Source organism: Anguilla rostrata, chromosome 6 (genome assembly GCF_018555375.3).
Source record: "Anguilla rostrata isolate EN2019 chromosome 6, ASM1855537v3, whole genome shotgun sequence".
Classification (NCBI taxonomy): domain Eukaryota; kingdom Metazoa; phylum Chordata; class Actinopteri; order Anguilliformes; family Anguillidae; genus Anguilla; species Anguilla rostrata.
In genome coordinates this window covers 42,123,714-42,195,802 of record NC_057938.1, presented here as the reverse complement: position 1 = coordinate 42,195,802, position 72,089 = coordinate 42,123,714, and the positions used below count along the sequence as shown (strand labels likewise).

General features: G+C 42.6%; 1 protein-coding gene and 1 long non-coding RNA gene across 2 annotated transcripts; both read right to left on the bottom strand.

Moving 5' to 3' along the window:
• Positions 1-29,046: 29,046 nt before the first annotated feature.
• Positions 29,047-30,517, bottom strand: LOC135257248 (uncharacterized). Its single transcript, XR_010330623.1, has 2 exons — positions 30,329-30,517; positions 29,047-29,685 (listed from the first exon to the last, which is right to left on the bottom strand). It is a non-coding gene; the product is annotated as an uncharacterized LOC135257248 (long non-coding RNA).
• Positions 30,518-46,781: 16,264 nt separating this feature from the next.
• On the bottom strand, positions 46,782-49,128 carry sox11b (SRY-box transcription factor 11b). The gene has a single exon (XM_064339789.1). It carries the CDS (start codon positions 48,991-48,993, stop codon positions 47,899-47,901), a length of 1,095 nt encoding a protein of 364 aa, XP_064195859.1. The 5' UTR covers positions 48,994-49,128; the 3' UTR covers positions 46,782-47,898.
• Positions 49,129-72,089: the final 22,961 nt, after the last annotated feature.

Sequence of the window (72,089 nt, the reverse complement as noted above, 5' to 3'; positions counted from 1 at the left end):
CCTGTTTTCAAAAGCAATATTGGATCTCGCAGCTTTTGATTCGTCTCTTGGTGCAGCGCTCCTTTTACTGTGTGAATGATGTGACATCGGAGAGCAATGAGGCTGGTGTGCATACAACACCTAGGAAACAGCTAACACACCTTGTGACGGTAAACAAAACAAAAAAAAAAAAAACTAGGAAAAAGAATCAGGAGCACAGTTAAAATAAGAATAAGGATAACCGCAACAACAGAAAGAACCTTGGACTTCAGCTTGACCGTTCGGGTGACGGTCGACAGGTAGCCAGAACGTGCCCTTCGCCATCGCCCTCCTCGGACGCACACGGCCGGTTCCCGCGCATCACCAGGCGCGGCGCGCCGTCGTCAGGGTCTGCCAGGCACAGACGCTGGAACAGAGCTAATGGGCCGGCGTCCTCACCCGCTGACTGCTGATGAGGTGTCGCCAGACGAGGGCCCGCCTCCATTTCCTCCGGGTTTACCGCGTCGCGCCCCGGGCGCGGATCTCGCTCGCCGGGGGCCAGAAGGTGAGCGCGGCTCCCGGCCGACCTTTCGGGGCGGGGCTCGCTAAAAAGGAATCTGACAGACCGGATTTGAATTCGGTCCAGGGAGCCGGAGGCTAGCCAGAAGCGCGGGGAGGCTAAGTGCTTAGCGTGATGTCTCTCTCTCTCTCCGAATTATACAGAGTGACTTGCCTGCAGAAAGCACCTCGAGGTTTGCCACAATGCATGGACTGTCTCCAGTGAGCCCAGAGAATTCCAGTTCGAAGCATGCTGTTGCTCTGCATGCTTTTAAAGTTTTAGCTTTAATCAGAGATGGAAAGTCCAGGGGCCAGAAAGTAGAAGACCTGCCATGTGTTTCTTGCACCCGTGAACTAAGCCAGCTAATTTCACTAATTAGTTCTACCTCCTGAAGAACTGTGCTAATTAGCAAATCCACGTGATTGGAACTAAATGCTGGTGAGGACTTATACTTTCTGAACCTGGATTTTCCACCTCTGGCTTTTATGCTTTAAAGATATGCTTTAATGTATTATCACAAAATACAAAATGCTAAAGTCCTGACTACTCCTTGAAATGGAGAATGAGAGGTTAGAATAACAATGACAAATAACACTGTACACCAAAATAACCACCATGATAACAGTAATCATGATCATGATTCGAAATGTGATGCAGCTGCGCTACAGATTCATACGATTTTCATTTAGTGTAATTAGCTTGAACCCAATTAGAGGGGCACAGAACATGTGTCTATGCGCAAGAGAGAGAGAGAGAGAGAGAGAGGGAGAAAGAGAGAGGGAGGGAGAGGGAGAAAGAGAGAGGGGAAAGAGAGAGAGGGAGAGAATGAGAGAGAGACAGCGAGAGAGAGGGAGAGAGAGAAAGAGATAGAGCGAGAGAGAGAAAAAGAGAGAGAGAGAGAAATGTGAGCTGCATTTTCTCAAGAGTGCTGTGTTAGTTTTGGGAGGGGGCTGAAGAGTGCTGTAATCAGCCCAGCTGTTGATGTCCATTAGCAGAAATGCACACCATTCCACTCCTCCCACTCAATTTTTTGTGTGAATGAATGATTTGTCCCTGGTGCCTTGCTTAGATGTAAAGTGCATGTGCTGTGCACAACTACTGTGGATTTTGCGCAGGCCAAGAAACGCCAGCGAGACACTCTGCCAGGGTCAACGTTGCCTCAGGACGATAAGCCGAAAGGTTAACCGAGAAGGAAATGATAGATGTGGTAGGAGAGGACAATGCTTGGCCCTGTCCAGAGTTCGAGCTGAAGAAGAAAAAAGTAACAGGAAATGCATGAACCTAGCCTTAGGAGCATATGTTACTTCCAAAGTTCCCTTTTGCACTCCAAGAACGGAGCCAAAGTCCTCTGGCTTGCCATATTCGATAAAGTTAACAACTCCTGTTGTGTTCATTCCAAGGCTACTGGTGCATTAATTAAGAGGGGACATTAATCCATGTCACCATCTCCCACTCAGCTCAAACATTCATAATACCTGCATACAAAGACATTTTCAAGGACAGATACAGTTGTTCATACGCAAACAGCAAACAGCGTATATCGCGGGCCTTATGTAAATGTAATTGTAGCCAATTTACACGGCGTATGAATAATGCATGTTTGCTATAGCCTCTGAACATTTAAGCGATTAAACGCCGCTGCAATTTGAACTGAACTGCTTACCATCTGACGCTCTTCACCCCGGCCTCTGTAGTTTGCGAAACGAACTTCGTTTTTATACAAATTGTTCCTTTCAAATGGAACGCTTTTTTAAAAAAAAGCACTACGTTTTATCCTGTACAAAGTGCCACTTTGAACAGCTGCTTCGGTTTTGTGCGGAAAGGCTGCGGCTCTACGGCGAACTCGCCGCGTCTTTGCAACGCCGGGGGAGAGCTGAAAGAACGGCGTTCGAGAGCCGAGCTGACAACGCGCGCGGCGGGAAATGGGGCGGACGGAGCTCCTCCGGGTTCGCTCACCGTACCTACACCGGGGATGAGCGGGCGGAGCCACGAAAGATCGCTTGCCCCCTCTAAGCTGGCACGCTGAAGGACCGGCGTGCTGTAATACCGCCGTTCTGTGCCCACACGCGAATGGGAAAGCGCTCGGTCTCCAGGGGGTCCGAAAAAAAAAAAAGAAAAGAAAAACTAAAAGGAGAACTGGGCCGCTACGTGCCGGCGTCAGCGCGCGGGAAGATTTACAACGCGGGGCGGACAGATTTATAAAAGCCGAGACGGCGCTAATGATCAGGCCCCGAACTGGGGAGGCAGCGAACCGGGGGGGGGGGGTTGGGGGGTGGGGGGGCGTCGACATCTGAGGAAAAATAAAAATCAATCGCAGGAGAAAAAAAAAAAAAACACCACAGATTTCTTTTTGTAAGGAGACCTTTCAGTTCCCCATTAATAATGGGCAACCAGGAATACGTCCGGGGTTCCACTGAGTCAGTCAACGGCACATTAATGGGATCATTTTCTTTAAAGAAACAGTGATTTAGCTGAGCTGTTTGGGCCAGCGTCTGGGCCGTCCGAACCATTCTGAAATGCTTTATTGGAATATTAGCATTTCACAAGCGAAAACTAAACAAACTTTGCAGACTAAACTTTCCGACGTTATGTCTGAGACGGTGTCCTTACGCTGCTATAAATTGCCCTTCTGAAACAGTGGCTGTGACGGGTAATGTATGGTGTTTAAAATGCTTAGCTAGTTTAATATGACTGCACGTATAAACAAAAGTTTAATGCTGTTCCAAGCCTATACTTTTCACGCTGAGCTCTGGAACCCAGCAAAACAATAAAACGCACAATTAAAATTCAGCAAATATACCGCATAATTGTTTGTGGTGTGGGGATACGAGTTGCAGGAGTTTTCTCAGGCTTTCAGTGTTTTGTTAGCTATGCTACTTTCACCTGTCTTAGTGTTAGGTCTCTGTCCAGCCCCATGCCCCCAACCACATACGAACCTAACATCACGGCTGATGAAAGTGAAAGTGATGATGTGCTTTAAAAAAAACTGTTGCGTACGTCAGTTTTCAATATGTTATAAATAGCAGAAGGCATTCATTCAAGCCAATAATCCTTTGTCCGTAACTTTAAATTTGCGAAGCGCTGCATTCTTTAAATGTACCATAAAAATATAATGTAAAGCAAACTTTATATGATACACAATAGCTCACACTGTTTTCTTGGTAAACTGCAATGGCTCCATGGTACAGTAAGTTTCAAATGCTCCCCTCAGTGCCTGTGATCCCTTGATCAGAATAACCATTTAGCTTCAGTGTGCTGTTTGGCTGCATCCTGTGAACACCACCGTGGCAAATATCTGCCTACCTTGTTAATCAGCGAGCTCTCCTTACATGCTGCTGGAAACAATTTTAATGCTGTGTCACACCAAAAAAAAAAAGCCGTAGCCCGAAATGTTCCGGGGCCTGCTTACGAAAACATTCAAACGTGTTTGATTTCGCACGCTTTGCCTGCTGTTTATGCTTTGCTTGGCCATCCCAGAAGCCTCCGTAAACTCCGCGGATGCCAGAGAGGTCACCGGCGGAGGCAGGGGGTTTGGCCTTGCGTGACCCGCCGTGTTGGTTTTGTTTGAGAGATCTCTCTCTCCCTGGCGCAACGGCGAACGTGAGAGCGTGGAGACCAAGCTGCCGTCCGTCTGTCTCGTGGTTATGTCAGATGTTCACAGACCTGGACAGCGACACCTCCTCTGACTATACGCTCGAAACATATTTTTGTGTCACGCTTTGAATGCTTATTAAAAAAAAAAAAAAAGTTTATGGTAATTGAGTTACACTAGTAAAATAACATGTTATGTATGCACAAACATACATGAAATTTTAATTACGTCTGTGATTAATGTTGTGCATTAATGTGTTTAGTATTTCGGAATGTTTTATTACGGCTGAACCAATAAACATGCTGCAAATAAATCACAAAGGAATAATAATCGTTTTACAGATGCACACCCCCAGCCATGTACACAGTAGACTGCTACTACCGCGAATGCAAATCCTCGGCACAAAATGGGCGTGCTTCCCTCACCGCGCGCAAACAACAGGTTTTCCCATTCGAGGATTAAAGTGATCCCCCAGACTTGCTTTTTTGCAACGTCTTTAAACCCACAGGACGTTCGACGCGAAGCGAAATCATTATCATATCGCGAAATGAAGAAAAAGCCTTAAGGGATCCTTCTCTGGGTCTGTGAGTATTGGGCCGCGTTGCATCTCGAGGCTAAAAAAGGCCTTTCCGAACGCAAACCCAGTCAAAAGAGAGAGAGAGAGAGAGAGAGAGAGAAATGCAATTTGCATTCGATTATTCAGCCGAGGAGGGAGGCAACGACTCGTAAGAGAGAGGTGAAAGGAGTTATTCGTTTGGGTCCGTGACGCGCGCGGGGAGAGATTGAAATTCAGAGGCTGGGTTCGCGTCGGACGGCGACGACGGGGCTAGACGTCTGTCAGCGGGGGGCTCGGCGTGACCACCGCCCGGTCAACGGGGGTTGGGGGGGGGGGGGGGTGGACCGGGGGCGGCGTCCGCGTTCGAGGGAGCGACTTCATTCCCTTTCGCGGAAATTGTGTAGCTGTCACAGGCGCGGCGCTCGGCTCCGCTCAGGCAGAGGCCTGCCCTTCCCTCTCGCGGGCGGCTCGATCGTCCCTGACAGACGGCCGCCTCGGCCTTTTGTCGAGGCGAAACGTTGACGCTTCTCTGACACGTCGCTCATTTCCGCGCGCGGCACGTGCGCTAATTTAAAACTTTTTAAACAGACGGCTTCGGAAAACGACGGCCTGGTGACAGGCCGAGGAGGCTGACGAGAGCGTCATCTCGCACGAAGGCAACCCGAACGCGGCGTTCACGGCGCTGACGCCGACGCCCGCGGCACGAACCGCGCGCGGCCTGCCTCATGCTAACAGGTAAACAGGGTTTCTCTGGCAGTTTATCAAGGTTAAAGAATTGGCTCTCAGTGCAGAACTGCCCCGCCCACATACACACACACACACACACACATACACGCACACACACACACACACACATACACACACACGCACACGCTCACAGTTTAGAATCAAACACAGAGAATGCCAGAGTCCACCATGCTCGGTAACTTTGCAGAGGGACAGACGGTTGGCTATAGTGCCGGTATACAGTATGTTCCGGTAGGAGGGAAATACACTGCCCCATAATGCAAGTCTCTGCTCAATCTATCACGGCGGTTTGCCATTTGTATAGGATGTGCTCTCCTCTGGTGCCCAGTTTCTTAAATGAAGATAAAAGGAAATAACATCTGGAGTGCACAAAATGAAAAAGAATAGAATAACCAATTCTCTCCATCATATGAAATCTTCAGATATATAAACGCAAAGGCTATTCATTTTTTGTACGTCTTTCAAACTCTTTAATGGAACTGAAGATCAAGTGATTTAAGAATAAAATAGCTCCCACATGCTTAGTGGTGGACTGTTGGACATGTATAACTGTGTCCATAGAGGAATATGTTACTATGGCATTTCTTTGTAAATATTTATAAAGACATTGGTAGACCTAATCCTTCATAGGCGTGTTGTCATGGAATCTTAAACTGACCTCTGGCCTTCAGCAGAAATGAAAACCTTTGTGAATAAAACTACATGCAGAAAAACCTACGGCAGGGTCAGCCATCTGCAGCTATGATTGTTGCATCTGAAAAGATGATCATGCTAAAGCAGCTATTTGGCTAGCTATAGTGAAGCACAGAACAGGAATTGCATGAAAATGTCATTAATTGTTTCGCTCAGAAGAGACAGTACGTGCGTTCTGAAAGAACAATCAATGAAGAATTCTTTTCCGAACTTTCCTGTTTTGCAATTTCACAAATAGCTTTATAAGCACATTTTTGTTGATCTTTTTTCACCCTATCTTTGGTTTTCTAATTAGGGAACCTTCATTGTAAAAATGTGACAGAGTGGCGTGGTTGTTGGGGAGCTGGGGGTGTAACCAGGGGTTTTCTGGCTGAATGGTATAAAACCTCAACTGCTTCAGTAAATATTCAGCTGCCTCTACAGACAAGTTAAAGTAAGTTATGCTCTGCATAAAATATGCCTTCTAAGAAAGAAGCAAAAAAAAAATAAAATAAAATAAAAAATAAGTATATATATATATATATATATATATACATATGAAGGTTTTCCGTTTTCTGTTCCCTTGTCCTGTGAGATTCATTCTGCACGAAGATTCCTCCACAAGTCATTATTCAGGATTCTATTTCAGCAAAAACCTCTAAACTAGCACTTTGCCTCACCGACACCACTAAATAAACAGTAACCTCGACCGGTATTAAGTACTGTGGGGAGTTTCCCTCGTATGACTTGAACAAGGCTAGATAAGGGCAGCAAAGTGTGCTTTACATTCGACATGTCTGAGAGAATATTACAAATAGCGAATGAACGCGTTCCCTCAGGGCTGTTCTTTTGGTACATTCGGTACGTTTACTTGTCCTTTTTTACAGAATAAGATGGATATGACTATGAAAAATAATTGCTTATTAAAGGATTTGTTTTTCGCCCTCAGCGAACGAGAACGCAACTTCTAAAACTAGATACGGGCCATTATTTGTCTTTGTCAAAAGTTAATTTGTTTTTGAAGGCGCCACGTTCTTTTCTTGTTTTGTACTGTCAGTCCAAAACCGAAAAGCTAAAAATGTGTTCTCTCGTATCATTTGAGGCCATTGGTGCCCAGAGCCACTGACATATGTTTTAGTGACCCATTAAGAGCATCACAGCCCTCTGCACATGCTCAGTCCCATCCCTGTAACCTCAGCTGCCCTCTCGCGAGCGGAATTGATTGAAGGAATTGATCTCGGCGAGGCTGGCAGACGCGGATCCATAGTTTACTCATGTAAATCACGACAATCAACTTTGACGGAACCAAAATATTTTCTTTCTTTACAATCGCAAGAATGTACTTGTCCTCATAACCAGGCCTCTCTCAGCGCCCTGTCGCTATAGGAGAGTGGCAGGGACTGCAAGAACATCCCAGCCTCAGCTAAACCTTTGGGATTTCCGACCACGTACGCGTTGTTTCGCGGGTCAAACGGCCATTAAGCGTCTGGGAAAAAAAGGGTATGAATTATATACCAATCACGCCCTGCTCTCTGCCCTCCTTCTTCCATTAGATTGCAGTGGCCACTTTTGTCCTGTCAAGAATGCAGCAGTCCAACCCGGAGCATGAGTCACAGACAATTTTTACTCTACGGACATCCAGAGCACTCCACTGAAATTGACAAGGTGAAACAACATCGTGTCAAGACAGGTGAGATGAGAATATTCAGCCTTTCTGCTGCCATTGAAAAGCCAGGCATGGGCTTGCAAGGCTACTTTTTTTATTGTAAGGTGTCACACGTAGCGAATGAAGGATTGACTGCCCTTTGAGGCCGAACACACCACTCCCTCTTCTTTTAACCTCTTCACTTCTCTTACCACAATGTGCCAGGCACCCCTTGAGCAGAGAAGCACGTTCTTTTATGATTTTGTCATCTTACTCAAGAGTGGACAACCCTGGTCCTGGATTACCAGACAAACTTAAGGTAGCAGTGCCATCTGAACACTTAACTACATAAAAGATGTACAAACCCAGATTCATCCTATGGTCCTCTATCCTTAACTTAGGCCCTTTTCCCCTGCAAAATGGCTCTATCCTTAACTTAGGCCCCTTTCCCCTGCAAAATGGCTGCAAATCATCAGGTTTGGTGTTCCCTGTAAATAATAGAGATAATTGTACAGTGATTGAAAATATGAAATGCATTTTTCGCACATGTAGGCCTAACTCTTTTTAAGGGTGAAGTGGACACTGTCGTTAGATGACCTGCTCCTTCACTGTCAGGCTAAGGCTCACTTTAGAGATTTAGCTCAGAACGAGTCAAGATTGAAAAATGTGCCCAAGGACTCGGCCCACTTAGAAAAGAGCCCTTGTGACTTCTATATGAGGAACTGCAGGAACTGGCTCATTTCAAGAGATTGCATCTGTTTTGTTTCCACAGCATTGAGCTATTAACTCAAACTTAAGGCCAAAGAGCCAGAGCAGCGAGATAAAATCGGGGCCTTAGTGCTTTACTTTGGTCTTTGAGAAACAGCACTGCCTTCCTCTGATCTAATGGGAAGGGGGGGGGGAGGAAAAACAAAAACCCAGCGTGGCTAAAGACCAGTGGCAAAGCCCAAGCGCGAAAGGGTCCGTACATGCGCGCGAAAACACATTCGTCCGCTCGTACCTCGTCGGCAGGAAGACGAACTCGGGCGTCAGAGAGATCCCTTTTTTTATTTCGAGACGCACCGTTCTCCCGATTAGCGCGCCGCGGCGAACCGGGCAGGGCAGCGACGATGCGCCGGGCGTCGATGCAACAGTCTGGAATGCTAGCTATGGAATTAGCCCGGGCTTGTAGCGCTGCCACTGCGCCCTTGGGCAATTTAATAGCTCCGCTGAACACCCGGACCCTATAAATGGATAATACGTGAAAATGCACGCTATGCGAGTCGTCCTGGGTAGGTGCATCTGCTAAGCAATAAATAGATTAATCACTCAAAAAAAAAAAAAAAAAAAAAAATCAGCTGTGCAACAGAATAAAGTCTAAGCAGTACACAGCTGTTATTTTCACAAGAAAAGGGGAGGGAACTTGGCTTTAATAATAAAAATAATAATAATAATAATAATAATATAACTAAACAAGTATGTACTGCTCTTCCATGATTTGAAATCGGAATGACCTTCTGACAGATGGCTACTCAAGATGAAGAACTGTGGTCAGACCTTAGCACATAGTGAGCACACTGAGAGGACATAACACCCGACAAAGACTGTCTATATGTTGTGTGTTATGCAACAATCAGGGTGTACTGCTCGTGGACTGCCAGCAGCTCACTTGTAATTCCTGTGGAAATTTTAGCAGTTAAAATGTCCAGATTGGGATACCTAAGCACACCTAGATTTTTTCATAAAATCCATGAAGGCTAATTTCTGCTATTTCCATTTAGAGAAACCCAAGACACATATTTTCTGTAGTGCAGAAGAATCATTTTGAACCGGTTAGAACTGGTTAATCAACTCAATTAAGACAACCAGACTGAAACGAAAACCTTTGTTTTCTTACATTGTAATTAGAAAGGTGTTTTAACTTAGCACTGTGTGACCAGGCAGGATGGCTTAACTCTGTCATGGTTTTGGAATGAACTGTCCTCTGTTTCACCCTGTTAATATATTAGGCATTTTCAATAACTCCGCAGTGCTTTTTGATTATAGCAAATCCATTTCATATGTGATGTATCAGCAAGCCTCCCAACAGTAACCATGGAAAGTGTTTGGCTTCATTTAAAAACTAATAAACAAAGGACCAATTCAGCAGTAATGACCGTGCAAGCCAATGAAACAGTCCGGATCTACCAGATGATTGAAATACCGGTTTTGGCAAAGGGTAAAACCAAACCATAAAAGTACAGTCTCAAAAAAGTGCCACAGTTTTTTTAATTAAGGCTCTTCACTTAGTTTCTAAATTTGACTCGTTCTCGTGGTCTGTAGAAGCCAGTAGACCCATCATTCCAAAGCAAGCGAATGAGAGAGGTGGAAAGGATGCAATAAAATTCAGCGCTTGAAAGAATCATAAGGCCCGCATCGGATCCAAGACTACTGCTCTGCTACCATTTAAAAAGGAGGGGCAGCAGAAGGAAGTTCATCCTTAGCACAGACCAGACTGGCCCCAGAGGCAGGCAGCTAATTATAACCATCTGAGGCTGATGCATGGACCTGAATAGATATGTAACTGTGACGCAGTAGTCATACGAGCCTTTGACAAAGTGCACAGACGAACATGACAAAGCATCGGTTCATAACACTGCAGCCAGTAAACATTACAGCACGGCCATAGGTCGAAACCAGTGGTATCTGTCTCACATGGTGGACAATTCATGTTTTTTTTTCGGGGTGAAACTACAATGGCTAAAGAGTTGGTCTTGTAACCTAAAGGTTTCAGGTTCGAGTCCCCGCTAGGACACAGCTGTTGTACCCTTGACCAAGGTACTTATCCTGCATTGCTTCAGTAAATATCCAGCTGGGTATGAATGCAATGTAAATGCTATGTGAGTCACTCTGGATAAGAGCGTCTGCTAAATGCCTGTAATGTAATGTAATATCAAAGTGGTAGACAGGTGGTCAAACTAGACAGCAATGAGTCATGTGCAGCAGTTCAACTTCTGATCTGAACTGAAACCACCTTGTTTGGAATGTGGATACAGGTCTAGGATCGGTACCAAATTCTGCTCTAAAATGTTTTCATACTTCCTGTCAGCAAATAGAAAATAAAATTAAAACTAGTTCTAAAGCCTGCTACGTCTGAGATTCGGTGCACATTTTCATCAATTCAGCTATCCTATTTCTGTATCAGAAACACTGAAATATAGTGACATTGGAAGGTTTCATTAAATTAGACTTACACAAACAGAATGTAGGAGTACAGTCTGCTCTTTTTGAAAGACCAGAGGAACACTGTGATTTACAGACCATCACTGTTCAGATGTTAGGCTCCACTGGCCTTTATGAGTCCCCTTAGTTACTCAAAATAAACAAAATAAAGGGCAGTTCCTTTAATAAAAGTGTATTGTTTTTTTCTTAAGTACACCCATTTCAAGGTTGACACTTGTCGCCATTGGTACTTTCCATTGGTATTCAGGTTATATCTTTTACTTCCTCTTTTAGGAGAAACTTTCTTTGAGAGCACCAAAGCCAAATGCAACTTCAAGAGTCCAGCGTATTGCTCTGCTAAATGGAAAGAATGTTCAGATTTTATGCTCTCTAATCACTGTACATGTCACAGTGAAATAAAAAAAATAAGCTTATTTGCTTGTATTCTGGCCTGTAATCTGCAATGCTCTCTTAAAACTCATAGGATAACAGAGCCTGCCGAATAAAAACACAAATAAATTAAGAAACAAATAAATAAATAACAATTAAAGAACAATAAAGCGCAGCGGCTCAGCGCACAGGAAATGAGGCGTCTGTCCCCGCCGACGGGCTCCGCAGCGCACGGAGACGGACGGCGCTGTTGACGAAGCGTCGTCCGCGGAGCCGGGGGGAGGCGGGAAATGTCACGTCAGCCGGGCCGTGACGTCACGGGACCAATCCGCCCCCCCCGGGGAGAATCTTGAAGGCGCGATCTGGCCGTTTGAAGATGGCGGCGAGCCGAAGATTAACCTTTAAATTCGTCGGCCTCCGGGCGGGAAGGGAGCGGACGCCGCGGTGCGATCTCACACACCGGAACCGAGGGTCTGTACTCCAATGGCAACGCACAGAACCCGCCAATCACAAAAAACCGCACGAGCGGGAACGCTGACTCTGCGAGCGGCTCTTGTGCCGCTCGCACGAATTCCGCACATTGCGTTTTTGCAAGGGGGAAACGAAAGGACGGAAATTCTTCCAGACAAATTGGCTCGGGGAGCACAAATAAGCGGTTCCATTATGTTTTACAGCAACCACATAACGTGACCCATAAAACGGAATGGGTGCAGCGTGTACCCGCAGAACACACAAACAACATTTGATCCGGCGGACAACATTTCGCTCCGAGCGCAGTAAATTCCCGAATCAAAGCAAGCGCTTTCTGTGCTGTTCGAGGCCTGTGACGTCGCCGCCGATACGCCGCTGAGAAAGCGCAGACTCGCGGGGGGGAGACGCTCGCGGTTAGGGTCTACTTTCCGAACCGCCCCGCGGGGATTCACACGCATTCTGTTCTATTTGCGCGCGGCTGTCCCTACGTAACGAGACAGGAGCGGCTGGGTGTACGCAAGCTGGAATCACACTGATACGTGAACTATGCTAGCGTTTGGGCAGCCTCCCTGCTCAAGCATCCCGAGCCGGAACGCTAGCCCCGCGCGCCAGCTGCGCGTCAGGCCTAACAACCATGTCTGGTGACAACCGTTCTCTAAACAGAGATAATGTATCTACGAAGGCCAGGGAATAAAAAAAACACAGCGGGTGATTTGCAGTCTAGGCATACCCGTTTCTGTTAAACGCGTGGCTGTTTCTAGACGCACGTACGTATGGCCGACAGGACGAGGCAGGGCCTGATACTAGGCCGATAAGCAGGCCCCTTCGACCGCTGCCTTCAACGTGAACTGTTGTGCTAATTCCATTTCTATGGTAACCCCTTCCTGCCGTCTATGCTCTGCTTAGTGTTCTCTCCTTGCTCCTTGACTCCGGTTTCCCCCCTTGTCTGGCTGGCTGACCCCCCCATCCCCCCCCCCCAGAACACACCCCCAAATACCAGGGTCACATGATGTAATCTCGAGGGCTCTACCGACCCAGCGAGGGAAAAGGAGAGAACAAGAGGGAAGGAGCGCGACCGAGAATAGAAAAGGAATGCCGTAGAGAACAGGAAAGAAAGAGGGAGAGAGGGACGGAGGTGAGGAAAACAGACTGGTGTTCTGATGAAGGGATGTACCCAGAGTCACTTCAGATAAGGAGTCTCAGAGAAATGATGAACTAATTCACACCATATGATCTTTTGTCCTTAGTTTTATGATCGCTTCGAGGCTTCTTGAATAGAAACACATTTAAAAACTTTGTAATATCATAAACACAATGATATTTCGACTTTCGAGTTCGAGACTTCTAAGAAATAAAGTGGAAAGATATTTGCTGCTTCTGACCTTCCAGGGCAACAACAAATGTGGGTCTTTAAACCTTTTGTTATATTACTTGCCACATTTTAGTGCTGGAAAAAAAACCCATAATGATTGAATGTATTTAAACAAGTACACCCTTAGTTTTTCATTAAATGTTTCTCTTCATTAAACAAAGAACTGGATGTGGAATGACAGGACAAAGCAATTTTGTTGAAAAGAAGACAAAACATTTTTTAAGCAGTGAAAAAAACACATATTAGGGAATTGGAAAATTGTATGTACCACAGGAATATGCTGAAAGTATGTTTGCATGATACTATGCATTGTTGAGTGATGTGTGTGCATTGCTCATTTCAGGAATCTGCCAGATGTGTATGTTTTGCCAGTGATACTTGCTGTGATGGCTGTCTTGTGTCTGTGTATGAGTGTGTCGTTTGTGTGTGTGAATGTGTGTATGTGTGTGTGTGTGGTTCTTTGAAGTTGTGCGGTAGATGTGTGTAGTGTGTGTGTGTCTGTAGTGTGTGATTGTGTGTGTTGTGTAGTGTGTGGCGTTATGTGTGTAGTGTGAGGTGAGTGTGTGGTGTTTGCGTGGTGTGCGTTGTGTGTGTGTCTGTAGTGTGTGTGTGTGTGAGTGTGTGTGCTGTGTGTGTCTGTAGTGTGTGTAGTGTTGTGTAGTGTGTGTATGTGTGTGCTGTAGGTAGTGTGTGTGTGTTGGGTGCGTGTGTGTATGTGTGTGCTGTAGGTGTATGAGGTGGGTGTGGTCTGAGTGTGTGTGTGTTTCTGTAGTGTGTGTATGTGTGTCTGTAGTGTGTGTGTGTGTGTGAGTGTGTGTGTGTGTGTGCGCGTGTGTATGTGTGTGTCTGTAGTGTGTATGTGTGTGTGTGTGTGTGTATGTGTGTCTGTAGTGTATGTGTGTGTGTGTCTGTAGTGTGTGCGTGCGTGTGTATGTGTGTGTATGAGTGTGTGCATGTGTGAGTGTGTGTGTCTGTAGTGTGTGTGTGTATGAGTGTGTGTGTGTGTGTGTGTGCGCGTGTGTATGTGTGTGTCTGTAGTGTGTATGTGTCTGTAGTGTGTATGTGTGTGTGTGTGTGTAGTGTGTGTGTGTGAGTGTGTGTGAGTGTGTGTGCGTGCGTGTACGCTGGCGCACGTGTTTGTTCCAGGGCTGGGTCGGGGGTGTTAGCAGAGCGAGGCGCAGTAAGGCTGGGGGCACCACCTCCACTGATCCCCCGCTGCAGCTGCTCCGCCTCCCAGAGCAACTGCTGCACCGCCGCGCCCCGTGATGCACACCATACCGCAGGGAGGCGGGGAGAGGTCTCCTCTGAGCGCTTTGGGCACGGGCACGTGCGTCATTTTCCTTTTCGGCTCCAAATTGGCACCAGGAGCGACTCATCCCTGAGTGAGACCGGCGCGCAGTGTCTCCAATCGCGTATCGAAGCCTCAAATCTGACGGCGGATGAGCTCGGTCCCTCGCAGATAAAACGGCGTTCTTGGCGCCTTTCGACATTGTCTTTTGACCGCATTCCCAAAACAAGGGGGGGGGGGGGGGAAAAAAAAAAAAGAGAGAGTTTTGGCTCGCGCCAGGGCAACCGGGGGAACGAGGCACCGGCGCGCCCCGCCCTTCTCCCCAGGGGGGGCTGCCTGGCGCTAACCGGCGAAACACGCTGACATCACCGCTGGCGGTTAGCCATCCTGCAGAGGGCAGTGGCGCTGCCGCCAGCGCAGCCGAGGGGGGGGACTCTTCCCGCCCTCCCACGCAAAGCCCGGCATCTCTGGCGCTCCCCGGCTTCGCCGGCTCGGCGAAGTCATTCCCCGCGACGCCCGAACCTCGCGAGCTCTCCCGCGACCGCTCAGTCCATTCACGTCTGCCGTTTTATTTTATTTTATTTTTTTAGTTAATTATTATCATTTTTTTTTGTACCACCACCAGATGATGTATTTCGCCGTTAATCTGCAATGCTGGTTGGTGCGAGAAATACTGCTGGCCACCGGTTGTTGTTGCATATTCTAATCTGGCCGGTCTGCGCATTTATTACTGCTCGTCTGGTTCCAAATGGTTTTTTTTCCTCGGGCGTAATATCCAGATCAGTCTTGTGTGAAAAAAGGAAAAAAAAAAAAGGAAAAAAAAAACCTGTAACATTTACCCTGCTGTTGACTGCCTTATTAAAGCGTCCTTCTAAGGGTGTTTCACCGCACGTAGACGCACTCCGCCTTTATTCGTTCATAAACCGCTCGCGTCGCTCCCTCTCGCCATTACCGACGTCGTTATGTACACGCCTTAACCTCTCCTCCTTTTAAATAAAACACAAGCAGCGAAAGCGGAGAGAGACGCGGTAAAATGACAGAGGGGCCTGTCTGAGACGGATGACGGTTGCGCGGACGGATGAAGGAACGACGGTGACGGCGCAGGACGCCATTAAAAATGCATGTCTGGCGGCGTGACCTCTCCACTTATAGCCGGCTGAAGGGGGGCGATGCTCCTGGTGCAGCGGAGCGTTCGATCCTAATGAACCCATTCCTGATCCCAGCAATTACAGCACGCAGCTGGCTGATAAAAATGAGATTGCTAGTTAGCGAGGGTGGGGGGGGGGGGGGGGGGAAATCGTATGGATTACAGTGGACATAAAGCGGCCTTTTAGACTGCGGCGAAGGGTCCTCTGTTTAGTCTGCAGAAAATGAATTCGCCGTCCACAAATCCAGAACAGTTGGGTAAATATACTGAACTCTCTGTTCTCACCATCGGTGACCTCTGACCTCTGACCCGTGCGCTATACTGTCAAACTGCCGCTTAAGCCCGAGCCAAGATCCTGTTTCATGTCATGACCCAGGAATGACCTTGACTTTTATTTTTTTTTTTTCAAATTGAATATTAGCTGAATTTCTACACTTCGACCGATACTCGATCGTGTTGAACATCAATAACCGACATTCTCTACCTTACTGTGAAATTTCTATAGGGAATTTTGCCTACTGCTAAAACTAGACAGTGTTGTGATATATTTTTAAACAAAGCTGTCAAATATAAGAACTGGAAGTAAAGCTAGACAGTCTTAAAAGTGTTGGGCCTCGAAAATCTGTGGAGGATCGATGGAGCAAGTAATTTATACAGGGCTCAAAGTCAAAATACCACTGTAACCAAAACCAATAAATTAGCAGTTCAAGCCCTGTGAGTTTGTACAAAGATGCTCCAGGGATCCAGGCCATGGGATGACAACAGTGCTTATATTAGACAATCCATGATAAAATCTGTCTAATAGTAGCAACAAAAAAAACAAACTTATGGGAACTAGATTAAATCACATGCATACAGCTTTCTTATCTTTTTGAGCTGTAAAAATGTCAAAATGTAGCAACAATGGAAAACCAGGAATTAGAGTTGAAAATAGCCAGCTGGCTAAAACTGGCACATTTACATCAATGCTGATAAATGTGTACTGTCCCTGTCAAATAAACTTAAACTTTAGCAAAATTAAGGTTTAACGTCAAATGAAAAGAAAGTGTTGCGTACGTTGGGAAGGGTGGTTTTGATTGACAGCTGTGGGCCAAGAAGGTATTTCACAAGCAACACATGTTGCTGAAAACATTCAACATGCAGTATCAACAGTGAGATACTTATAGCAGGTACAAGAGGAAGGCTCCTTGCAGTGTTGCTTTCAGTTTCACTGTTTGAATTTAAAAAAGAAACACACAGACACAGATACACACACACACATACACTTAAAGCTCATTTACGGAGGATGAGGAGGTGAGTTGGCAACCTTTTTCCCCACCCCCCCCCCCACCCCCCCACAGCCACCCCCCTTCAAGCTGCCATTTTGGCTCTGGTATGCATTCAGTTTTGACTTCAGACATGGGGGTCGCTTTGCTGCAGAGAAAGGAACGGGGCATTCAAATGCTATTGCCTCCGATCTTCTTTTGAAGAGGTCTGAAATGCACGAACGAAAAGGGACGGGTCGTCCTGCGTTATATTTAACGGGAACTTTTACCGCGCCTGTTCCCCCGTTGCGCATTATCCAACCACCCGCTAAAATTAGAGCGCCATGAGCAGGCCTTCGCACCGGGCCCTGTGATGTATGAGTGTTTCTCTCGTCGAGGCTGGCCTGTGTCACGCGTCTCCCACACGTCCTCCCCTTTGCCGCCGCCGCCGCCGCGCGGGCGCGAACAGCTTGCGTCTCTGGCCCGTCTCAGAACCTCTGCCCACACTCGGAATGAGCAACCGGTGCGCGGGAAACGATTACGACCGTCGTTAGCCGCGGGCCAGATACGGGCGCGCTGCGCCGTTAGTCAAAACCGCGGCGAGCCTCTGATCACGCCCTCCGGCGTCGTCCGTGCCTGGCGGCCTTGGCATTCTGGCGGAGGGGGGGGCCCGAGCGCACCCCCCCGCTCGAGCGGGACTGTTTGGACACGCTGTTCGTCAGCTGTGTCCCCCCCACCCCTCCCACCACCACCCCGCCGCCCCCTCCTCACACACCCCGCCTGGCTACTTGCTCACCCTTTGTGGGAATGATGTGTTTCATCATGACTGTGATCGCGCCGGCTGAGCGCCAGCCGATCGGGGCGCAGCGTGGGCGGGGCGGCTTCTCCGCGCTCCGCTTCGCGGCGGAGATGACTGTCAAACGCCTCGGCTTGAACAGGCTGAGGGGGTCAGAGAGAGGGACAGACACCTCCCCGCCATTCCGTGTCAGAGCGGCCTCGATTCAAGCTATTTTAGCACAGCCCGATTTTTTTGTATTGATTAACAAAAACGCCCAATACTTTGTCAGTTCACACAGGAGAAATTTCTTACAATGAAAATTCGTGTTTTCTGAGTTCAAGTTACCAAATTAAACTGAAACCGTAGTATGGATTATCCCAACATTGCTTGATGGATCAATGACTATATGTAGTCATGCATATATAACCATACACATCTTAAAGCAAAACACACTTTTTTGGTGAAAATTTATGTTTAAATAAAATGTTATTCTCTTATTCAATTTCAGGTTGTTTTTACAAGGGACCCTCTCCGTATTATGCCAGCAAAAGCAGTGGCATTGCAAATATGATCTACATTCTGCTTCTTAGCCAACATGCAGAGAACTTCAGAATGGACAATCATGTAAGATACTGAGCTAGTGAAACAGTAGCGAAAAAGAAGGCTTTCTGAAAATGGGAATGATTTATTTAGCAAAACTTACAAATTAACTGCTGCCCATGCTTGCAAGGCCACTACTGAAGGGAATCAACAGTAAGAGAACATTTAAATGGCAAAACTGACGATTGGGCTCAAATGATACTCAATTGGTACTAAGGACACAAATGTGTGCTAAGAAAACTTTCTCCACACAATTACACCATCCTGCACAGTTAGGATGGTAGGATGGTAGGACACAAGGTAGGATGGATCCATGGATTCATGCCACCTGCACGTTACAGCAGAAATCAAGATTCGTCAGAACAAATGATCTTCAATCATCCAGTTTTGGTGATTACATGCCGACTGTAGCCTCATCTTCCTGTTCTTAGCTGACAGGAGAGGCATGGTTTTCTGCTGCTGTAGCTGCTTCAAGGTTTGATATGCTGTGTGTTCAGAGATGCCCTTCGGCACACCACTATTGCAAAAATGAGCTATTATTTGAGCATTTTTGGCCTTTCTGTTAGCTTGAAGAGGTTTGCCCATTCTCCTCTGACGTCTCTCAATAACAAAGTTTTTGGCCACAGAACTGCAGCTCACAAGATGTTTTTGCTCATCATTTTCTGTAAACTCTAGAGACTGTAATGAAAACCCCAAGAGGGCAGCTGTTTCTGAGATGCTGGAACCACCACGACTGGAACCATCAATCATACCATGGTCAAAGTCACTTCGATCAGTCTTTCGCAACCATGGCCCTGCAGATTCGCTGTGAGGACCATCTTTGTTTCAATCATAATAACAAGCGCTGCATTGTAATGTGTTGCATTTTTGCAGCTGATTGAAGGACGATTTACATTCATAAAACCACATTATGCCAGCAACAGCAATGTATACCCTGAAAAACAAATGTCCCATATTCACATTGCAGGAATTTCAATAGTTCAAGCCAGTGTGCAGTATGCACTATACGGCAGACAATTCCAGTTGAAAGAGGTTCCATTTTAAACTGATTCACTCACAAACTGACAGGTGAACTCAGTTGGGGCGTATTTGCTGAGTGTGGAAACCGACCTAAAACCATCTGTTTAAAAACGAATGGAGTTTCCAGACAGCAAATGGCGACGAGCCAAACCTGAACCGTGTTAAATAAGTTTAACCGCACTTTAACACTAGGCCTCAGCTACCCACGTCATAGTCGGAGTCAGATCCGTAAATGGAAGCCAAGCCCCAGCAGTCAAGGTTGAAATCTGGGAGGAAAAAAAAAAAAAAAACTGTGCGGCTGACACATTGTTTTTGGTGTTGTTTCGCTGTAAAATGGCTCCTGAACATTATTATACTTGCAAGTGTGAAGAATAAGAAACAATGAATTCACTGTTCTGTAAGTGCATAGTTAGCAGCACCAGAGGGAGTTGAACACAAAGCAGATGAACAGTGCACTGCTCCATCATACTAATATGTAAGTACCACATTTGCTTCTGCTCATGCCTTTTGTAGTTTGCTTAATTGATCTTTATTCTTAATTAATTAGCTACATCATTCTTAAAGGCAGCCAGCGAGTCATAAAGGCTCACACACGCAGTGATGATTAGGCTATGATCAATGTAACATCTCGTCTTTGCCCCAACATGGATAGCTGGCCGCTCTGTGAAAAACTTGCACCCAAGACAAGCTTAATGACATCAACGCCCATCTATACTATTTAGTTCATTTGCTTCTGCTCATGTCCTTTTAGTAGTTTATTAAATTGTTTCTTTATGTCTTAATTAATTAGCTACATCATTCTTAAAGGCAGCCAGCGAGTCATAATGACTTAATGCTGACTTAGTTACCTTTAGGCTATATCTAACAGGTTAGTAAATCAATACCCAAGCTAGCCTAAGTAAAGATGCAAAACATAACAAAGCAATAAAATCCATGAATTGATATGTTTGTGAATGTACGTGCTTCTGTTACAGAATTTCGCCATGCTTCCAACAAGGCAGGCTCAAAAGCAGACTGAAAGCTCTGGCCTGCTAGCAGTGGCTAGTCAAGGTTTCACCACCACCACCAAGCTAAGCTAAAGCTAGCCCTGTGTGCCACAACTGAACTTTGCTGCAACAGAGGTGAGTAAATACACAAGCTATGCTAAGTAAAGATATACACACGCACACACACCTGAATAAAAGCATGCCACTATCGCCACATATATTTAATGTAGGTTCTCTTTGTCCAATAAAATCTGCTCCTTTTTGTGTGTTATTTCAATATCTGATTAAATATAACTCCATCTGAAACTGATGAGATCTGAAATTATGTACAATATGTATGTTCATCAGATAAAAAGTATAGGTGCATACCTGTTACAAATTCAGGTTTTTTGGAAGTCTTTACTCACAGTAGTTACATTATGTCCTGGATGTTTGAGGTGCAAATTTGGGGTGAGAGTCTGTCTGAATCTTACGTCGAAAAGCCAGAAACTTTGACGTCAATGTCCCTTTTGACAGTGATATTTTTCATCCAGAGAGAAAACCAACTCAACCACCAACTTGAGATGAACAGCAGCAGGCTTCTGATGCCCGTAGAAGACCTTGGACAGTGTATACATGTAAAAGTTGGAAACAAGCTCCAGACATTGATCAATAAGGAGCCAGAACTTTGTTCAGGGTCAAGCTTGAGCTCAATAAAGCCTTGCTTGAAGGGTTGAGGAGCGGGGGGGGCGGGGAGAAGTGATTTCATACAGCTGAGTTCAAAGTCCTGCAGATGTCTTCATTTGGCAGTTGGGTCTAGAGCAGTCAGTGTCTGTACTCAACTAATTATACTTCAGCGCTTTCATTGAGTATCTTATCCCCGTGTTCCTAACGCAAGTTGCCCCAAGGCTGAGAGAGAACAAATGAGTGCGTGCTCTCAAACTGACTTAGCTCGGTACTGCAAAAGAAGCAAACTTAAACCAGCTCAGGCAAGTATCACGACAAGGGACCACGAATGCAGATATAAAACAGAAATGCACTCGCATAACGTATGTTCGAGGCTAACACACAGGTATTTCATGTGCTTGATTCGTATAGTAACCGGTAGCATGTATATGATTTATAGCAACAGTCTGTTTTTCTAATCTGTAAGATCTTTCCACATTTGAAGCATGCATGTTTTGCTATTTAAGACTTAACTGCAACGCACTGAGCAATGGAAATACTCAGCAACAGCTATTGCGAATCAAAATATTCTCATGAGAAGATACAGTACATATTTTAAGTCATGAAGGACACTAAAGGATTGTCTTGCGATTAAATCAGGCACACGTACAGGAAGTGACCCGTGAAATCTTTCAGGGATTGTTTTACTGATTTATATGCTGCATTATCCAGAGAATTTGCAGTGACCCGAATCTAACTCACTTACATTGGATAAAGTGACTGAGAAAATAAATGGAAAATAATGACTATGCGAATATGTGCGTGCGTGTGTGTGTGCGCCTGTGCACATGCGGAGTGAACACAGTTAAAGTCATACACACATGTAACTCTGCCCTTGAGCCACATGAAATGGGTTGCACTAATTTCACATCTATGTTTTTTGGAGGTCTGCTAATTAATTACACTAAGTTGAGATCGAGAGAAGGGGGGGGGGGGATATGGATTTCAGAATGGTGTGAGGACCTGAGCCTTATCCGCAGCTGCAGATTGGGGCAGCGGGTCAGCAAAGCCAGAGGTCAAAGGGCACACACGTGACCCCTGGCTCTCATCACTGGCTCCTTTCTCTGGGTTCGCTAATTTAGGGCTAGATTTGGACTTGGAAACCCTTACCTTTTGTTCTCAAACAGGCAATGCACTGGGGTGCGGTGGGACGTCGCATTGTCCAAACCTTTCTTTCTATCGGGTGAAGGTCCTGACATGGCAATACAGCCCAGATCTCTCTCTTCACTGCCAGTTTAATTCAGGACTGAATGCTGCATTTCTACTCTGCTGAGTAATTATGTTCTCGCAGAGTTAGAATAGATAAACTGTAATTAAGTCCCTCTGGGGTGTCTGGTCCTCTCTGTTTAATGTGTGGGCTTGCTGGGCCATTTGTGTGAGAGGCTTTCTGTGTGTTCTAATTGCAATCCTTGGACAGTAACAGAACTTCGGTATGAGAATTACAGCTAGTAAACATAATCTTCTTGCTCCCCTCACTCAACTGCTTAGGGCCCATTATCACAACACGGTTTTCAACACTTACAAGAATTTTAGAGCACCGTTCCCCAAATAATTATAGTCAAGACTCTAAATGTAAAAAAAAGTAATTCCCATAAATCTAGATTGTATAATAGTAGGATGCTTCTAGAATGTAAATAACTATTATAGATATAACCTCTGCTAGCAAAGACACTCCAAAAACACACCTTTTGTCAATTCCACACAGTATGGACACTGAAGATGTTTTACTGCCAATGCTTAAGGTCTCAGCAAAAACATTATTTTGCTCCTTTCTGAATTTTTCATTTCTGGACCACATAATACTTCAATATTTAAGCATTTTACAACCTTCATTTTGGGTTGTCTGCATGTTAAATGGATGGTGTCATTTCATCATTTGATGTATCCTACCATTGGTGTTACATTTTTTGTCTTCTTCTTCAGGGAATGGAGGTTATTTCTCTACATGGGTCTCCATGGGACTGTGGAAGGTTAATCCCCCTTCCTGCTCTGAGTGAACAGTGGTGGGTGATTGGGGGGTGTTCTGATCAGGACAACAGGAGCCAATGTTTAATCTTCTGATTCACTGAGGGTGGGAGAAGTCACTCACACACACACACACACACACACACACACACACACCACACATTTAGTCCACTGAAAAATCATTATTGCTGCTTTTCAGATTGTGCAAATCCAGAACAAAATTCTTTCAAGAAGTTTGTTAGCCTGATTTTAAAATAATGTAAACAAAATGCAAGCGTGCTCACACATGCCCCCTGCTGCTGGCTTGGGAGAGTTAACTCTACTCGTGGTTCCCCTCCGAAACACGCGGTGCCAGACGGCTGCTGGTTTTCACACTGCAGCCACAAGCCGGGCATGTGTAGAGCAGGGGCAGAGGAGACCCAATCATACATGTGCACAGAGAGCAAGCCACGGACACCCAGACAGCCAGCAAGTGTTGCTCAAGCAATGAACACTGCTATTCCAGACGACTGAATCCCTCCCATATATCCCTTAGGCGATGAAAAGCCAATTATGCACCACCCCTGCAGGGCTGCTAGCCATAGTCAACACCGACGCAGGCCGGATTCGATCCGAGACAGTGGTGCTAACTCCATTACTGCAAGCCATGTTTTGCTAAGTGAACTACCCAGCAGCCCCCAAAAAATTTTGATCCGCCACTTTATATATACACAATAATATTCAATGCTAAAATAAATATTCATCCTTTTGATTTCATATGATCCCATACATTGACATTCATTTTTCATAACGACACAGGAGAAATACAACAAAAAACCACAGCATTCCATCTCTGTGTTCTAAATACTGCGTCAGTATCTTGTCAGTATCTTGTTTTGCCATCTAGCACCACGGCCCTAACTTGTCTCTTGGCTTTGATGTCACCTGGGACAATGTCGTAATGCTGTGGTGTTATTGTAAACTGATAGCAGGAGCTTATGTCTGAAATTCCTCGGGGGCATCAAAAGTATTTACTTCCAAACCAAAACACCGAGCCTGAAACGTCTCGCTCGTAATGAAGATTGTTTTCCTTCAGAAAAAAAAAAATGGTGATGAGGTGATAAGAATGGAAGATAAAGCTAAGAGGTGTTAAATATGCTGTCGCGGGTAAAACATTCACACGTCCATGGCTTCTGATGTTAAACGATGTGTGCCTGCGCACACACGCACACGCACGTGCGCACACACACACACACACGGCGTGTCAATGGCTACAGGACAGCTTGCCGAGCGTAATGGCCTTGACGTAAACTCTGCGGTAGGTGTCGGGATGAGATCAGTAGGGGAGGTGAGACGGGGAGAAGCCACCCTTTTGCGGACAGCCGTCTGGGAAATGAGCAAGTGACACGCGAGGTTCTTTTACACCGCGAACACAAATGGATCAGGTCAAGTGACGGCAAACTGATCAGCAGGAGGACAGCGATGAAATGGGTTGCATATCGGGGAGGGGGGGGGGGGGGGCTGAGATGCATATGCGGCAATTCTCGCCCCCCGCCCCCCACACAACGTAGGTGTGATCCTCGGTGGGGGGAAGGGACCAATGGCGCACACAGGCAGACGGCTCAACTCTTCCACTCAGACAATGTGCCACTTCAGATTTCCATACTGCCGTGTGCGATTCGCTTGTCTGACGGTGAACCGCTCGCCCTTACAGATCATTCAGAGAGTGAGATGCAGAAGAATTAGCGTGGTTTTGTAAATAATTAACACTTTAAAACTGATCAACGGGGATTTCTTTTCCTGCAACAGAAAGCTGCCAATAACAGATGAGCGCAAATTGAAGCGTTACATTTCTTAGCCGATGTTAATGTTACAGGTCCAAACGCAAATTAAAATTGTTTTTTAACGCACACACTGCTGTGATATTTCCTCCCCATCTTGTCACATCTAGCCTTCTGCCTTTCTGTCATGGCAGAGGCTTGTTTACCCTGTTTCCTTAGCTACGCCCGTACATATATCTCTCAAATCAAGTGTGAGAACGGGGGAAACGCCAAAGAGCTACCCTAACCGTTCTCATCTATTCTTCATGCGCACAAGAGCCAACAGTCAGGTTAATGGGCTTTGGGGATTAATGCTGGAGAAATCGGCCCGCCAATTAACATTAAAACGTGTAGCGTGCCTGGGTCACAGCTTGTTAGCAATGCAAAAAAGCAGCGCACAACAGAAGAAGTGTGCTAGCGTACCGCTGGGCCTCCGGCGTGAATAGAAGTTTCATTGTGCTGACAATGGACAAATTCCTTCTCAGGTGAACATGCTCATGCACACACATAAATCACACTCTGTAGTAATGAGCAAACAAAAAAGAAATAATGAAACAAACTATAAAGTGCTACGATAAAAACATCCGATCAGCCAACTTGATATTTCAACAAAATACAGTATAATATGTCCAACAGTCATACAAAGCAAGGATTTAACATTGCATACGTCCAATCTTACAGAGACTGTCTTACAGATGATACTGTCTGTGATGTGCAAAACCAAAAGCAATCGCCATAGCTGGTCCTATCACTGTCGTCTGTGAGGTTGGATCATATGCTGGAAACTAAAGCAACACCACAGAGTGGATTTAACCAAATCAAAACCTGGAACATTCCATTTAGCTGATTAAGTTATTTTGGCAGTACATTATTTTTGTATGTTTTAATTGATTGTGTGTGCTTTGCTTTGATCGTAAGTAATCAAAGGGTAATTATAAACGTTTTATGTAAATAAAATAAATTAAAACTCATCTAGGCCTGATAATCAGACTTGCAATTGTCCACCAATTACTAATTGCAAATCTGGTACAAATTATTTATTTTTAATGAGGCAAAAAACTCACACAAAATATAAACTTCCTGAATTCTCTGAATGCCTCAAATCAAAGTGCAGTTAGTGGGTTATTATTAACTGAAGAATGGTTGAATCATGACAAATATTGTGTATTTATTGCTATATGTATTCTCTTGCTCATTTCAAAAATTGAATTGGGTCTGTGTGGTTGTGCATTCACTCTGTAACACAACTAACATGATACCGGTCCTTCCATCCATCTTATTAAATACAAAACAATAGACTGCATTCACATAAGCCCAGAAAAAATACAAGGGAACCTCAACCGCTGCAGAAGGGAAATGGTAAGAAATAGGTATGTTTTAATAGAGGTAGAATTTCTTTCCAGTGTACCAGCAGAAAGATGCATCTTTTGTTGACTCTTCTTTTCTGCGTATGTGTTTGTGTGTGTCTGTATTTTGTGTGTGTGAGTGTTTATGTGTGTGTCTGTGTGTATGTGTCAGAGCGTGTGTGTGTGTGTGTGTATGAGTGTGTGAGTGTGTGTGATATTCTTCTGAGAATGGAAACATTAGTCAGCTGCTGGCCAGGTCACGGAACATTAGACAGGTCACTGGCTAATCTGAGACCTGAGCAAGAGAAGCACTCCGCTATCTCTGCTTTAATTATAGTGCAGCGAGATTACCCCCCACCCCCCTGCAATCCACAGATACAGGGGCTCTAGCTGCTCCCCCCCCACCCCCTGCAATCCACAGATACAGGGCTCGAGCTGCTCCCCCACCCCCTGCAATCCACAGATACAGGGGCTCTAGCTGCTCCCCCCCCCCCCCCCACCTCCCTGCAATCCACAGATACAGGGGCTCCAGCTGCCCCCCTCACCCACCCAAAGGCACCCAGCTGGCTTCCTCCTGGCTTTGAAGCCTCCTTTTATTGGCTCGTCTTCAGCCCGACGGTCACGCCTTCCGTTACAAACGGAGACTGGATTCTGAGGCGGAACACTGCCGTCCTCCAAAGTTTCGCACTTTGCTCACTTTAAAAGTCAGAAGAGAAGAGAAAAAAAAAAAACATTTTTCATTCCTAGTTAATGACACTCGGTTATGCGCAGTTTGTTTTTATGCGCGCACGCTGTGCGTGACTGACATCAGCCCAAATTGCTACCGCAAGAGTGCTCTTCTAGAGCCGCATCGCTAATGATAGCACAAGCAGTCTGCAAAACAGCACAAGTGTGCGTCTGCTGTGCTGTATGAAACACTTACACATAAATCTGAATTTACATTTCTGTTAGAAACGTGGCCTTTGCCATTTCTCATTTTTAAACATATTCAAAAAGCCTATTTAACGCACACCGGACACGTACGTATTTCTTCAATTTCCCAACATATTTAACATACGTTTTCTCACGGGAATACAAGTTGAGATTGTTATAAAACAACACATTATTTTTTTTTAAAAAAGAGCCATTTTCATATCAAAGTGAACCTAGGTAGGAGTCAAAGTAAACATTTACAGCCAGGACGCATTTCCTTCTTCTCCTACGATGCTATACGCTTGCGCGGCAATTCGTTAGCACGTCATGATTTGCCAGCGCGGTAACGGAGACGTCATACCGCACGCAAATCAAAAAAAAAGGAGGACGAAATGAGACGACGTGCGCCCCATGGAAAGAAAAAAAAAAAAAAAGGCTTGACAACAGGACGGAAAATGTATCATTATCCGCAACGCGTGGGAGAAGGCAGAGGAAGTCAGGTGGGTCGAGCCCACAGGGCACCCAATCAATATCGCATTTTCCACTGGCACCTCCTATGCGGCTGTAAAGGGCTGGTGTCAGAAATAATGACAGATGGAACCGGAGACCCCGGGTGTGGGAAGGAGCCCGCACCCGGCCCCTTGCGTAACTCCGTGCTAATGGTATCGCTTACACAGCGGCGTGTGCGGCTGTTAGGGAGATGTACTTACACGCTGGAGGAGCTCGCGGGTTCCAATTTTGGGGCGAGGCACTGCTGTTAGGCTTGAGAAACCCGGCCTGCTTCGGTACACGTCCAGCTGCGTAAACTGATAAATGTGTGCATGCCTGATTACGAGCACAAATGGCTGAAGAAAACCTTAAGTATATGTTTTGCATACATCAGGGGCTGCCCAACCCTGTTCCTGGAGGCCTACCGTGGAGTACGCTTTCAGTTTAACCCAGATTTGGTACGCCCGTTTTTACTAATTATCAGCTCAGCGAGATCTCTGGCTGTTGAATGAGGTGTGCTTTGTTAGGGTTGGAGCGAAAACCTACAGGACAGTAGACCTCCTGGAACGCGGCTGGGCAGCCCTGGCAGACACATTTTGCTGTCCACTGGGCATACCATTATTTTTAAATTCTCCATTTGGTTAAAAATGAACCAATTCTCTGTGTTTTTTCATAGCACACAGGGCTTTGTCTGTGTTTAAGGAACTAGAGCTATACCTAAAATATTTAAGATTTGACTATTTACAGGTTGTACCCTTAAGCAAAAAAAAAATTTACCAGATTTGATTTAGAAAATATTCCTCTGTACAAATGGATGTCAGCTCACAATGTTGCCTTTAAGGTAATAAAGAAAACTCATGCATAAGAAACACATATTTTAACCTGAAGTTGGGAGGTGCGGTGACAGTGAGAGATTTTGAGAATTGCCAGAAAACTTGGAATAAAGAAACTGATGGAAAAAGTTGACTAAGTATATTTCAATTAAGTATTAAGCAGGCCTTATCCTCAGTATGGCAAATCTTCCAGAGGAGCCTTTGTCTTACAAATTCACTCCTTAATTTTGTCCCCATCTCAGTATTTTGACTCTGTTGGGTCAGATTTACTCGGAGAGCCAATGATGAGCATAATTGAAAGGCCCTTGTGGAAGACGCATTAAGCTCTCATGTCCTGAAAATTAAATAAGCATCAGTGCCCCTGACAGGCAGTTACTGATTTTAACCGGATTCTAGAAAATGGTGGACTATGCTGGATGCTCATTCCCAACCCAATCAGCCAATGTGCCACGAGACGGGTGCTCCATTCTCAGCTCTTTATAGATAGCGGGAAACTACAAGTGGCAATTGGAAAGCTCCCTGATTTTCAGATAGTGAAAATTCTAGATTGTTCAATTAAGTTGATAGATGAGGGGCCCGGACAAAGCATATGACTGGGAAATAGGCCTGAATATACAGCAGATGCCCATTTACAGGGTCTATTTATGAAAATAAAAAGAGCTATAAATGTCAGAGATTAGAGAGTAATAGCGGAGTAAACAAAAACTCTAAAGCAAAGCGATAGTTGTGCAGGTTTTTGTGTCAAACGGGCACATTTGAGTGCAACTGAAAAAGAACCTTAAAGTTCACATCTTGCTTTAAGCAAATTTCTGTTTTATGTTGACAGTTTTTGTTAGTTTGAGAGTGTGAATACATTTTCTTTCCAGCATTGAATATTTATGTGAACGCACACAGACGCATCCATGAATGCACACACACATACAGTACACACACACACAAAGCACAAAGGCTCATAAAATTCAAAGCTGAGCATCTGATATCAGTTGAAAGAGGCGGGGGGCGAAAAAAAAAAAATCACCAGGAGATGCGTCTTCCTGCGTCGAAAGAGAACGCGCTCCATATTCTTCCTTATCCAGATCCTCCTTTGAGGCACGAAGATTACGCGGTTTAACAAACAATGCGAGGAGTATCGGAGCCGCTCATCTACGCCGCAACCGAAGGGGATCAATATCACCATCAGCGCTGTATTTCATTTCGGTCGGGGAAAACACAGCCTATTTAATCTATTAAACGCTCAGGTGCTTTTGTCAGCGAATGCATTGCAGTAAATGAGCGGCTATGAAACCCCGTTCCTTCTGACTTCCAACGGCAGGTGTGATTGGGAATATTCGGTTTGTCTCCTTCGGTTTTTCGTTCTGTGATCAGGGAGCTGGCCGGTCATACGTTTAAGCTCAGTCTGAGCGTGAGGCGAGGCAAGGCCGAGGGGCGGGACTAAAAACCAGAAAAGAAGAAGAGAAGCACGCCATTACATTACAGGCATTTAGCAGACGCTCTTTATCCAGAGCGACTTGCACAACTTTTACATAGCATTATATACAGCTGGATATATACTGAAGCGATTCAGGTTTAGCACCTTGCTCAAGGGTACAACGGCAGTGTCCTACCCAGGAATCGAACCTATGACCTTTCGGTCACAAGCCCAGTTCCTTTAGCCACTGTGCTACACTGCCGCCTACCTAAAGAACCTAAAGAATCGCAGGTTGAGTACTTGGGTAGGAGACTGCCGTTGTGCCCTTGAGCAAGGTACTAAACCTGCATCGCCGAGTTGATATCCAGTGTATAAGACGCAACTACAAGCTATGTAAAGTTGCAAGTCGCCTGAATAAGAGCGCTGCTAAATGCCGTATTTATAATCCCAGCCCAGACATTGAAAAATGCCAAATTATAATATCTTAAGCAAAAAAAAAAAAACACACCACTACATACATTGCCTTTTTTGGAACAGATCATGTCATCTCTTACATTCCTACAAAGCAAAATATATACTAAAAAATAAACATGAAATCAAATACTGCTACAAATATGCGATGTCACATATTTTACACTTAAGACTTGACTGTATGTTGACAGTCACTGCTTGTTTTCCACAGGAGCAGATCGCCTCTGTGGAACTGCTTGTGCCTTTTCCCTGCATGGACCATTTGGAGTTCTCTCTCTCTATCTGCAGGGGCAATCAGCAGGAATTAACAGAGAGTCTGGCTTATCGGGGCATTTGGCCCGGTGCCGAGGAGGAGCGAGGGGAGGAGGGGAGGGGGGGGGCGGAAGAGGAGGACTGATGGAGGACGGAGGGGAGACGGGCTGGAGGAGGGGGACGGGGAGACGCGGGAAGGAGGGACGGAGAGAGAGAGGAGAGAGAGGAGGAGAGAGAGAGGTAGAGAGAGAGAGAGTAGAGAGAGAGGAGAGAGAGAGAGGAGAGGAGAGAGGAGAGAGAGAGGAGAGAGAGAGAGAGAGAGAGGAGAGAGAGAGAGAGAGAGAGAGAGAGAGAGGAGAGGAGAGAGAGAGAGAGAGAGAGAGAGAGAGAGAGGAGAGAGGAGAGAGAGAGAGAGAGAGGGAGAGGAGGAGAGAGAGAGAGGTAGAGGAGAGAGAGAGGTTGAGAGAGAGAGAGGTAGAGAGAGAGAGAGGAGAGAGAGAGGGAGAGGAGAGAGGAGGGAGAGAGCAACGGTCGCGAGCCGCCGACCGACCCGAGCGCCGTGATTCGTTTTTACACGGCAAGAATAAAAACACCTGGATGGGATTCGCCTTGTCTAGAAAGGATGAGGGAGAGGGAAGAGAGCAAAAAGGAAAAGAATAAGTAAAAATACGCACCAAAAAAAAATTTATGATCGGGATGTTTCAGTTCTGTAGAAGTAAGGAAAACAAGCTCTGGTTCTCTATCTCCACTCTGAAGACCAACTCTGGCCATTAGGTCTTGTGTGGGATCTCGATCGAGCCGCTGAAACAAAGCGAGACAATGGGATTAAGGGCACAATTATGAGACTACGCACTGTCTGTGCGTAATACACTGTCTGCATTTTATAACAGAATTACACTTTTCACCCTTCTGTTTCTGGCTATTGTCTCTTATCTATAGTTTGTTGTCCCATGACTAAGTAAAAAGCTCATATTAATGACTGACCTCCTAGACCTCCAAGTGTGAATTCTGTGGAGATGTAGGTGAATCTGTGGCCACACAGAATTTGAAAAAAGCAAAACTACACTCAAATGCGGGAAATATTGGCACCACTCACTTCCATTATTTGCCATTGGCACACCCATATCCTGCCAGGTCTCAGGGGTCACATCATATCTTACACAATATGGAGAACGGTTCCACATAAATCTCGCTAAACAAATGGCCAGCTGTTACTGGCCAAATAACAGGGTGTGATAACACAGTTTTTCATCCATTTCGCTGATAAAGTGAAGACATTGTGTTAACTTTCAGAACAAATGATATATATATTTTTTTTACATTTGCTAAGATTTGATGTCCAAACTTGACAAAAAATCACAGCAGTCAGTGCAAATAAATCGAGGAACACTAACATGGAGGTGACCCTGCCATAATACACGTAGGCAAAATTTGAATGAAAGACCAGGCTATATGTGGAGTTGTGCGAACTAGATCTTTGCGTTTGTCTGTGCTGGAGGGGTGGCGTTACATTGGGGGCAGTGTGAATGCATTGCACACCCCTTCATCAGGAATTCAGCATTTACAGCCCAACTACTGGTCATTGTCCTTTCGAGTACAATTCAACCAATAATGGGATGGTCAGCTTTAAGAAGCGAGTAGACACGGCGTAGCTTTGAGAAGCGAGTCACCGTTGATTGACAGAGAATGAAAATACTTTAGAATATAAAGGCCGCTAATGCAGCGATGTTGCCGAGGATTATGCTGCTGGGGCAATATGCGATTACGCACTCGTTCTCAGAACTGCGTCAGGAGGCTTTCTGATCGATATGATCTAAAGACTTAAAAAAACCAATAACACGAACTACGCCTGATCGTGTCGACAAATGTTCGGATTTTGAAAAAAAAAATAATAATCCTTAGATATTAATCCGTACGGGCATGTTTGCCCCCGACTGCTCCGCAAAACCCAACGTGCGCGTTCTCGCAGCCTGTACACCTGAACGGCAACGCGGCAGGAGCGCGCCCGCGTCGTCATCTCGCATGGGGGGGACGACAAACTTCCCTTTTCCCTTTTGGAACGGGCCCCCGGTCCCCCCCCCCCCCCCCCGTTGCATGCTAGGCCTGGCTCATTATCAGACGGCCACCTGAATGGGACTCCTTGTTGTAATAAGAAGCCAGTCTGACAGCCCCGGCCACAGCCTCAGCCGCAGCATTCCAGCACAATCAGTTCTCGCTCGGCGCGGCTCAGCAGCCCCTTATGCACCGCTGGAACTTGAACTCCGAGGGCTAATGGGCGACTTTTTCCCCCGTTGTCTTTTCCAGGCTGCGGCAGAGCTATCAGCAATGCTAACTTTGGGTTTCAGGCATCGTTTGTGAGCCGAGAGGGGACACCAGGGCCAGCAGCAAATGCCATCTAAATTTTTTTTAAATAGAATGAAGAAACTCAGTATGCAGTGAGTTAGCCAAATAGCTACTTAAAACATTTTTGAGAGGAAATTGTACAGTGCTCAAAAAAGCAAAAACTATCACAGAAAAAGGATGATTCGCATTTGCAGCATTAACAATGGTTTGTTACACTGACCAAGTAGGGCAATATTTCAGGCCAATAAAATCTACTGTTTTCCAGTTGAGATGGTGCAAACTTACTGTTGATTGTTATTATAGTCAATTTTCAGCTAATTTTTTACAGCACTTTTCTTAATGTGTAAATGTTTTGTTACATCATTTTTTATTAGGTCTCACTCCAAGTTGCACTGCATTGATTTTATTCATAATTTTAGTAGTTTGCTTCAGTCAAAATGTATTATGCATGGCTAAATGGCAAATGTGCCATCGGAAACAAATCTATTAAGATGCATCTCTGTTAAATCAATGTTAAAACAACTTAATTATGGGCTGATTGGCACCATATGGGGTATGCCTGTGCATTGAAATGAGTCCTATATATAATCTACCTCATGTTGCCCTGTATTAACATACTACAGTAACCTACCACTGTAAACACTTACAATCAATTGAAGAATGTAGAATTACAGAAGGCCTTAGTTAATATTTAATAGTAATTCCATGTGAAGTATTCACGTAAAATACAGGCATGCTGGTCATAATTGCAATTGCAGACATCGTCTGGTGATATTAATCCAATCCAAATGGCGCTGTCATGGGAATCCAGGTCAGCCACTTTGTCATTGCAGCATGCTTCCGTAAGCCACTTATTCTTGGGTGGGCAACACTTCTAATAGGACCCAGTGTGACTTTAATGGTCAGAGTTCTCATTTTGAAAAGACAACAAAAAAAAAGCAGTCACTGGGCTTTCCTATGTGTGCTTTACTTCCTTATCTATAGTTCTGGGCCCTGTAGCCCCGAGTGGTAAAGCAGCCATTGTTATGCAGGGGTCCGTTGACAGGCACTTGATGCACCTCTAGCTGCCCTGAGCGGGATTTATTATGCCTCCCTGTGCATTCTTTAGTGCCCAAGCAGTAGGTTGGATTCACAGTGCAGGAGAAAGTCTGGCGAAATCCAACTGAGAGATACTCCTATGTAGAGCATAAATAAATTGTGTGAAGGGTGTTGCGCAAGAGAAAGGTGATTTACAAACTAGATCAAAGGTTAATTGGCAGAAAGGCAAAATATTATTACATTTAAAAGTACCCCAAGCACATTTTAAAATCATTTCAATCATTTAAATATTCATTTGGAGAAGACATGTCTTTGTATAGGCCATAAGAAATAACCTCACAGGTACGCTATTTTATCTTTTAGTGCTTGGCAGTTTTATTACAATTGAAATTAAAATGAGCTATTTAGCACTCTCCACACCGACCTACAAAGCAGTATAGCATTTGTACATTGTTTTGGTGGTATGCATGGACCATTTCATAAATCAGTAGAAACATGAGGGACATTAAGCAATGCCTGCACTCCACCCATCTATATCTCAGAGCATTTTAGTGTCCCTCCCGAAGAAGAGGATTTTCATAAAACACATTCTGGTCAGAGAGGACTAATATTCCATACTTCCCATAGGAGGTGGGGTTGTACTTTGTGATCCTCCAATGAATTCATAAAAGAAGACAGACCTGTTTGATGAATAGCCACAGCTTCAATTTCTGTAATATCATGTCACACATCTCATGGGCAGCAAAGTGATAACGTGGCTAACCAATAGGAAACCAGACTAATTCCTCACACATTGATCTGCTGTGTGTTACAAGTTTGTAGGCCTGAACTTGTACAGCAAATGTTAAAGGGCTCTCAGTTTCTCTAAGGAGCAAATCCTGGCATTTAGCTGAGGGCCTGCAAGGGGAAGCGTCGCCCCACTCTAGGCCTGGAATATCTGAGCACTAGTCATGCACCAATGGTGTCTATTACTGCACTGGACATAGAGATTATCCATTAGTGTTACTGCACTGGAGATAGAGATTACACATCAGTATTACTGCACTGGGCATACAGGGTGCACAATAGCATTACTGCAGTGTGCACACAGCATGTGCATTAGTATTACTGCACTGCATGTACAGATTACATATTAGTATTACTGCACAGACCATACAGATTATACTTTAGTATTACTGCACTGCATGTACAGATTATATATTAGTATTACTGCACAGACCATACAGATTATACTTTAGTATTACTGCACTGTGCATACAAATTATCCTTTGCCACCAAGGTGTGGCAATCAGTTCCTCTCCATTAAGTGGTCTAATCAACAAAAAAATAAAAAATAAACGCAGTGCTGATATCAGAATTGTCCGTGTGTGAATCGATAGCCATCCCCTGGCGCGCGACTCGGTCATAAATCACTGTTTGGTGATCTTTTCTCTGCGTCGACTCGGTGCACAGGGGGGCCCGGTCACTCCAACACAACGTTTCCTAAAAGAGGAAGAGGAATGAGACGCAGCAAAGCCAAGTATCGATGAATTCAGTTTGTCCCGTTCTTTATCATTAAGCAGTAGTGCAGAAAAATGCAAAAAAAAAAAAAAAAAAAAGTTTTGACAAGTGTGAAGAGGCTGACGAAAAAAAAAAAATCTTGGATGACATGACATTTTACTTTCTGCGTCCTAACACTGTGAGGACTAAGAATTTTCCACCATGTCGTAAGTAGAAAATAAATGAATGAATAAATGAATAAATAAACAAATACCGTGTGCAAAACAGAAAGCAGAATTTTTAAATAGCAACCAAAGGCTGGCATAGATCTAGAAAAGCGTGCGCTGATCACCATAAGACAAAGCCGGGCAGTAACATCTTAACTCAAATTGCCCCCGTGATGACAAGAGTAACTGACTGAATGGCCTAATTATCTGTGCCCTTCTCTCCAGGCACAGCATGTCTTTTTGCAATACAAGTTTGGGCATTGTGTCGTGTGATTAGCCCAGTTCGACGCAGGTAATCCCCCACGGTTTCGGATTTAAAGTCGGGGGCCATTGTGTTCAATGGAAGACTTTGACTCATCTCACAATTACCCCTTCGTTCCTCCAGTAATTACCTTATTTCAGAAGGACGTAAAAAAAAGAAGAAAAAAAACCCTGAAGTTATTCATCCGTTTTATAGCGGTGTACCTAACACGAGGGCAGAGCAGTCTCTATCGCGGTAAAACGGGCCGATTAAGTGCCGGGCTTGGTTTGCAGCTGCCATTAACTTTTTTTTCGACGGCGAACGGGTTTCTGTCGCCGCGAACCGAATTGCATTAAACGCGCGGTGATTAGGTGGTGGAGGCCCGTACTTAAAGGATAAGTAAAGCACAGTGTCTGTATTAAGACTCTTTGTAATAGGATTATTGGTGTGCAGGTCTGAAAAACAACTCATTACAAAAGGCTTACAACACAATGATACAGTCAGCGGAATCACCTAGCGCGCTCCAACTGTATTCCTTGGTACAAGGTTTCTAAATTGAGAAATATTACTAATGATTACATACAACGAAGCATTCCTTGTTAGTAAATTCCTCTTTTAATTCTCTCCCTCCGGGAAAAGCGCTTCCCTCGTACCGGGCGGCTGTGAAAACGGCTTCCCCGCGATCGTTTCTGAAATCAAACGCGTTCGCTGGAGGCCTTTTCGACGCAGCTCAAACATGTTTAAATCACGCCGAGCGGATCAAGGAGGAGACCGCGGCTACACTTGATACTCAAATTAGCGCCGACGTCTGGCTCCCGAAACATCAAGGGCCGAGACGCGGTTTGATCGCGACCTCGACCGCGTCTTGCGAGTCTCGCCCGGGAACGGCTCGCGAGCGGCGCGCCGTCGGGGCGTGTCGGCTCCCCGCGTTCGCGAGGGTCCCCCCCCCCCACCCTCCCCGTACACCCCCCGCCGGTGATTTTTTAACCGGTTTAAAACGCGCTGCGCGAGAGCGAGCGCCTTGGCTAATTTCCTGCTTGGCCTGTACCTGCTCCAGACGTCCGACGAGCCTCGTTATTAATGAGGGGGAAGCACCAGGCGTGAACGGAATGCTAATTCGGGCAACACTCAAAGTGACGGGGAGGAGCGTCGGTCGGTGTGGCTGAAACGCAATACACCATGCGAGGATGGCGTTTTTTCTATCAGTCGTGCAATAATCAACACGGTAAAACTAAACAAAGGCCCGAGGCCCAAATTCTACAAAAGAGAAATAATAATTCCCTACCCACCAACCCAATCATTGTCAAAGCCTCCGTTTGCAATGAGGGGCACGTTATCTGTTGGAATGAGACAGTTGGAATAGCCTGGAAACATGGAGCATGTAATTTGAAGAGAAAACTTTTTTTTTTTTTTAATTCTAATGTACAGTATGCAACAAATTCATTACATCATACCTCAGAGGCAGTTCCACCCACCTCTGTTTCGGTTTGACTAGACTTTGGCATGAGGAATATTACTGAATGAATATGATGCCTGCAACACCTACATACTGAATGCCTGATTTAGCCATACCCCATGCGAGCGTGGCTTTCACACGAAATACAGGTGGTGTCACCACACAGCAGGTTTGTTCCATGGTGGGCTGAAACCCAGGCTGTTTTCCAGCACTCTTTAAGATCAGAAACACCCTCACAGCTAGAAGGAAGGGGAATTGGTTTGATCAAGACGGAGCTTGGTTTAATAATGGTGGACCTGCCTTGACCGAATGCCTGCAGATGCTACGGTACTCGAGGTCCGGTGATGACTATACCCCATCTATGCCTTTTGAAAGTGGTGCAATCTCCTGTGGTGGATATTGGCTGAAAAACAACATAAGTCTTCTTTTCGTGTTATTTTTTAATGGTAGCTTGAGGCAGCCAATGAAATCAACTCAGGAATCGTGAAACTTCTGTGAAAAGGACCGGGGCAAGATGATGGGGGATGGGGACCCCTAACTGTGAGATGAACTCCAGGAGACACTGCAAAACCAGCTTACTGCAGGTTTCAAACATGGAGAGTAACAAGGCTTAACGCAAAACAAAACCCCCCTCCCCTTCTGAAACACCAAATGCAGTAATAGGCCCCATATGGAGTCTACTGATACATAATTTCTCCATCTTTAAGTGTCCCAAAAAGGCTATCAAAAATACTAATACAACTGATCTGGCACCAATTTATGCATGCTACATTTCCAATGGCACATGGACAGTAGGACACAAAACATAAAAGGTATATTTTCAAACTTTTAAAATTCATTTTAAAAAAAGAGTTACTATGCTCCCCCCCAGATGCTCAGTTGGTCATGGAACTTACTGAAGTGTAGGTTGGGCCTTACAGCTAGAACATTAGCCGCACCTACATCATTAACTGACAATGACAGGACCTGGCTTTGTCCTCCAGAGGTAGGTCAAGGTTTCTCAGGTAACAACAGAATTAGTTCCTCCCAACTACATGCCAAGCTCTATAGGAGCTGCTAACCCTTTTCACACCTGGAGCCTTCCATGGCAATGCTCGGGTACTTCACTGTTTAGTGGTCATGTATGAATGAGAGTCAGGATTGCGAAGGTTACAACTTTGTTATGTTCTTGACCTACTTCCGAAGCTCTTTTGGAGAATTTGACAGCCGTGTGTTCAGACAATTACTGGGTCCGTCATGTGTGAATGCTATCGACCCGTTAAAATGCCGGATAGCCCTTGGTTGCTTGAACTAGACAAGCCAGTAGATTGCTGGAAAAGTTCATCTGGCTGTGCTTTCTGGTCCATGTTCCAATTCCAGGTTCCATCAGTGCTAACTTTTTTGTGCTACTGGGTGGCCTGCAGTGTGAAAAACAGTCACTGGCTTGTTGGCTTGTGTGGAAAATTGAACAGGACTAGGCATTGGAAGGTCACATGTGCATTAGTCAGCTACAGTGCTACTGCACAGCAGTAACCCAAGAGACACAATCTGGTAAAAAGAAAGCATTACCAGAACACTTTCTTACAATGTTCTCAGCATTTTCACAAGCTAAATAAAGGGGTACCAGCCTTTGACAGACCTTACAGACCTAAATTAGTGCTGTGTAATCTTGGTCGACACTGGAAAAAGTCCCCATTTGTAATGCAGACCTTGCACCACAACAACTGCATTCAGATCAAGAGCAAGAATGTCAATTAAAAGGCAAATAAACAAGTCATGGATTCCTTTACAAGCAGTGGCATGAGTCAGGGAAACATCCCTTTGTATGCAAAACATAACAGTTATAGAGATATTTTGAGGTTACCACATCAGGCGCATTAATGACAGCTTTCAATTTGCTCTCATTATTTGACTTGAGGCTCAGCCACAGTATTCAGGTTAGCAGAAAAAGACATTACACTGTGTCAGATCAAACTAAATTAACTGCACATCACTCAGCATTACAGTAGGGTGTACAGTTATGTGATGGCTGACAACAGAAAGAAACCATTTTAACAGCTCACTGCTCACAACTATGGAGCCAAAATGGCAGCTCTGTTTTAATTTAGCAGACTAATGCATGAATGGATAAAAAACTAAGCGTAACTGTCTAATTAAACAGACACTGTGAAGATTAGTCTACTTCCCATTTAAAAAGATAACACCAGTGGACTAATACGGGACTTGTATTATTAGCGTATCACTACAGCTACAGGGGTCAAACTTCTCAGTTTGGAATGCCCAATCATATGTAGCTGTGCTCATGCTACAATCTCTACAGCCAATGACACATGCACTCCTATGTGTGATGTCACCATATGCATCTTTTCACACCACTGACCACAAGGCAAGCTTGCATAGACATGAGTCTGAGGAAGGCACTCCCATCAGCTTCAGCAAGCTGACCGCAGGTGCCTGATTGACCAATGGGATGCAGATCACTGCCAACCCAAAAACTCCCTAATTCCATGTGACGCTACCTCCAATTATGTGTCACTCTGAGGGGTTACTGGACACATTTGGCACTGGCAGAATTGGGATGACATCCTGTGCGGCCCATCCAGGACCTAGAGCAGTGCCTTTCAGGATGAGCCACCCAGCAGGCCAGGTACCGCCTCATTGATCAGCTGTTACAAATTCTTTGTTTACAACCTTGGTTATCTACATTTGAAATATAGTATGCAAATATGACCTTTAGTAAACGGCGGCTTTTAAAGTCCAGTCATTAAAGTGTGCTTCATAATCTCAATTGCACTGGTTAGATTGTTTCATTCAGGATAACCCAGCAATGACAACATGAAAGGGTTTCGTCATACTTGTTCCTGGTTATGGTTATACACTTTGTTGTACGTCGCTCTGGATAAGAGCGTCTGCCAAATGCCTGTAATGTAAATGTAATGAAAGCAATTTCAGGTTCACACACACACCTCCTTTCCTTGATGTTGACTCTGCGCATGAAGTTTTGTACATGAATTTTTGCTTTATGTTCATACAGAAAAAATGCACAATTAAAAAAATAAGGGAGAATGTGGAATCAGCCAAAGGCTAATATATTTCCTCCAGCCCCCAGGTTATAAGCCCAGTTCTGTGATGATTATGCTACACTGCTACCCACTATTATCCATTTACAAATTCATTCTGTGTCCTTTAAGTAAAACCTCCCAATTAATGGCTGCAAAGTAACTAGAGATTGAGGAAAATATTCTCAAAAGAACACAAGTCCACTGCCTTCTCATACCACACAAAGAAGGTTGCAGTGTTGGATCTCTGTTGGGCATAGTAAACGTTTGTAATAATCCTTCCTTTTGCAACTGCAGGCAAAAAATATATATGTTATTTTATTTTTTCATTAGCTCCCCTGTATGTTTGTTTTAAAATACGTGGTCACGATTGCGGGGACAAAAACAGCTCAAGGCAAGGCTAAAACTCTAGCCTTTGAAGATTCTGTCCAGCATTCTGTGCTGCAGATAGAGGAGCCTCCATTTGGTCTGTCTTCACTTTAACCAGTCTGGTCTGCACACAAGGGGGAAGAGGGTGGTGTTTTCAAAACACCTCCCTTTCAAAGGTAAAGCGATTTTTTTCTGAGACGCAACTTGCATGGAGAAGTGACTCCCCCTCAGGCAGACTTGTAAATAACACAAATAGGTGGATTTCGAACGAAACCTTGCATCAGATAATAATTCTGAAATGACGATACAAAAGGTTGGCTATCCAGCAGTCTCATCAAACCACCAAACAAACCAATATTTTGATGTGTGAGCAGTTGAAGTCGAATTCGTTTTAAGCGCAGAGAAAAGAAAATCAGCCTTTCCTCAACAGGATTGAATAACAATGGGGTCCATTTTGAAGCTCTCCTGTGTCTCAGCACATAGGCTACAGTATAACATGGAAATAGAATGGGGCGTCGGCTGGCGGGGGCCTTTTTAAAAGGGGGGGGGGGGGGAGCCGCATTAAAAAGACTGCATTCTGCGTTGCATTCATCATAATTAACCTCTCCAGAACCTACACTTCCTGCGCTAATTATTTACCCCAGCGAGTAGCGGATCGGCTTTCACGTCCAAGCCGGGGCCGCTGCGGCAGGGAGGGGTCACCCTCGTGGGGTAACCTGGGCAACGAAAAAATCGGAGGAGAAAGAAGGGGGCTCAGGGGGGTTGCACCGATCGCTGTACACAGACTGCCGGGGAGGGGGGGTTCAACCATGAACTAGATGGGGAGGAGCACTCAGCAGCCAGAGGCAGGGCACAGTAGTAGATCCGAAATGAATATGAATGGAGAGTTCACTGGCTCGGCCAAATTGCATACCCCTTTGGCTACCGCTCAGAGCTGGCCGAGACAAGAAAGGAAATAAAAACTGTCCAGTTTCGCCTTCTGCAGTTGTTTTGTTATGGGAAATGCTCTATTTCTTCCGTCTGGCAGAGAGGACAGGAAAGTAAAACGCTATCAGGTGAAACTTGATTGTGCATGCTCGGCCAATCAGCGTAATTGCTACACTGTTATCTGCAGGACATGCTTTTCTTTCCTGTTTTTTTTTTTTTTTTTAGGCTAACAGCTGCCCTTCTGTCAAGCCAAAAACAAAAAAAAAAAACAAAAAAAAAAAAAAAGAGGGAGGGAGGGAGGGGGACAAAATGTCAATGCCTTGCCATCCGCTCCCGTATGGCGAAAAGTAACGTACACCCCCGAACGGAACGAGAAACATATAATCAAATCCATGCATCTAGGCTGAATGCCAGATAATGACTTTTCTCAGCAGATAAACATACACTGCCACAGACCGAGCTAAGGCGCTAATATTCCACCGGCGTGGCCCGCTGGGCTCTGGGAAGACGAGCATTATCCACGGATTTTATGTATGCATTTTTTGCATTTGTTTTTAGGTCAGACGCTAAAGATAAGCCAGAATAACCGATAAGACGGCCGAGAAACCAAAGACATTATCCTGCCCGTGATTCCTGTGCCAGATAAAAATAAACCCAGAATCTGATCTTTTAAACTAGATCACTGCTTGCCTTTTCACTTAGACACCGCACAAAGGGAAAAACATCCACTTATATTCAAATTTCGTGATTAATATGCACATGACGGAGACCGCTGACCTACAGGACTTTTGAGAGGAGTACAAACAACGGAGATGATTGCAAACTTGTAAATTAATTTGACACATTTATTTTTAAAAAAACCTAGTGCTGTGCTTCATTCCAAATATGGAAAAACAAGCACACAGCAGTCAGCTTGGAGGTTTGTTGCTCTTCCCTGTTCACTAATGATGTGCTGCTAGTTGTGACTAAAAATGTTCTCTAAAAGCCAACATTTTTTTTTCATTAACAGGAATAGCAAAGCACGTAAAACAAAGTAAAGCACTACGTTCGAGTCTTTGGAATGCTACTCTCCTTGCGTGGTTACAAACGCCATGGGAAACATTTGCGAGCCTATATGGTTTTCCTATACGGCAACACATATTTAAAGGGCTAAGTGCTGCCCTACTGATTGCCTGCATTGCCATTGTTAAATGCAGTCTGTATGGGCTCTCCGGGGAACGGTGGCTTAACTGCCGCTGTAGTCCCCTGAATCACAACACAAGCGCCGGGCCATTGAGACGCCCGACAGGCACTCACTTCCTGCTCTCAAAAGGCCGCGCTCGGAGAGACGGGCGAGTCGCCCGGGCGATAAGGCCGTAAGCCGACACCTTTGCGCCGGCCCGGGGCTAGCCTCCCGCCGGCACCAGTGGCGTCTCGTTGGCCTGGCACGGTGATATCTACCTGGGCCCGCGTTTACAGCGACAACGATAGCCTTGTCTGATGCGGAGGGTCGCGGAAATGGCGCGTGCAGGGAAGCGAGCCTCTTCCCCTTCCTTTTCGGCAGATGCGGAGAGATGGCCGCCGTCTCGGCAGCAGATGGGACCGTGGCCTTTGTCTCTGTCCTCCGGTCTAAAGGGCAGCGGGAAGATAGCCATCAACAGGGCTCCCTGCCCCAGGCCAGGCGTAGAGGACAGGACACACGGATCTCTCACGTGGGGTTACAGACTAGTTTCCTCCTATACAAAAAACTCCATATGCAGAAATGTATTCAATAAAACTCACTTTTATGCACAGGTTTGTATGTAAGTGCATTTGATTCATCCTACAGAAATGTAGAGGCCTTTTTCCCCTACTTTTGGGGTGGGCAATGACCAGCATACTCCATGTGTTCCTTTGCACTAAAGCAGGGATCATCAACTCTGGCCCTCGAATCCAAATCCACCCCTGGTTTTCTTTTCTTCCGGGTAATTAGTGCTACTGATTGGCCAGACTGTCTTCACACCTGACTCCCAGGCAAAGGGAGGGTAGAAAACCAGCCCTCTCAGCCCTCGAGGACCGTGAGTTGCTGATCCCTGCTCTAAAGCTAAGCTTGTGCTAGTGACAAGTCATACTCACCAGCAACTAGTGTTGGTGAAAAACGGCAATAGACTCTCAGGTCCGAACCAGCAGAAGTTCATTTTTAGATACAGCTTTGTAAAACCCTGACAAGATGCCAATCACCCTGGAATGCACACTGTGTATTATTTCAGAGGTAATGAATGTTATCTGACAAATTAACGTTTTCTGAGATTACTACTTTCATGTTGGTAAATGTTCTTTTACTGGCTGATCCCCATTTGCTTTAATGACATAACTGCATGTGCTGAGGTTTAAGCACAAGGGCTGTCTTAAATCATAGGATTGAAGTAGTTCACTAAAGCAATGAAGGCTTAGACATAAATGAGCATTCTCTGTAGATATTTGTAAAATCTTTCTGGAAGGTTGGACACGTAGCATCCATTTTCCCCCATCTTGTTTTCTGGTTTGTATGACGAATCCTTACTTTTTGGATCCTGTACAAATTTATATTTGTTTATTCTAAAGCCAAAGAGAATCCTCTTGTAACTCCACCAATTAGGCTACCTGGGTATGGTGCAGTGGCTGGGTAGAAATCCCAGACAAAGAGGACTTTTACAGGGAAGGAACCTCACAGTTCTTTCTGAATCACCCCTTTACCTATAATATTAACTGTATCCTGTAAACGTTGTTTCAACATTTAAAAATGTCATCATGACATTCTCAGCCACTCTCTAAAAGCTGTAAAGCTTTTGATCCTTGCAGGAAGGTAACATAAACTGACATGGCAGTACATTAAAAAATAAATTTAAAGCTGAGTATGCAGTATTTTCTTCTCAGGACTCAACACTCAACCATAAAGTGAATCCAACACAGACTGTGTGAAAGCTTTTGAAATTTTCAGAAAAAAATCTACTGTCTATTCAAAAAGTTAAAACAAGCACAAATGCCAAAGGCCCATTTAATCCGCTGGAACATGATTGCTAGTAATTCAATAAAAAATGAAGGCATTAAAAGGATAGTAAAAGAGAAAATCCATCCTCTTCAACAGAATGGATTGCAGGAAGCCACAAATCCCACTTACTTGTCAATTCACCAGCGCAAAACAGGTTTATTTTTAGCGAAACCAGGGCTGTTTGTCGCGAGACCTTCAGCAGGAGACGGAGGCATTAGCATTCCCCTCAGCAGTGTCGGCCATTCCCCCCAGACGGAATCGGGCCTCTGTGACACAGCAGGGAGGTGTAAAACTGCACTGCGCCCCGTGTGATGTAATGCCGTTTGCATCCCTTGACTATCACCCTCGCAGATTCATTGAGGTTTCTGACGGGTCGTAAAGCATATCCCAACCATTATGCGTAAAAACGCCAAAATGAGCGGAACAGGCTTCAGAGATGGGCCCACTCCAACCCAAGGGACGTTGCTGGTTTTGTCTGTCCCCTTATCTCAAAACAGACCCCACCCTCCTTCTTTCAAGTGTTACACCAATTTCAGTAGTCAGTGCCAAGGATACATTTCCTTGACAGGGGTCATTTACATTACATTTTAGGAATTTTACAGTCATAGGGTCATAGGAGTGGACTCATGTCACCCCGAAATGCACTGGCTGGATTTGCATATTGTCTATCTCATTTACTGATAAAGCAATAGTTGGAAACGAGCGGAAAAAATCGAGGATTAACAATAACGCTTCGTCACGCCCTAACAGAATCAGCGTGTGCGCAGTCAGGAGCCCACAGAACGGATGGGAATTCACTGGCTACCTTCATCGGGTCAGATTACAGTAATGGCCAGCATCTTGTTACAGAAATTGTCTTCAGGAGAAGAAAAAAAATCAGCAAATGTGATCATGCATGGTGGTCAAAATACTAAAATCCATTCAATTTAGGAGTGAGAACCTTGGTAGGCTACCACGTTCTATCTTAAAATTTTAGATCCTGATAATTCATGACTTAATCTGCATCACAGCGTAATGTGTAAACAACTGGTAAATTACGAAAACAATTTTCGTTCAGAATTCAGGCGTTACGTTGCATAGCCTACCCCAGGCTATAATTTAATCCTCTGAAGAGTATGTTGTTTTTTCTGAGTCAGTGTTATCGAACTCCATTGCTTTCAATTACTAATAGTGATTGATACATCAGCATTAGAATGTTCAGCGGGGAAAATTCTAATAACATGTGATATTAGAGTAGACCCTACGCTTAAAAGTGCATTCGATTCCACTGATTTAGAACAGCGTTACCGTGTAAACATATCATTAAAGATTCAAAATGTTTATTTTTTAATACACCTACTGAACATGAAATTTGTAACACAGTAACCGCTGGTGTAGCAGAGTAAAACGCTAACAGTGGTGCCCAGTGTTCTTTTTAATGCACGCAAAAAAAGATAATCACCTTGTTTCTCACCGTGCGTCCCGAGTAGAAGAGGTTGAACATTGTATGGGTGTAGAGAATGTATTACTCTGATGAAGAAAAGATACTTTGCAGAAAAATGGTCGTTTTTGGCTAATGCAAATCAACTTCAAACATTTTCCAAGAGCCGATCATAATTCACCAATCAGATTCAATTACAGAGGCGGGAGATTCGATTTCTTAAAGAGGCAGTGTACTGGCACATGTAGAAAGTCCGGGATTCAGAACATTAGCTCTACTCAGTTTCGCGGAATGTAAATCCAGCCCTTTCACAGCCGCGAAGCCGTAAGCATTTAAAACACGAACGGTTGTATATTCATTCTTTACGTTCTTGAGATTCAAGATCTTGAACTGAAATATGAGTGCGGCTACCAGCTGTGTTGAAATAGAAACTATGTAGCACATTTAGCCAATACGACTTGGGCTACCATTGACGATGTTCTTCTTTTGTGTCAAAGACATTTTAAGTGTGATTAAATACCCCGTTCAGGCCTGCATTAATTTCCTGGCATGATACACAAACCAAAAGTACAGGGGCTTAAGAATGGTTAGGAGTGTCAGAGAATTCACACGTGGAATAGGGATGAACTTCTGTTCTGCATATTATGTTTCCATAGAAACATTGCCATCACTTGTACAGTCAGGCCGAGTGGCAATATATATTTCACCCATTTTAATGAAAGGCAATTCCAGTGACAAAATAAGTGGTGAGGGGTAAGTTTCATTATACAAAATTAGTTGCAAGTTAGCCAATAGGCAGGCCTAATTGATAAGAATGCAGGTGTATTTCATATGCAATTTCAGAAAGTCATCCCAACACACTGACATAATAGTTTTGCATCAGTTCCAGCTGATTTATTTATTTTTGTCAAGATACAGACTTCAGCATCACGACATGTATTTTTTTCTTTTTTAATTTGCTACAAAATGCAGATGGTCTGTTTCAGAGTATATTGCACAAAAAAATGAGGGAACAAATCAGTATGTGCCATAAAAATGATATAAAATACAAAAAAAAAAAAAAAAAATCCAGTTTCACACCTGCTATTTGAAACCCATCCACAATGATATACATAAACTCCTAACTTTACTATTTTACAGTACATATACAATCTCAACTAGTACCAGCACCGAGGTCTATGATCCCCAGTTCCGTTTAACTCATCCCTACAGATACGCACCAAATCTGATCTACAACTGTACAAACCCCATCTTAAAATTACAAGGCATTTAGATGCAAGTTTTCAATGTAACTTTTTAATCCTTAGCCCAGGACTCTTGCATGCTAAAACAAACAAAACAGGGTAGAAGTGCCTGAAAAAATTCACTGAACACACAGTAAGAACATTCCCTTGTTATAACTGTACAAAAATATGCCTGAAAATATCTTTACTTTTAAAAAGATGAGGTATGTTATGTATCAAAATGTGTCCTCTCATACCTGTATACTACAGCGGTTTATCCCGCTATATTTTCAAACCAGGACGTGAACGGAACCAGATACAAAAAAGAAACGTTTGCGGCATATAGCTAGAAATCACACAATAAAAAAGAAAGAAAAAAACTTTACATCCTGAACAGTGTCAGTTCAGATTTGCTTGGAATCAGTCCAGTCTTACGTGTTCCAGCTCCCTGCAGTTACAAGAGGGTTAAGATGCATAGGAGATAGGACTTTAGATTTTCCTTTCTGGCCCCTTAAAGTTGAACTAACTGTAGAACCGCAGAAAAATCCGTAAAACCCTGTCAAGCGGTCAGAAAAAAACGCTAGCGGACTTTTTGGCAACAGTACCACCTTCATACGCATCTTTAAAAAAAATCCTCAGTCCCACTTCGCCTTCCATTTCTCCCAGACATGCACCACAAGAGGCAGGGTTGGGAACAGCTCGAACAGGGCATGTATTTTTTTTATTCCTCGTCCCCTGTTATTACTCGAGAATCCCTTTTAACTCAGTAAGTGAACACCAAATCCGAAAAGTTAGCCTCAAGCCAGTCCCCAGCAATCATCTCACTGAGTTCCGGGGTGCAATAGTCTGGAAATTCAAAGTGAGAGCCAAGACTACCTTCACTGAACGAGTCCAAATCTTTGTCCACCAAAGAGAGACACAAATTTCCTGAATTCGAGTTCCCGAGCTCTGACCCTTGTGAAGGAGCTGCGAAATTCAAACTGAAGTCAACGAGTAAGTCGTCCACGTCTTCGCTGGAACTGGACGAAGTGGAGACGGACCTGGATGAAGAGGCTGGTGAGAGAGATGCAGGGCACGCGGTGCTCTGCTTGGTGATGTTCTTGAAATTATAAAACAGTCTATTTGGTCCTGCATCTCTCATTTCTTCGTACATACTAGTGCCCTCCGATTCAGCGGAGCAACTCAGTGTTGGACTGGCAGGGACTTTGGCTACATTGTACGGCCTGACTGGCTCCTCGATCTCCTCCTGCTTAATCCGCATTGGCAACTCATCTTCATATTCGTCGTCCTCATCCTCATCATCAGTGAGTTCCCGTTTAACAGTCTTACTACCTTTCAAGTTTGTGAAAACATAATCGTATCGGTAATCATGTGAAGGTCTGGTGCCCGCCTTGGTGGACTTTAATTTTGAACATTTCTTACCGGCAGTCTTGGTCATTTTGTTGCTTGACTTCTCTGGAGAAGGCGTGGTGGACTTTGAAGAGCTGTCGAGCTTTGGTTTTTTCTTCGGTCTGTATTTGTAGTCCGGGTAATCAGCCATGTGTTTTAGCCGGAGTCTCTCTGCCTCTCGAATGAATGGAATCTTTTCACTGTCCTTCAACATTTTCCACCGCTTCCCCAACCTTTTTGAGATCTCTGCGTTATGCATGTCCGGAGACTGTTCCATGATCTTTCTCCTTTCGATTTTCGACCAAACCATAAACGCATTCATTGGTCGCTTAATATGACCGGTGGCTGTCTTGCACCAGTCGGGTTTCAATGGAACGGGGCTGCAAGCCATCAGCTCGCTTTCCTCGGTGTCTGTAGCGTCCCTGGACATGCTGCTTTCCGTCTCGCTGTGTTCCGTTTGCTGCACCATGGTCCCGCTTGTACGTTCCACGGACACTGCAGGGTTAAACAGTCCACAGACAGCTCGTTCTGCTTATTTCACTTGTACACACTCTCAGGTTCTGCCTTCACTCTTCACAAACTTGCAGACTGGCTTCTTAACTAGTTATTAGCTTTTTCATATCGGTTACGTCATTCATAATTATCCAATCCCGTCTTTCCTCTCCGCCCAACAGACACCGACCAGTCTCCTCAGCCTACACTCCGCCTTCCACGGATTTCATTGGTGCCAAGATTTGTAGGTGGGACCTGCTTGAAAATTGTCTGGACTCCTACCGTGCGCTACAGGCATATTAATCATTTAGCTGCGTTTTTTTTTAAAAGTAGGCACACTCCCTGTGCTTTGGAGACAAGGAGACTGAGGAAAAAATACTGTGTTTATTTGATTTTACCCCCGCCCACCTCAAGCCTAAATACTACAGTTACTCCACTATATCAGGTTCAGTCTCTCAGAGAGCCAGAAGACCTCGTATTATCTCCTATCTGAATCGCAGTTCATAAGGAAAAAACTGAAGGTGGCGCCTGGACACTATAAAGCGAAGTCAAATTGAGCTCCGAATCCATGCTATCCTTTCGCTGAATTTCGACATTGCAAATAAAATGGAAAAGTATTGTGGGTTAAACAGCGAATAGATCATTGGCTTAGGCTACTTTTCATATATAAACATATGCTCGTGTTCTCTTTCTTTCCGCACGTAAAAAAATGCATCGGATAGGTGGAAAACGCACTGTATATAATTTATATTAACTCTGGCAACATTAAACAGGAAATACCACCAATGCAGAATACAGACCTGCATTCTGCATTTAAAGATGCTGGCATAGACCTGTGTAAAAAAAGAGGAAAGGTTATGTAGGTAAAATATAGATTTATACGTATGAGATTGTGGATGTTTTGCTAACTGATGATAATAATTATAATACTTATTTAAATTACATTATTATTATTCTTTTTCATGCAATGGTTACATATGTTTTAGGAAAGAAATAGAGACCATCAGCTGATAAACATGTTTCACTTGTGAAATAAATTTTGTGTGCACACATACACAACAGACACACACACACACACACACGCAATCTCAGATGAGAAGCACAGAAACCTCTGCAGAGATTGCTGTGTCAGACCACCCTTACATCAGGCTTGGCCGACAGCCAGCTGCGCAATTGGTGGCCAGGCGTCTGATAAGGCTGCCTGTGTTTTTTGTCCCCTAGAGGGCAATCACTAACCCCTTTGAATTAGCCCTTGCCCCACCCCCACCCCTGCCTTTCCCACAGAATTTTGTGTAGTACACCAGTGACAGACTGGAAATCACCGGCAATGGCTCTCGTCTTGTTGTCTGAACAGCAGGCAGAAAGTAAGGGTGAAAGCCCTCCAGTGGGCTGAGATGCTGTTAAAATCCATTATCACACCCTCCACCCTGAACTTGAGTTTCCTAATTAGATCTGGTGTGATTTAGTATCAGTGAGTAACCCAGAATACTATCTCGTTATTCTCCTCAAAGAGTGCTGGTTGCTTCACAGGGACATGTCTTACCTGCTCTGAGACTTGTTTAATGTGTAGTTTAAAATATTAAAATCATAAAAAAAGAATTTTACATGACCCTGTATGCATGCATGTATCTATGTATGTATGATGGAGGCAGTACATTATTATATCCCCTGCTATAAGTAAAATATAATCCATTAGGAACTGAAATTGTTTTTCATTGAATATTTAGAAGGTTAAAAGAACCATCAAATGTCAAAAAGTCTCTTTAGAGGATAGTTTTAAAAAATCTGTTATCATTGTGGATAATGACAGACTTTTCTGACTATTCTATTATTTCAGACTAAAATAAAAAATCATACTTTTAATAACTCTCAGTAAGAGCTTTAGATGTGCTTGTCTATAAAAAAAATGAATTAAAAAAATGTAATGGTATATTCAGTGAAATAGCTGAAAGTTTTGTTTTGGTAAAATTGAATTAAACATTTTATTATGTCACACTGCAGGTGTAATCAAAAGTCGAACATGCTGAAGATTGAGTGTGGAAAACATCCAACATAAATTTGATAATAATAAGTAAACAATAAAAAAATATATATAAACAGCCATATCTCTTTGTAATTTTCTATTTGGTATAAGAGCCTGATACAACACTGCTTTAGCAGTGGGGGAAAAAAAAGAATTTCATAAAAAATAGCACACAACAGTTTGGAATGATGGAAACCCTGTTTCTGGGTAAGAAGGCTGAAAACTGACTTTAAAACCAGCTTCTGGATTCCGTAAAAGAGTGCTTAAGCACTGGGTCAATATGAATTCTTACTAGGGCTGACTCGCATTGAACATTAAGGGAAGCCTCCCCTGGGACTACCCCCAGGTGTAGCTGGCTTGTGTTCCATCTGAGTAGTTCACAAAAGCAGGGCATGGTTTGGTTTGGGTACAAGCGGTGGCAGGTGCAAATGCTATCTTCATTGCTCCAGCACATTCTCCTGTCTTTTTTTTTTTTTTTTTGTTCTTGTTTATTACCACAAGTGGTTTTCCTGTTTACATTAAAACAGCCATTCATCTTTGGCGATCTTACGGTATGCAAGGACCCTGAAAGGCAAGTGCTCTCTGGGGCCTGACATATATTAAAGGCAGTTTGACATTTGCCATTCGATTGCTAGCCTTTCACCTGCTGATGTATCGCCTAGGTGCAAAATGAGAGAAATTAGCTTGGTTTCACATTTGCAGAAAGCTGTTTTTTTCTGTCCTAGAGAAATATGTGCACCGTGTACCATGGTGTGGTTTTGCATTCTTATAATCATATTGATGGTCATAATTCAAGTTAAAAACCTCAATTCAGGCAGTGAAATCTCAATGAAAATGCAGTGCCAACCATTAAGCACTACTATTTTTATGTGCCTCTTACAGGGGTGATAGGTAAGCAAATATACTGGACTGAAAAGACAGAACTGATTCCATTATCGGTATGCTGTATTAACTAACAGTTCTTAATATCCATCTGTATAACATCAACCAGTGAATAAACTATATAGTTTTTCCAATGTAATACATAATTTAGCTTAGCTTAGAATACTGCTATTATTAGACTATACAGCAAGCACAACACAGTTCTCCACTGTTATTTGTGCTCCAACCTGAATATTGAGAACGCGCTTAAGAATTATCCTAGTGACTCCTCTGATCTTATTGAATGTCAAGAAAGAAGTCTTTTTGATTCATTTATTTGAAGATCACAAATGTAACTTGCCACTTACTGTGCATGACAGAGACTATTTCCTGTGAAATTTGTTTACTGTGGAGTTAGTTTGCAGATGAATCACTGTGGGAGAAGAGATAGCCCTTCACAGGATTCTGACTGGACTCAGTATACAAACTGACTCCAGTCAGACTGCCCTAACATGTAACTACTGCAGAAAAGCAATGTGGTGTCTATACTGTATGATTCATTCATGGTTCCACTTGTATATGCTCTATTCTTTCTGTCCAGCGACATTAATATCATGGCTTTCTCTTGCTCAGTTAAGAAGAAAATACAGATCTTAAAATCAATACAGAACATTGAATGAAGAATCTATCAGAAGAGATTACTGTACACACACACTGTTCCTAACTAACTTTTATTATTTATTTATTTATTTTTACCAGATCGCCATTTCCAGTGTCGAAAAGCGAGTTCAGAAGAATGTCACACCTTGGGTTGGAGTTTGCATTCTTATCGGACGGCTCCCACTCATGTTCCCAAACAACTTTAGCAGCACAGCAGGCTGGCCGTTGGTGTGGAATGCACGGGCAGGCGCGGGTCAAGGGTGAAAGGGTGTAACTAATGGCTCAGGCCGAAGGTGTGAACTCTGGACTCTGCTATAAGAGTACTTAATCAGGGCCGCTATAATTGCTTTATCACACTTGGTGTTGAGGTGAGAGCCTGCATGTGTAGGATTTCCTCTATAGGAGGCCATTGATTTAAATGTCATCCTCGTGTTTGAATATCTTTATGCGGTACTGTTTAAAAAAGCAGAGCAAAAGATTCTGCGATGCCATTTTTCTTTGGATTGATTCCATAGAGCAATGAGAAAAGCTATAATCACACATTTAAGTCACCAACAGATGGAAAACAGAATTAGATTTTTATATCACATTTTTATGTAAAAGCATGTTCACAAGAAACAAATACTCTGTACCTATAGTTAGGAAACCCAAGGAAACATCTTTATATAATAAGCAAAGGAATGGGCATGTAACCAGAAGGCTGTAGGTTTGATTCCCTGTTAAGCAGTGCTGTTATGTCTTTGATTAAGGTACTTGGACTGAATGAATGGACACTCAATATTGAGGTGCATCGATGGAAATTGCAAAATGTAAGTTTTGAAACCATCCCAGGGTAGACATAAGGGTGTCTACTAGGTAACTTACTAGGTTACTCACAATGTGACAATAATTATGTGGTGAGTGCATGGCATTATACAATATAATGCCGTCACATGATTTTTGAGAATTTTTGGCACAGACGCTCTGAGAGCAATGGGCTTGAATTGTAAGGTGGTCCCTCACAACTGTACCCAGAGCAAGACAGTTTCCCCCATTTTCTAGAGGCGTCAGCTGCATGATGTCCTGGGTCAGAGTGACGTGCAAACACACAATGCAATGTATTTGAGCTGCTTCCTGTTTCCACATTCTCAAGGTCTGGTGCTTACCAGATACTTGAAACACGAGTACGGCCTTGAATATGAACAGCGGATACTTAGCACTGTCCATCATGCATGCACCACAAACACATTCAAGACTGTATATCTCTTTGCTAATTACACCCCTTTGTGTGTGTGTGTGTGTGTTTGGATAATGCCCCTTTCACACTGCAGAAACGATCCAGGTAAAACCAGAGTCTGCCGTTGTTTTGAATGGGTCAAACTGACCCTGGTCGCAACTTGGGTTTTATGTGGGTTTAACATGGCTTGGCATCGATTTGAAAGGGTGAGGGGGTGGGGGGGGGGGCACATGTTACTCTACATAGGAAAGTTTGCTGACTAAGCCTCAATGTTGACCTGTATTTAACTGGCCCAGTTTTCCTGAATCGATGGTCCAGTGTGGTGCTTTAAGTTTTACAACTGCCCTCATGCAGAAACTTTTATATAAATGATGGAAACTATATTCATAAATGTATATTGGAACTTAACAACTCAGAAGTCAGAAGTAGATTCCAGCAAAAAATGATTTCTCAGTTGTCACAAGTAATGTAGCAGTAACTATTAGGTAACAAATAATGTGTTACTTAAAGTGTTTTGTAACATAGTGTTTGCATAAAAGCATTTGCAAGATTTGGATCACATTTTTGGACTCTTTATTCAGGAGTTACCTGGGTTAAACCATTGTAAGGACAAGTTAAATTGTACTTCCTAGCCAGCTGGCTACCAAACTAGCTGCATTATTAGGAAAAAATGGACTTCATACAAGCTGACTACATCCACGTTCAATGACATTGACAGTTCAGCAGTAGCGTGTGCAAATGTAAAGTTTCAAACCCGAGTCTTGTGTGAACAGCTAGGACCTGGTACTTGCCTGTGACCATAGTGTGCTGTGATTGGATACCCAGTGTCAACCTCAGGTTTTGTGTGTGAAAGGGGTGGGAGGAATTATTTCATTGGGCTTCGTTGACAGCAGATGCAAACCAAAGCCCAGTCCCCATTTGAAATTCGAAGCATCTGGATAAATGAAGTGGCGGTTTTAAGCGTAGATTATTGTAGAGAATGTGGTCACGCCCATCCCCTGCTGACTCCAACACATAACCTTTACTTCCAGCATCCGATGAGAGAATGCAGGGGGAGAGAAATCAATGAGGTAATGATAGAAACCTCACGCCTTATTGCCGTCTGCTGTTTTCTGTGCGTGGCGTTCTCACGACACGACCGCTTCTTGTCTGTTTTGAATCATCCAGCCCGAGTCCCTAAATTACAGGGCAGACTTAAATCACTGGCTTTACTGTATGCTGCTCCATGGGACAAATGTTTACCTCTTTGTCCTCTGATAGTAAGGGTGTATTCAGAAGCTCTCTGGGGGCCCTGGCCTTCTGAAAAGAGAGTGTGTTTAGTCTGAAGGCTGGCCTCGGCGCTGAGGGAAGGGGGGCGGAGCAGCAGGGAGCCCTTTCCCTCACAGTGTTAAAGGGAGGTGGCGCACACGGTGTGTGCACATGCCCTTTAAATCTATTGATTTTTTTTTGTTGTCTGAACTGTAGAGTCCTGTAGCCTAGGGCTATAAGGCTGAAACATTTCTGAAAAGTTTTAAATAAATGTTTTCACGGTGTGTCCCTTTGATTGCGAGCCCATTAAAAAAAAAAAACTGTTTCTGTAAATATACTTAAAAGTATTAAAATGTTGACAAATTGAGAATGATGATGAATCCAGTACCAATCCTCCATTAATGTTAAACAATAAAGCTATTTATTTTAATTATTACTTGGAAGACCTGAGATGACAGCATATTCTGTTTAAATGCACACTCATCTGATTTTCAACATTTGTATTAGTAATATTTCTTTGAAGTATTTTTATTTCATAAATAGAAAGAAAATATAAATTAGACCTCCACATCATGATTTTTTTTTTCAAAAGTGGTTTCAGCTCTAAAAATCAAAAAGTGAATAATGTGTTATTGTTCTTCCATTAATAGGAATGATATACTATTCTCTCATTTATGTTAATATCTCATTGTATTCACTCTGTAGCTATTTAGTTAGGATTCCTGTAGTAACATTTATTTCCATTTTTTGCCATAGACAGAAGAGAACAACTGTACTTAGTAGTGCACACAATAAATTATCTTGTGTGAGGAGTGAGCCCCTCACATACATTTTTCAGTCGTTATATTTTGTTGTTTCCTGATCTTTGCATCAAGAGCCGGTCTTATAGTTCTAACTCTCAAGCATCTAGAATCTGTGACCTTGAGGCAAATTTCAAAAAGCCCTATGGTTTCATTTATCACTGTAATTAGTGGTTTTAACACACATGGCACAGCAAGACTGGCCAATGGATGACTGTAGTTGAAAGTAAAATGGGGGGGGGGGGTGATAGGGCGCAGAGCCAATCAGAGATGGAAATGCATGCCATGCACCAAGGGCTTGTATACTGGGTGTATCATTCAAACTTTCACAAAGTGAAAAGAATGGGAGTATACAACAGTGTGGTTTGAATAAGGGACTTGCTTAATGAAGTAGTTGGATGCAGTATACAGAAGGGGACTTGAATGTGAAAAATATCCTGCTATACAACAATACACCACATATGTTTACATGAAAAATATGCACTGCATGGGCAGCTGTGAAATGCACAGCTATCCAGCTGAGAGGCCTCTAGCATCTTGGCTTCACACTGTACTTTTACTCTTGGGAATAATGCATTTGCATAAAAATCCAGAATCCAGGAAAGTAACATTTGAATGAATAAAAAGGGGAAAATTCAGGCACTTCTCGGCATTGCGTACTACCAACGTCATCTGCATATGTGATCAGGTCAAATTATATTTGCTTCATTGCTCCGCAATCAGGAAATAAATACATGCTGTCATCACTGCCGCAGAAGTACCCCTTCGTGATTGAACCAAGTCCCACCAAGAAATAAGAAGTGCATAAGAAGTGCCTTTCAAGAAGCAAGTAGCAAGCAACTAGAGCCCTCCTGTTCTAGCCAAAATGAGAGCAGCTCCCTGAGACGTAGATTTGCCATATGCTAATTATTTTTGTTTTCACACCCACCACTATATTCTGCCGCATGGCAGACCATTGACTATTTAAATTGGAAGTGTGAACATGGTATAAATTGACATTCCACCCACCTGAAGTCAGCTTAAAGCAAAAATGTAAAGAAAATGAAAAGGAAAAAAAGTACTACTTAGCACATTTGGCAGATGGCCAAGGATATAGGAAACGTGATTTCCCACACCACTATTTTGATCGCACTTTACAGCACAGAATCAAGAGGTAATAATTGTAAATATGTGATAACGTTGCTATGTCAATTTATAGCAACCTGAAATCCCCATGGTCTGTTGCTCGTTATACAGAATTAAAAAAAGCGAAGAAGCTGTTAAACTGAAATTAAGTGATATCCAAGCTTAATGCTACTAGATATCAAAGAATAGCACCACCAGTATTTTGCATGCATTTGCCAGCCACCTGCCTGCCAAACAATGCAGCAGTCACCTGTCAAGCTCTTTCTTACAGATTTGCTTGCAGCTACTTGAAACTAAAGCACTAAATCCTGAAGGCAGGTTAATTTAAAGGTAAGTTCAGGGGAGTGATCTACCAAGAACAAACAAGACAATGGCGGGGAGAGAGAGAAAGAGAGAGAGCAGGAGGGGAAGAAAAATACAGAGATAATGATCATGACTGGAAGATAAAAGACCTTATCATTTAAACCCGGTTTATCTCGTGTTGACATTCCAGCTGATTATGCAGAGCCCGGAGATCCGTGAGGTTTAAGCCGGAGCGAGACAAACACAGCGAGGCAAAGCTGCGGTGGCAGAGAGCCTGGCTACCCCTTCATTGTTCAGGGACCGAGGCTTCGGGGCGGGGCGGCTGGGTAACACTACCCTCAGCACTTAATTTATCAGGGCTGGAAGGGCTATGCTGGAGATGGCAGAGACAGCAGGTGTGGAAAAGCCTGAACTCATAAAAGGAACTTGAACCTCTTTCTATTGTGCGCCGTGCTGTTGGCAGATGTGAGGATGTCATCATTGGATGGGGAAGGGCATGGGTGAGTTCATGGGGATGTGGGGGAAGGTCACAGGGGGGAGAGCAACTGGAGAAATGCTCTGGAAGCTGTCATCCATACTTGTGAAAATGTAATAAATACCTGAATTTTTTTGTTATAGCCCAAAATCCTCAAAGTTACAGTAACCGGAATAAAACCTTAGTGGTAACATAAAGCCAGTGAGGCATAACATTCATCTATATACCACAGCAGGCACCCAACAAATCTCATGATTGTGAAGAACTGTTGTACCAGTATGTACAGTTCATGGTTTGGACACAATCAGGCTGGACTGGACAGTAAAAACACATAAATAGGGAATCTAGGCCTCCTCACAATGGGAAGGTGGACACACATATCTCTCACCTTCTTATCCTAATGAGACAAACAAACTACAACTCCAAAATGAAAAAAGCTCTCTGTCTTAAGCTTAGCTTAATGTAATACCAATTACAAACATGGCTGCCCACAGTAATCCAAGGAGCATTGGGAAATGCTGCACAGCTAAGGTTATTCAGAGGTTACGCATAACATCCTTTTTAACCATATTTGCCACAATTAAAAAAAATAAAATAAAATTATGTTTGCGCTACATTCTCTTCATAAGTTTGACATGCTTGGAGGTTATTATGAAGTGTAAAAAAATGAGGAAAAAACCATGAAGCAGATATATTTGTTGAACTAAGGGTTTATAAGGTGCATGCTATACACTAACTAAGCATTGAGGTATCAATATATTTTACACTGTATTTGGCTATGGAGAACACTGCACTAGACCATAAGTAATGTATTGCTAGTGCCAACCATTCACAATGTTCAGTCTCTGATTGGTTGGGCAAGATGGAAGCTAGGGTGGGCACGCCCAACCCTGCCCACCCCTGTATCCGCCCCTGCTTTTAGGGCAGAAAATAATGAAGAATAATAAATAATCAGAACCATCAGACCCATAATAAGCAGGCTGAGGAAACCTTCAGCCACAAGGTCATGTGACAGAATGGAGTAAAAGGACAATACTGTAGACTCTTTTTGGTCCTGATTTCAGCTGCACACCCTCAGCAGCGGAACATAAGAAAACAAAGAATGACATTTTGATACATCTTTATTTTTACAAAGACATTTTGGGTGGTGTGGGTTACTGGGTAGAGAGATGAGCTTGAACGGAGTGAACAAGATGCCAATGGTTATTATCCGTAGTAGTATAGCTGAAATTAAATAGACCTTACAGGACCCATCTGCTAAGATTATACGTTTAGAATCCTAAAGACTTGGTGGGATTCCCTGAGCCAAATGGAGATATAATGAGCATGTGGGCTACCCATGCTGTGCAAATTGGGGTGGAGGGGTATCTTTCCAATTTCTGCACTGGGATGTAAATATATAGAGACACAGAACAGTGTGGTACCACAGAATTTTCCTCATAATGCCATTATTTTGGTTTGTTTTGTGCACTTTGGCCCTTGCAGAAAGACCAGTATGGTCTCTGACTGTATCACTTATGTCTCTCTTGAATCAACGCACCAGACCACCAGTTTAAAGCAGGTGTGACTTATAAATGACACAAATAAATCTGAAAAAAAGAAATAGATGGGTGGACTTGGGTAAAATAATTCAGTCAGCATAAATGAATGAGAGAGCTCTTCCTTAGCTAAGATCCCCAAACAGAACCAGGTTTGTGTGATATGGATGGTACTGTAAACTGAAAGCAGTTGGAAATATCGTTCATATTCATATTCAATGCAATAAACCCAATATATTTACCTTTGAAAAGTTACTAAGATTGTATTTCCAGTTCAGCAGGACAGAGACTGCAATTATTTGGCCATAATAACTTAGCGAGAAAACAATCCAAGGTAAGTAATGTAAATTAATTGTAATTATAGTTGTAATAGTTATTTAATAATATAATTTCCCTGTGGGTGTTATTGACCTATTTGTGGGTAATTACTTTTGAACTGATTCTAACCTAACAAAGCATATTAGTTAATACAAGTATTAAAGCCTAGTGCTTTATACCAGCTATGTTCTGTATATTGATATAAGTGCAGTAAACCATGTCATGTGGTGATCTACCATTTTTGCAATCACAGGCAGGCTGTTTTTCGTAATTTCAATGACACACACACACATATATATATATATATATATATATATATATATATATATAGTGGAATTTATTTTCTCAAAGATGCACTAGATGAAATTTGTCAACATATACTTTACAACTCCACCAAATGGTGTGCCATTAGTATATCTCTCATTAAATAGGTATAGTGCACTTGAAAGAAATGGGAACGTGTTCTGCTTGGCGAGTTCTCTTGATGAGTTCATCCTGCCCAACCTGCCAATTACTGACAAATTTCAAAGATGGATTTTTGTCAGCGTAAATTAGGATCCATTTAGGATTTAATCATTGTCTTTTTGCAGATGACAGATATTTCTTAGACATTAATGCAAATGACATTACTTGCATTTGTGGTTATATGTTTGAGGCACCCAAGATCTATTTTTGATGGTCCATTAGCAGCGTCGCGCAAAGTAATGTCAGCAGGATATCATATCATCAAATAAGCTACACATTATATCACCAAAATAAAAATAAAAAACTGTGTAACCGAAGGCATGTAGTCAGCCAGCAGTTGTTTGTTGGGTTATCTCTCAATTCTAATCTCACATTCAATGTCATGCTTACCACAATTTAATAACATAAATGTAGCTTGCCTTTATGGTTTGTAATGAGAACAGTTGTTTTTTGTTATTGGAAAGGAAAAGCATGATTGAAACGCTGGAGATGAGTTTGCTGTGAGTTTGTATTTTGAATGTATTTTTGATTAAACAATTTGTTTGCTTCACATATGAAATGAAGCATGTAAATAAAGGCAGTCGTCTCTCCTTTTATTCTGTGGAAGTCCCAGTGTATGTGGTGACCGGACGGTCTGTGGCAGTGATGGAAGATCTGTACTTGAGAGAGGGGCTTTCGCAGGTCATAACCCCTGGTGAACCCATCAGCAGAGCTTATTCCAAATTCTTAGGTACTACCATAAATTAATTAGAGCTAATGAGTAAGTCAATACCTTGACATTGACCTGGACAAGTATCTTTTTTTTTTTTTTTTGCAGTCCATTTCTGTTATAGGCAGCGAATAACTGTGATCTAAAACTTGGGCCCTGATCTTTCTGATGACATTTTTCAAAGGACTAGTCTATTATATGATGTGTTTCCAGGAAGCGCTGCTGTGTATACCCATGGCCATTTACCCAGCAATAAGGTCATCGCAAATCTGATTAATTTACAGGCTGGCTCAGTATCCTTGCAGTCTGTGATGAGACTGCCCATAAGAAGGACATCTTTTACTGGAAATCCTTGTTTAACCCCACACACCATTATAATTTTGGATGCAAGCTGTGTCTTAATTGTACTGACACTGCATATATAAATCAAGAGTACATTTTCAAATACTTGCAAATTCTTAGTAAAAAATATATTTATGGAAGTAGTCATCGTGGTATCATAATTTCTTACACATATGAGTTATTGGTAATCCCAAGGAATAAAATATTAATGTAAGTGATTTTTAGAAAGTAAAGTATTAATGGAAGATCTTATTTTTAAAACAATAGTTCTTCATGCAGTTCTTCAAATGCACCATTCTTGAAGTTCTGTTCCTTTGTTGTGTACCAAGAATAAGAGAGATGTCATATTCAGTGACCTCCATCAGTAGCCTTCGCCAAAAACCTTAAATTTCCCTTTGAGCACTAAGCCCAGAAAGGGAGATTTACTAAACTACAACGTCCATCATTCTTACTGTCACTATGAAAGCCACGCCCACTAGGAAGATATGGTGTAGACATACCACAGAATGCATGCATGTGCATGTGTGTATGTATGTATGAGACTTATAGGATATAGGGTAAGCCTGTAATGAGTAACTGCATCTTTCTTGCTCTCATATATAGAGAAGTTATATACAACTGTAAGTATAATACATAAATGTTAATTCCTTCACATTAAAGGGAGTACATAACATGAACAAAGCATCACTACATTTTTATCAGGGAACATTCAGGAGCTTTGCTAATGTATACATCATTAAATATGCTTTGCACTTAAAGTTAAATAAGCCAACAGACCATATTTGTTTATCTTCGTGAATTGTAGGTTCACCTGGGTTTCAGTGACTCCATTCTGTTCTGTCATATGTAACACTGTTCTATGCATCACAATCCTCTAAGTGCCTTACTGCCCTTAAAGACATGCTCTTTTTTTGTCCAAATTACAAAAGTATTCATGCACCTGTCACTCTAGAATAAAGCAATTACAATTTTGTCAGTTCATTGACTTGGAAACATCGATCTGATCAGGAGGTTGAAGGTCAAAGCTAAAAGTTCAGCAGGACTGTCTGCTCGGGAAAAAAAAAATCTCATTAAAAAAGCAAAAACAATGCAGGCTGCGCTTACAGATCAAATCTGACAGGCCAGCAGGTTAAAAGCCCTGACTTTAGCTGCCACAACATCCACAAGGAAGTGTAGTCTGTAATTAGCTGAAATTCATAGTAGTGCTACAAATGTGTAGCGACAGAAGACTGTCTCACTCTCATGCCATTTTGTCAGATGAATAACTTCAGTAATTACCCAAGATATTCTGCACAAAATAATATTCTCAGTTATGCAAAACCATTATTTTAATTTTTATAGCCTATTTGAAGATTATAAATGCAGTCAGAATGCCCAGGTGGATCACAAAGAAGTGATACCTTAAGAAGACAAGGATGCTTTATATGTAATTTCAGCTAAATTATTCGAAGGCTCCTCCTTCTTATCTTGTTATAAAGAGTACAACACATTGACCAAACATCACAACTCATCTGACGAAGTTTCAGCTTCTGTGCTCTGTGTTCTTCTCCTCTTCCCTCCGTTCATAAACGAAAAAATGCGAGAGCTTACAGTGGAACAGATGGTTTTAACGAGGGGAACAGGGATCAGCCTGAGCACTTTTGATCGTTTTGAACATCAACGGCGGAAACAGTTTAAAGCTCGAGTGTTTTCACAGCAAATCTGCTCAATGTGAGCACAGCGATGTTTATAGCATAATGACCCTGGGGGCTTTTAGCAGGGACCAAGGGGTTTTTCCAACCGGAAATAGGAATAAACATCTGTATTGAATAAATATTCACACTACCCGCAAATTTCTCATAGCTTAATCTAAAACATCAGGCCTACGAGCTGTTTCATTTTAATGTTTGATTGTATAGACAATCTTTTTGGCCTACTGTAGGTTAACTAAGATTCTTCAGCAGGGTAGAGTAGCTCATTATACTGTGCACAGAGCATTACTTGCACACTTTACTGAACAACAATTTTTTCTTTTTAAATAAAGGTACACATATGACAACCAGTGGCACACTCAAATACAGGTCACTGGATTTCCCCCAAGAGGCCTTTCTGTCTCTATCCTCAGGAGCACGGCTGTTTTTGCACCTCATTGTAGAAAGAAATTAGCTATAAAGCTACTTGAACTATTTTAAGTAGTTAAGAACCTGCAAGCAATTTTCACTTCCACAAAATGTAGTTTTTCTTTGTGCAATCTATTTTTTCCCCAGGCGTCGTAGCTGTTTATTAAAAAGAAAGTAACACTTTTTGTTGTACTGATAGTTACATGGTTTCATGTAACATAGCAATCATATAATTGCAGTACTCCATTTAGACATAAACAGGATGTGGAATGATGTCCTATTTATGTGCAATTTTAGAAAGACACATTTAATATTGTCAATTTATTTAACAGAGGTAGCCAAAGACTGACCAACTCATGTAGAGAGAACGGTGGTGTACATGTAAGGCTTGAAGAGGTACTGATTGCCTTGAATATTAAAATGTATACATGTTAGCATTTTCTTCAAATGGTATAGGGAAATCTTGTCCAAGTCCATTTAATTAAGTTCTATTTAACTGGCTTTTTACTATACTTTCTATGTAAAAGTAGAGAAAGAATCATCTATGACACAATGATGCAAGGCAGTCAATATGGGCCAGAATGCTATTGATCTGGATATTTAAATTTTTAATTCGATTTGCATATGTGTAACAATGTATATCCTATATACCATCATACATGTGTTACTCTCTCTCCCTCTCTCTCTCTCTCTCTCTCTCTCTCTCACACACACACACACACACTTACACACACACATACACATTCACAAACTAAAACAAATGCTTGCTATCAATGGTTATCAATACCACATCCTTGAACCTTAAAGCACTTCTCGGGGTAATGTACTTGTCGCTGGGGAAATTTCCTAATCCAGCCGATGCGCAATGGTATTTGTGTGGAGGCACCATATGTGAAACATTCCTGACCCATCAGACGGGAACGGCCACAAAATGCCTATTATGTTTTATAACACTCGCCTCTCCAATTTCGCTGCTCTGGTCAAGGGATTACGAGCGGACACACCCCTCGGTTTTGCTGGTGAGACGCAACGCTCTGGGCACCGTTCGGTTGCTAGCAGGGGAAATGCTCACAAACTGGGAAGCAGGAAAGACAATAATTAGGAGAACCTCCAACATAAAAAAGCATTGGAATACCCTGTGATAGTAATCCAGCTAATGCAAACCAAGGGTTTTAGATGGTGCTTTGAACTTTTGTTTTATTGTTGTGCTTTTGATATATGTGTGTTCCTAATTCTCCAATATCATGCAATTATTATTTTTTACAGTAGTGGTGTGGAACACTTTGTGGATTGTAAAAGTTATCCTTTGAACAATCCCTTATTGCTGTAATGATTACTTCCAGATTTGAAAAATACATGACAGCACATGTTTCATGGAATTTTTTGAAACTTGCAAATTTCTTGCAAATGTTTCATTAAATGAAAAGCATTCCACCTCTTGGTTTTATACTCAATTCAAATTCAATATTTGGCTGTAGATGCAGTTTTATAAACAGTACAGAACTCAATGAAAAATGCAAATGAAACTTAACAAAAGAGTATCTTGATGCATTTTATTAACAATCCACTACTCTTTAATTGCCTGTTTGTCTTTTAGCATTATATATGAATTACGCTTGTTTCAGGGGCTAAAAAGTTTTATCTTCAGCATATGCAATGCACGGTCAATTGGATTTAGATCAGGTGACTGACTTGGCCAGTTTTTGGCTTTGAAAAACTATTGTTTAGCAGTATGTTTGGGATCATTGTCTTGCTGTATGAAGCACCATCTACTGAGTTTGGAGGCATTTGCTTGAATGTGAGCAGATGAGATGCTTCTATACACTTCAGAATACATTCTGCTGCTGCTGTCAGCAGGTGCATCATCAATGAAGACAAGCCATGGCACTACCTCCCGCATGTTTCACTGCTGAGGAAGGTGCTTTGGATCATGAGCAGTTCCTTTCTTCCTCCACACCGCCCTCTTTCCATCACAATGGTACAGGCTAATACTTCTCTTATGTCTCCATAAGACTTTGTTCCGGAACACTACAGTCTTATTAATATACTTTTTAACTCTAACCTGGCTGTACTGTTTTTCAGGCTTACTCATAGTTTGCATCTTGTAGTGAACCTTCTGAGGTTATGCTGTCGTAGTATGTTTACACCCTGAAGAGTGTTCTTGGTCTGTTTGATGGTTAAAAAGGAGCTTTTCTGCACACTTGAAAGTATTCTTTAGTCTTCCAGTGTCTTCCAGGTCTTTTGCTATGGCTGAGCTCACCAGTGCATTCTTGCTTCTTAACAGGTATCAAGCAGTTGATTGTTTGGCTCTGTCTCTGATTAATTTACTCAGATTTTTCAGTCTCATGATGGTCTCCTTTACTGGAAGCTGAGCAGCCAATTGTCCAATTACTTTTGCTCCCTTAAAATGGGGGTTGGGGTTATGCATAAATAGAGTACACAGATCACCTGATATGGATGTAAAAATTAAAGCTGCAATTTAATCTAAAATTCAATGGGCTGGAGTACAGAACCAGTACTTTTGTATTTAACTATATAAGAAAACATATATATCTATATATACACACACATAAATAAATAAATATATATTTATTTATTTATATACATAGTTTTCTATTTCTTTTCTTTATTACTTAATCCATCTTTTATATGAACACAACTGCATGCAATATCATCTAAGCTTCAATCTGCCATCAAATGGAAGTGTGCCTATATACATGAAAGCACTAAATTCAGCCCTTAACGTCGATAGTAAATCTGTCTGCCGTGCATCCTCTGCACATTTTTCACAGACCAGTCTGGCATCTATCCAAATGAAATACAGTCATACTGTAAAAAAGGTCTACATATGTATGCTTTGTATTAGATCTGAGATTAAGCTGTACATCACATGCAGTCAAATAATATGCCTGAATGGCTTTCTTACTACAGGATAGCAAGCCTCTTCATAACAAAAATGATAAGAAATATAATATATATATAGTGTGCAATGCTACAAAACTGTGTTTCAAGTTTGCTTTTTAAAATTGAGATACTCTGTACCATCTATGAAATAAACATGCGTGTTCCAGTGTTAGAGAGCTATAATGTTGTGAATATTGGAACTTTAATTAGATTTTCACTCAAGGGTGAAACAGGCTTTCATGGTATAATATGTCAAGAAGCTTTACAAAGAAAAAGTTGAAATTTCATGATGCAAATAAAATGTGAGAAGAGATGGATAGCGTCTTGCACTTGCTCTTAAAACTGAATGATAATTTTCCCAGGTCATCAGTACTTCCATTGCATGTAATAAAACAAGAGGTCACATTATAAGGAACTACAACTGCAGCTGCAAGATTGATGGCTGGAAAGGACTGGCCAGAATCTTGACATTAAATCAAAGCAGTTGCATGTAAAGGGGGGGAAACATACAGTAAATCATCTTATCGACTAATCTATTAGCGATAATGAATTCACACCGGCCTTTAGCTTTGCAATTCATTACATTTAAGATTAACAAGGGATGGGACTTAAGTTAAGTGTACATGGGGGAATTGTGCCAGGGCATCGGATTTAATCAGAGATCGGGTTCAAAGAATGTCTTTCAATAGAAGGCAAAACATTTAAGATAAATTAAGACCGTCCTCAATGTTGACCATTAGTTTTCTCATTCAACATTTGTGTTCTTTCCTCCAGATGTTTATTTTCTTGTTACACAAAATGTCTGGCTTTAGGTTCTTGCCATGCTACTTTGACCTCCAGTCAACACTTTCCTCCAGCTTGCAAAACAACAAACAATGGCATCACCATTTCACTCTCATCCATACATATTGAACATGACTGAAGAATGAAAAGCCAATTAATAAGCTTTAAAATTGAAATTAAAATGAACATCTTAGTAAATAAATTTACTTAAATTAATGAAATTAGCATCCAAGTTTTAATCACATGCTTGGCTGGTAGTCTGAGGAGAGTGAAAGCAGGTCACTACCTCCACTTCAGGTTAGCAGAAAATTTAGCCATACAGAATGTTCTCTCACCATTGGTGCAACGGTTGAGAAATGTTATCATGTCATACAGGCATTGAGAATATGCCATGAATTATTTTTTGTTGTTTGTGAAGATTGAAGACATGTGGAGAAAGACGTAAGGAAGCCAAGCCACTTTACCACAGTTCCTGGATAAGAATATTTCTTCCTTTAGAGTTCCCAACTGAAATCATGCAAACTCCGTGTTGACATGTTGACATATGAATCCATATGCTGGATGTGAGGGTTACAGCCCTGCTTCCATAATGCTGTCATAACAGACTTATATAGCATGTCTGTCTTTATTCTCCATGACATATGTCATAATGCTTTACACGAGAAATAAAGTCAGCTAAGATAATTGTATTTCTCTTTCTATCATTTTCTCTCACATTCAGACAGAGATTGGGAAAGAGGGGGGAAGAAAGATGTTTACTTCAAAATAACCGCTTCAACAATCTCAGTCATTGCTACATTGGAATAGTAGAAAATGCAGCATTATAATGATATGGTGTCTGATCCAACAACCTGGGCTGGCCACAGTCATTCGTGGAGAGAGAAATGAAAGAGAGCAGGTACTACCTCTTGCAGCAAACCCTTCAGGATAATGACTCAATTGGTGCAGCTCTCTGTATTTAAGCCATTATTTAATTGAGCACAGGACATGTCAATACAATCATTGAGGGTTTCATTATAAGTAGGATTAATGCCATCAACATCTTTAATGCTTTTCACATCCAACACAAGGTCTTGAATTAAATAAGCAGCAGGAAGGCACATTTTGTTCTGTAACAGCAAAATGACACTCGTTTGTGGCTTACTGTAAGTGAAGAAAAAGACAGCAAAAAGGACAAGAAGAAAGCCAGCCCTTTTCTGTTGTGTTTTTGTTGTGTGTGTGTGTGTGTGTGTGCATATATGGGTGTGTGCGTATATGCGTGTGTATGTGTGTGTGTGTGTGTGTGTTTGTTTGTTGGGGGGTTTGGAACCAAATGACACAGACACATATCCACCTTGGTAACCTACTATTATATGTAGGAGATTATAAGATGAGAGGGTACATGGGCCTTCTCACAGTAGAATCACACTGGTTAATTACTAACTGCTGACAGCTAAGACACAGGAATCCAAAAGCTATGGAGCTCCTACATTGGGACATTGGTGAAAAAAAAAGAAAATACTTTTGCGAGATCTTGCAAAACCTTTGAGTGGTCCTGAGAACAGAATATCTTTAAATAACAGCTCCAATGTTTGGAACAAGGACATATTTTTTCTTGATTTGGCATTGTACTCCACAGTTTCAGATTTGTGATCAAACAATTCAGGTGTGGTTGAAGTGCACATTCACCATGTATAAATTACAGCAGTTGTTATACATAGTCCCCCTATTTCAGGGCATCACATTGTTTGGGACAAATGCCTTCACATATGTTTCTGATTTGTCAGTATTGAATTGCTACCTTAGTACAGGTATAAGAGAGCTTACAGTATTTAATCTTTATTTTGGAGTCTGTTATTGGCCTTTGTCAACATAATGACCAGAGTTGTGCCAGTGAAAGTCAAGGAAGCCATTATGAGGCTGAGAAATAAAAATAAAGAAATAAAGAAATAAAATCAGAGACAAAGGACAAATATTATGCTGGCCAAAATTGACTGTTTGGAACATCATTAATGTAATAAGAAAAGAGAGCGTTGGTGAGGTCAGTAATCACAAAGGGCCTGGTAGGCCAAGGAAGACCTCTACAGCTGATGACCGAAGAAAAACCACCAATCACCTGTTCAACACATAAGAAACATTCTTCAGGCTGGCGTGGATATGTGACTACTGTCCACAGAAGATTTCACAAAAAGAAATGCAGAGGCTACACTGCAAGATGCAAACCACTACTTTGTCGCAAAAACTGGATAGCCAGATTACAGTTTGCTAAGAACAGTTTGCACCTAATAGGGCCTGCAGAGTTCTGGAAAAAGGTCTGGTGGACAGATAAGAGTGATGCAAAATGTGGAAGCCAAATGGAACCACCCAAGATCCAAAGCACCCATTCTTATCTGTGAAACATGGAGGTGGGTATGTTATAGATTGAGTATATATGGCTGCCATAGGTACTGGCTCACTTGTCTGCATTGATGATATAACTGCTGATGAATGCTGCAGCAGAATGAATTCTGAAATGTACAGAAGCATTTTATCTGCTCAAGTTCAAGCTAAATGTTATTGGTGGTACTTCATCCTACAGCAGGACAGTGATCCCAATCATACTGCTAAAGCAACAAGATTTTCAAAGCCAAAACCTGTAAAATCCTTGACTGGTTACCTGATCTGAATACCATTGCAAACATGCATTGCATTTGTTGAAAAGAAAACTTAAGGTTACAAACCCCAAAAATAAGCAAGAGCTGAAGATGGTGGTAGTACACCTATTATACATATGTGCATATATATATATATATATATATATATATATATATATATATATATATAATTGCTTTCACTTTTGTCCGTACTTGGCCTTATTTCTCAACAGCATTCTGGTTTGCATAATTCCCCTAGAGGTTCAAAGCTGTGACATCATCATTCATTTCCTCCTCAATAACTTTCTATGACCTTAAGGAAACATTTAAAAGGCAATTATAAGAAGTATAGACTGGCTTGAGAATGTTGAATGGATGGAAAGTTTCTGAAGCATTGTTTCCCTTTATTGTTTTTATTTTTTATTTTTAGTCTGGATTGAGAACTAAGTAAGACACCCATACAGAACATGTTTGTGATGCCCCCTTATCGTAGAAATCAGCCATCTTTCATTACACTGACATCCGCAAGTGATACTTCACTGGAACATTTCTTTGTCATTAACCACTCACAGGCTGTCAGTGCTCAGGAGCCAGGCAGAAGAGATACCACTGGGAAAACAGTGAGCTACCCAGGAGGTGGAGGAGAGAATTCTGGGAAATTGCATCTGATCAATGCCAAGTCTTTGTTACGGAATCAAGGTCTGTGACTGAGTGCACATCACTTTTTTGTATTCAACAACAAGCAGACTGTGTGTATTAATTGTGATCGCTCACAAGTTTAATGAAGGATTGAAAGTATACAGAAATGTCCCTCAAATGTTCATCATTTCTATGTTTTAAAGCAATACCCAAGTTTATAATACAACAGCGTTCTTATTACCCTTTCTGTAACAGAAGAATTTTTATTTCAAGAAAATGAAAATTATACACACTGTAAACATTTGTTATGATCACTGCTTGATTTTGTTTGGTTGGTAAACAACTGGCATTTTCAAATTGGTGAAATCTACCAATTTCAAGGAAATAGTTATTTCTAATTATATTTCATTTGGAATGTGATAAAAGAAATTACACTTCTAAAGAGTATTACAACCATGGTTTTTGCAGGCATAAAGGCATTACAAAATTGCAATTGCATTATAAATATAGATTCAGTTGTTGCTCATTCAAATGCTAAATACGGTGTGTAAACTAATGTGTTCTTGGCAATCCAATCCATAAGTCACAGGCACCTGGTGATGCCTATGAAAATTCGGCAAATTTGACAAAATTATAAGAAATATAATGCCATAACGAGACAAGTAAAAGACAACCTTGGAATTACTTTTCATTAGTAACAACAGGCTTGTTAATCAAGAAAAACAAATGAAAACAGTGAATGGAATAGGCCCTAGGTTTTCCAGGCAGTGACACTTTTTACATCTCCTGCTTGCATGCATAGCTATATCAGTAAACCATGAAGCCATTCATTAGCTAACGTCTGTGAATGTTTCATAGTTTTAAACTAGTTCAGGCCTGAGTTGATACTGATGTGAAATTGCAGGTCTTAGCAAAGCCAATGCATGGATGAACATCCTTATTGTAATGAACATAATGCATGCGTACTAAACCAATAGTGGATAGCTTAAAGGAGTGTTTTCTTAACAGTAGAAATATAATCAGAGAATTTTAGGCTAATGCAGCTAAGGTTGCATTTAGGGGGATATTCATATAGGATACATCAGTATTTCCATGACAGCAAAGACCAGTAATGTTGTTATAGAACATATAGTTATAGAATATCTGATGCATAAACACAAGTTACTGTTTTTTATTTTTTTAATTACACAATTTGTTGCATTACCGTTGTGGACATGAACTATTATCACTTGTAGACTATGTCATTAAGATTATTCATAAAATGAGTGTGTCAATTAAATGCCATCTGTTAGTCTGTGGTTTTAGGAAGGCAGATATCTTACTGACAAAATCATGATAAATAATAATAAAAAAATTAGAATAATAATTGTTGTTTGGCTTTCTTCTGTACTGTTTTCCTGTATATTTGTTTAAAAAACTTTACTTGCTGCTTCTTTTGACTACATACATGTCCTTCACACTTTCTCCATTTTTAATTGAGAAATTGTGAAGAACACGTATGTGTTCTTTTCACGGGTCACAAATGGGACTATGTGCGAGATAGGATTTAAATGTACTGATTGTGTTAGGTCCTAAAAATCTAACGATCCCCTCCTTAAAAACAAGGATCTGCTCGAATGCCAGATCCGCACGACCTACCATTGACCTGTGCAACTCCAAGATCATGTTGTAAATAGACAACTGTTACAGCTGCAGTTACCCTTAAAGTAAACTGCACTTCCTTGCTACATGTACGTGCATTTAGTGAAACGAGTAATTGATCTTAATTGGCATTGAAACGGAACATATTCAGACGTGCTGTATACAGCTGGCTCTGTGTATAGGGAAGTGAGGTTCAGCAAGTCATGAAAAGCCATATTGAAAAGCTCTCCGGTAGCGCAGTTCATACTACATAACACTGCCAATGATATATGTATGATTAGACCGCAACATTCCTTAATGCTTTTAAGCTCG

Bases quoted from the DNA above. Each gene is read 5' to 3' on its own strand.
- sox11b (XM_064339789.1), bottom strand. From the start codon at position 48,993: ATGGTGCAGCAAACGGAACACAGCGAGACGGAAAGCAGCATGTCCAGG.